At 40.1% G+C, this 72,089-nt stretch overlaps 1 protein-coding gene and 1 long non-coding RNA gene across 2 annotated transcripts; one reads left to right on the plus strand and one right to left on the minus strand.

Annotated features, from left to right (window-relative positions):
- Nucleotides 1-22,262: 22,262 nt before the first annotated feature.
- On the minus strand, nt 22,263-26,511 carry LOC132043436 (uncharacterized). Its single transcript, XM_059433927.1, has 2 exons — nt 24,914-26,511; nt 22,263-22,743 (listed from the first exon to the last, which is right to left on the minus strand). The coding sequence occupies exon 1, from the start codon at nt 26,359-26,361 to the stop codon at nt 25,033-25,035; it is 1,329 nt and encodes a 442-aa protein (XP_059289910.1). The 5' UTR covers nt 26,362-26,511; the 3' UTR covers nt 22,263-22,743; nt 24,914-25,032.
- LOC132043437 (uncharacterized) lies at nt 23,832-24,927 on the plus strand. The gene is made up of 2 exons (XR_009411804.1): nt 23,832-24,115; nt 24,150-24,927. It is a non-coding gene; the product is annotated as an uncharacterized LOC132043437 (long non-coding RNA).
- Nucleotides 26,512-72,089: the final 45,578 nt, after the last annotated feature.

Genomic DNA, 72,089 nt, shown 5'->3' on the forward strand with positions numbered 1-72,089 from the left:
TATTGGGCATGAGATTGTTTACGAGAATAATTACGTGGGACATAGTTGTACTCCAAAATTCAATGTTAAGTTGCCAATATCTTTAGAGTATAAAACATTAATTTCTCAGCTAAGTAAAAGAATGGTGGTTAATAGGAAAACGGTTAAACATTTTGTAACCGAGAGATTCTTATATTCATTTTCACACAAGGTATCACAAATTTTGCCGAGTTCAATATTTCTGACACCGAAACTTTGTGTGATTCTTTAAGATCGCCAAATGATCTTAGATGTCAAGTCGTGCTAAACATGTTTGAAATATATATTTGCACGACAACTATCGCTCATCCTGAAGTCCATCTTAATCAGTTTAATACCGTTCTTTGAAGTTTATTTTATGAAGACATTCTTGTTTACCCCAGATTTCGGTAACAATTAAATTTGTAAGTGAGGTATAGGATATGTGGATGAATTTTCACCTATTTTGGTTGGTATGAAATGTATATGGATTCACTTGTTGTAGTATTATATATGTATATATATATATATATATTATGAGTAGGTGTATTGAGATCGATGATTTAAGCTAAATATATATACTAGGCAACATATTATGTTGAACGGATAAGTAAAACTAAAGAACACCACAAATCCGGACCAATATCAGAGAGAGAGAGAGAGAGAGAGAGAGAGCTTTTATATATTTGGCTATTACAATGATCTAGATCTGAAAAAGCTAACCCCAAAAAAAGGGAAAGAATGTCCTCTATTTATAGGTTTGCCTTATGGGCCTTTAATGCAACACAAAAGCCCTTATGAATAAAGAAACCCTAAAAGAGATAAGGTAGGACCGTACGGTCTGGCTCCCGTACGGTCGTCAGTATAAAATGGTAGAAGGGTTTCCTGACGCGTGTCAACACCGCAACCGGTCAACCGGACCAACGGACACGATGATCTTGGACCGGCTAACCGGACCAACGGACACGATGATTCTTGGACCAGCGTACCCGGACAAACAGCCACAAGTTCCCTGTCTCGGATCAATTGCTTCGGGCACGATACCTTGGTGTGAATAAAAGACCGAACATGCTCGTGGTTTTTTGGACTCACCCTTGGCTCTGGACTCACCGGTCATACATTGACTCGCTTTTTTACCGTATACAGATAGTCCCCATACTTTCCGGAGCGTAGTTTTACCGGAGTAACGGGAAGTGGATAAGTCACAAAACCGGTGGTTCCATAAGCTCGTTCTTATCTTCAAATTTGGCGGGAACAGTTATGTCACGTCCTTCTGACTTCGGCCACTTGTCTCATCCCAAGTGGTCAACCTCAGGAACCGCCTCAACCTACGTCGCTTCATATCACGTCACATTAAATGTGGGATACGTGTCATTTTTTGATTGGCCGTTGTTTGTAACCGCTACATATAACGCCTATATAAGGCTCACTGCAGCGTCATTCTCACTTTCACTTCACATTCTCTACTTATTGCTTCTTGATCGTGAAGGCCACTTTGTTAACTTCTCCATTTGTTACTTTGATCGTAAAGCCTCTTTGTTACTTCATCAAAGTTTTTGTATCTTTCAACTGCTTCTCCCATTCTTCTAATATTTCCTCTTCCACTGTTACGTTCTTGAATCTTCCATCTGCTACTTCAAATTCCCAAATTTTCTTACTCTCACCTTAAAAATTTCTGCCAACACCGAATCTACTTCCCAGGATATTCCCTCGCCTTTCTTCTCCGGGAGCCGATCCTGTTTCACAACCCGAAGGAAAAACATTTGCGGAACCGACTGCTCTGGACATAATACCGTCCAGACCCAACTACAGCCACGAATTTAACGTCGAGAATCCATCTCCAATCGTGGATAGAGGTTACGACGTAAGGTGATACCCTTCATCTATTATGGAGGATCTCCTCCCTCGGGTCCAGGCCGATTGTGGATGGGACAAGTGTTCGCCCTCGGGCTCGAGGAGTCCGTTACCGATTACAGAGAAGGTTTCCTATACATATCCGTTCACGCTCAAATTCGATCCTCCAATTGATCCGGTTATTCTCGAGATGTGCTGGCTGTATAATATGACCTTGGCCTAAATTGGGCCGATTATCTGGAGGATCGTGGCCTACCTCCGCTTACTGGCCAATAACGCCAAAAGGGAATTCACGTTGGCGCACTTCATCTGATTGTATTCTCCGAGAATCTTCCGAGGGGGCGTGATAAAGATTGCCAAACGAGGTTAGAACCCGATCCTTTCTAAACTCGACGAGGATAGAGATCGAGGATAGTTGGAACGTTATGCCCGGGTAAGGATCGCGGACATTATTCTGGCTGACCACATGCCCTTTCCGGAAAGGTGGAACAATAGACGTAAGTTCCTCAGTTCTCCCTTCTATAATTATCCTTCCTCTATGCTTCGTCAAAATTTACTTCTTTACATACATATGTGATTTTTTTTTAGCCGAGGCATGGATACCTTCAGCTGTCCGGAACCTTACCGAGTGGGTTGGAGCAATTATTAGCCAACACCCTCATGAAAAACGGACATGGGGGACCTGTCGCGTGGCCGATGGGTTGCCCAAAATCACGGTAATCTTCTCCTTGATTCGGTATTTATTGCATCCTCCCTTCTTCTTTTTCTTTTTATAACCCCTTCGGTATTCAGGCTTGCCCAAGGGCTCGGTGGAGCTAAGACCCGAATCAACGGCCGAGCCTACCACACCGGCTTCTGAATTTGATATGGCAGGGTCATCCCAGCTCATTATTGCAGCCGGAAAGAGACAGAGAAAGCCCTCGCCAGCGGCGTAAACCAAAGAGGGCCAAGAGCGTTATTTGACCCCGAGGATGAACCAGAGTTCGACATTCTCATTCAAAGGGTTGGTGAGGGCCCCTCCGTCGCCTCTGTTGCGGAGGAGGAAACTACCGTTCTGCCCTAACCTACAACTGGGGAAGGATCTTCCATTCCGACCCCGCATACAGGTGGGGAAGAAGATGTTCTTTTTTCAATTCCTCTTCGGCTGATGCTTCGCCCGAAGAGGCTCCCTTGAAGAAGCCTAGAAGATCCGGACCATCTTCGAATATTGAGGCCAAACAAGGGCAGAGTCGGCCCCTGATAACGAGGTTACAATGGCTACCAACCCACTGCCCGGTGGTGACCAAGCAACCACATCCGAGGCACCTGCTTCTACCAAGGCTGCTGAAGCGGTTCCCGCCCGATACCCCGCTTCGAGGTCCGATAACCTGGACGACATGTTCTCGGATATCCCTCCTGCAACCGGGGAAGCAGTTGGGTTCAGACATCTTCTTATTCCTCGAGCCACGAGGGCATCTAGCCGGGCCACCGAAATGGGTGCAAGGGATTCCTTTGTAGGTATTTTCTCGGCCCCCAGTGTGGAACCGAGAAGGACGAGGTCAGCCGTGATCACCGTCCCCGAGGATTGTAGCTTTTTGTCTCATCCTGTGGGAGTAGCAAGTTATCTGAGGCCTCTTATTTCGGACTCGGATAAGAGAAAGATGGCCGGGGTCCCTTGGCAGTGCCTTATTAACGAACGCATGTATGCAGGCAACCGGGTAAGCTTTACACTCTATCTTTCCATAATTCAATGTGATTTTCGACTCTCGCTTATCCATCTTAACTCGATTTGTTTCTTCTACAGAGTATTATGCTCATTAATGAGGGCTTTGCCCGTGCCCAACACGAGGTTCACGACTTAAAGGGCCAGCTGGATGCCCAGGGTCGAGAAACGGAGAAGTTTCAATACCTCCTACAGGAAAAAGAAGACCAACTGAGCCGGGCCGCTGCTCTCCCCAACCTTCAGCCCGAGCTCGAGGCGGCAAAGGCCGAAAATCTTCACTTGAAAGCCGAGTTGGCCGATATGGTAGAAAAGAACCGACTCCTTGAAACGGATAATGCCGGCCTTAACCAAGACAATGCCCGTTTTATTTCGAGGCCACTATTTCCCAACTTCGAAGTGAACTTAATTCGGTCAAGGCTGATGCCGTGAGGATGGCAGAAAGGCATCGGTAGCTTAAATCCGAGAGTGCTAATGACAAGGAAAAGTTGAGAGTGGTCGAACAGAAGGCTGAGAAACGAGCCCGGATCAGTGACGAGCTCAAGAGCAAGCTCGGCGAGACCGCAGAGGCCAATGACGGCTTCAGGCCGAGCTTGAGTCGGCTAATCAAATTCAAACAGTTCTTCTCAAAGAGATATCCGAACTAGAGGCAAAATTGACAAAAGCCGAGGTCGACCTAGAAGAGTCACTCAAAAGCACGGAGATTGTCGAGGCTCGTTCTACGATTCTGGTTGAGTATGAGCGGTGGAAATCCCAGAGGATTACCCTTGAAAAGTTTGAAAAGGAGTTAGGGGACCTCCAGGCCTAGATACTCGAAGCCAAAGAGATAGAGGAGAGGGCCAAGAAAGCTCTCGATGCTGAGTCTGAAGATTCCGAGCAGACGATTTTCGAGAATTCTAGTTCCGACCATACCGGGTAGATCAGGGCCTGTACGAGCCTTTATTTTTTTATTTTGTTTTCGCTTTTGACTTGTGTGGGAAGTCCAAATGTAAAGACTTGGTTTTATTTATGAAATGAGCATTTCCCAGTAGTCCCTATTGTTTTCTTCATTCTTTTATCCGAGCATATGTTATGACATTTGCCTTAATTGTTTTATCCAGCAATGGATGATCCGAGGTTCGAAGTCACCTTTTTGTTCGTATTGAGCCTATCTTATTAAGTATTGGCTTTTTCTTCGTTCGGTACATTTTTTACCGAGAATTTTATCGAATGGTTTGCCGCGGGGCTTATTTATGCTTCGTGAATTCGTACGTCTCCGAATCACGTTGGGCATTTTGGGTTCAGGTTTTTAAGTTGTTTGAACCTTTTACGATCGTTTGCTTATAATAGATTAGGTTCAGATACCTGAAACCCTACCTTTTGTCAAGTTTTGAGACGGCAGTCCCCATTCGAGGGTGTTAAAAGATTTTGGCTCGATTCTAAGTAACTTTGTTGCCTTAGCCGAATTTCGATAATAGTCCCCGGTATAGGGCATTTAATAAAAAGACATGTCCGAGACATATTTTTTCATAACGCTTCTTTGTATTGCAAGTGTTTGCACGTACATAATACAAGGATTTCATCTGTTTCCTTTTGTTTTTTGCCGTAGCAAAATACTAAGTGGACATGATTCATTTTTGATCGTTTGGTCCTTACATCGAAGCCTAATACAGAAGGTCCGGGTTTAAACAAAAATAAGAAGTCACAAAATTTTGAGGACCTTTCCGGTATAGCACTTAACAGCGTTTCTTTATCTGCTTTGGTGAGTTAAACTCATTCTTCCTTTCTGGGATAGGCCTCGATGTGGGTATGATAGTCCCCAAGTGTTTAACCGAGCTGCATGATCGGGTAAGCACTTATTAAGTCCCCACTCGAGGGGCAGACCCTCCGTTTCCGGGCACTTTGCCTTGTTTTCATAAAGTAACACGTTGTACTTGTTGCCTCATTAAAAACCTTGTCGGAAAACCCACTTCGGGACAAAATCGTACTAAGGAAAAGAGTGCAACACGTGTTTTCAGACCTAATCTTCATTCGGAACTACTTATGCAAAAAGGTATAGGTTAATAAAAGATAATCACTAGGGTAGACATCCATACCTTAGCAATAGTATCTCTTCAAATGAGCCGCATTCCAGTTATTACGTAACCGTTGTCCGTCCATGGATTCCAGCTGATACGACCCTTTGCCCGTTACTCCGGTTATCTTGTATGGCCCTTTTCTGGGCCGAACCCAACTTCCCGTCATTGGGATTCTTGGTGTCTAAAGTGACTTTCCGAAGTACCAAGTCCCCAACTCATAAATGCCGAAGATTGGCCCTCCGGTTGTAGTACCTTTCCTTTCTTTATTTTTGAGCTGCTAAACGGACCAGCACATTTTCTTATAGTTTGTCCGCTAGGTCAAGTTTTACAGCCATAGCCTCCTCGTTTGACCCGCTGGTGACGTATTTGAACCAGAGGCTCGGTTCGCCAACTTCTACGGAAATCAAAGCTTTGGCCCCGTAGACCAACGAGAAAGGTGTTTCTCCCGTGCTAGATTTTGATGTAGTCCTCCTGTAAGCCCATAATACCTCCGGCAGCACCTCCTTCCATTTATATTTCGATGTTTCAAGTCTTTTCCTTAGATTTTGAATGATTATTTTGTTCGTGGATTCAACTTGTCCGTTTGCACTCGGGTGATACGGAGTCGATACAATCTCCTTGATCTTCAAACCTTCGAGGAAATTATTGACCTTACTGCCAACAAACTGAGAGTCGTTATCACATGTTATTTCGGCCGGGATGCCGAAATGACAGATAATATGGTCCCATATGAAGTCAATAACCTCTTTTTCTCTAATCTTTTTGAAGGCCTGCGCTTCAACCCATTTTGAGAAATAGTCAGTCATAAACAGAATGAAACGAGCCTTACCTGGTGCCCATGGCAAAGGACCGATGATGTCCATTCCCCACTTCATGAACGGCCAAGGTGATACCACCGGGTGCAGCAACTCCCCGGGTTGGTGAATCATCGGGGCATGCCTTTGACACCCGTCGCATTTCCGAACAAAATTCTTCGTATCATCATCCATCCGGTTCCAGTAATAACCGGCTCTCATAATTTTTCAAACCAAAGCCTCCACACCGGAGTGATTACCACAGGTACCCTCGTGGACTTCTCTCATCACGTAATCTGTTTCTCCGGGACCCAAACACTTGGCTAGAGGTCCGAAGAAAGATCGTCGATACAATTGACCATCTATTAAGCAGAACCATGCTACTTTAGTCCGGAGTGATCGTGATTCCTTTGGGTAGCTCGGGAGCTTCCCATTTTGCAAGTAGTCGATGTATCTGTTGTGTCAATCCCAAGTTAGACCCATTGTGTTTATCTCGGCCTGCCCATTTTCTACCGCCGAATTCATCAACTGCACTACTGTACGGGGGTTGATTTCCTCTGCTTCGACTGAAGAGCCCAAATTGGCCAATGCATCGGCTTCATTATTCTGCCCCCTGGGTACATGCTGCATGGTCCATTCTTTAAATCGGTGTAGTACCACCTGAGTTTTCTCCAAGTATCTTTGCATACGCTCATCCTTGACCTCGAAGACCCCATTTACCTGGTTAACGACCAAAAGAGAGTCGCATTTTTCTTTGATTATTTCGACTCCCAGACTTCGAGCCAATTCCAAACCTGCAATCATAGCCTCATACTCGGCTTCATTGTTAGTCAATTTAATAGTTCTAATCGACTGTCTAATGGCATCTCCGGTGGGGGTTTTAAGGACAATGCCCAACCTGGAACCTTTTAGGTTCGAAGCCCCATCTGTATGTAGAGACCAGATACCTGAAGCCTTTCCAGAGGTTAGCAAAAATTCTTTCTCGACCTCAGGAATCATGGGGGGAGGGGGGGGGGGGTAAAGTCTTCCACAAAATCAACTAAGATTTGTGACTTAATAGTTGTTCTAGGCTTATATTCGATATCATATCCGCTAATCTCTATGGCCCATTTGGTTAGTCTACCTAATAACTCCGGTATATGCATGACGTTTTTTAGCTGGTAAGTAGTTACTACACATATCGGATGACATTGAAAGTAAGATTTCAGCTTTCTTGACGCACTTACCAAAGCTAAGGCCAACTTTTCGAGGTGTGGATAACGAGTCTCTGCATCCCCTAAAATCCTACTCACATAATATATTGGAAACTGCGTACCTGCTTTTTCTCGGACCAAATCACCACTTACCGCTACCTCGGATACGACAAGGTATAGAAACAACTGTTTGTCTGCCTTCGGCGTGTGCAGCAGGGGTGAGCTCGATAAGTATCTTTTTAATTCCTGCAAAGCCTTTTGACATTCCGGTGTCCAGATGAAGTCACTCTTCTTTCTCAGTAATGAGAAGAAACGATGACTTTTATCCGAAGGCTTCGAAATGAAACAGCTCAGAGCTGCTATCCTTCCGGTGAGCCTCTGCACGACCTTAACGTTGTTCACCACCTCAATATTCTCGATGGCTTTGATCTTGTCCGGGTTAATTTCAATTCCCCGGTTCGACACCATGAAACCCAAAAATTTGCCTGATCAGACACTGAAGGCACATTTATCAGGGTTAAGCTTCATGTTATATTTGCGAAGCACATCAAAGGTATCCTGCAAATATTTTAAATGGTCATCTATTTCCAGGGACTTGACTACCATGTCATCAATATAAACTTCCATTGTTTTCCCTATCTGTTCTTTGAACATTCCATTAACTAGGCGTTGGTAAGTTACTCCGGCATTTTTTAACCCGAATGGCATGACATTATAACAGTAAGTCCCGTATCGGGTAATAAAGGACGTTTTTTTCTTTATCCTCGGGTGCATCCGGATTTGGTTGTACCCAGAGTAAGCATCGAGAAAACTCAACATCTCATGCCCGGCCGTGGAATCGATCATTCGATCGATGTGAGGCATCGAAAATGAATCCTTTAGGCATGCTTTGTTCAGATCCTTATAGTCAACACACATTCTAAATTTATTACCTTTCTTTAGCACCACCACTACATTGGCTAGCCAATCCAGGTATTTTACCTCCCGGATAGAGCCTATTTTTAAAAGCTTTGTTACCTCATCTTTTATGAAGGCATGTTTTGGCTCGGCCATTGGCCTCCTTTTCTACTTCACCGGGGGAAATCTCCTATCGAGGCTGAGCTTATGAGTTGTGACTTCCAGTGACACACCTGTCATGTATATATGGGACCATGCAAAACAATCGGCATTAGCTTGAAGAAATTTAATTAACTTGTTCCTGAGCTCCGAGGTTAACCCCGTGCCCAGGTATACCTTTCTATCCGGTAGATATTTGAACAAGATGACTTGTTCCAGCTCCTCCACGGTAGATTTGGTTGCATCCGAGTCTTCCAGTAATACAAATGATCTGGGTACGCTGAAATCGTCCTCTTCACCAACCAGGTCTGATCCCTTCTGCTCTGCTTTCGGACCCGTATCTTTTAATTGCTATTTGGTGTCCTAGCCTCTGATTAATTCGTCATCTCTTTGATCCGGATTTTTTGGAAAAAATGGCACTTCCTCGACCGCGAACATCTCCCTTGGGCGGGCTGTTCACCTCGGATAGTTTTTATACCCTCCAGGGTCGGGAACTTCAGCAATTGGTGAAGTGTTGATGGTATTTCTCTCATGCTATGAATTCATGGTCTGCCGAGCAAAGCATTATACTTCATATCTCCCTCGATGACATAGAATATCATCTGCTGTTTGGTGCCGTCAATGTTGACCGGCAAAGAAATCTCTCCCTTTGTGGTTTCACTTGCCATATTGAACCCACTGAGTACTCGGGCTACCGGTACAATCTGGTCGAGTAGCCTTAGCTGTTCTACCACTCTCCACCGGATGATGTTGGCCGAACTACCTGGGTCAATCAAAATATGTTTAACTTGTGATTTGAAAATAAGGATAGAAATTACCAATGCATCATTGTGCGGTTGAATGATGCCTTCGCATCCTCGTTGGCCGGCGGAGATGGAACCTCGGCACATAATCCCGGTTGCGCTTCTCTCGTACAATGGAAACCTTTGTTCGCTTCATCACCGCCGCTCGTGGAGCATCTGTTCCCCCAATTATCATATTGTTTACATATTGAGGTTCCACCGGCTCAGCACGTTTGTGACTCTCTCTTTTTCTTTGTAAGGGTTTTTGGCTCGTTCACTCAGAATTCTCGGGTGGCCATTCTTCAATAAACGAGCCACCTCCTCCCTTAACCGACGACGGTCTTCGCCCGTGCCCATGTGTCTCATGATATTCACACACCACGCCGATCCCGTCGACCCGGTCCGACCTCAATGGCCTTGGCCACCAGCCTCCGTGATACTACCGATAGCCGTCCGAGGTGTCGACGTTGAAGTTGTACTCCGATATCCCCGCACGTCTTTGTTGCTAGCCGAACTCCCTGCATCACTTCTAAATGATAGGCCTCGACTGTTTGACGGGCGTTCGGCCCGTTTATCGCCCCTACCCGAGAAGTGACTGGGGCCGACCCTCGATTTTTTTGACCTGAAGCTCGGTTTTTTCGAATGAGAGTATGGGCGGTACCTTTCCCTCGATGGTCGCGTCTCCGGCTCATAATTTTTCCTCGACCTTTCAGAGCTTTTGCTCATATTTATGGGTCACGGCGGAAGTTCGAGTTGGTCATCCTCTACCCGAATCTTTGATTCGTATATGTTATGTACATCCGCCCTGCCATGCCTCATATTCCAACAAGTTTTCTTAGCTTTGACGAAGGGCCGAGCTCCGAGGATTAAGCCCTTTGGTGAAAGTTTCAGGCAGCCCATTCTTCCAGAACCGGAGGAAGCTCCATCCGTTCCCTTTGGAAGCAGTTCACAAATTCTCGTAACAACTCATCGTCCTTTTGGGCTATTCGGAAGATATCCGCCTTCCGGGCTTGCACATTTTTAGCTCCGTCATGGGCTTTGATGAACGCATTTCGAAGGAAGTGATGGAATGCTCGGGCAGATGGTCATACCAGGTCAACGCCCCTTTCGATAACGTTTCCTCAAATTTTTTCAACAACATGGACTCAATTTCATCCTCTTCGACATCATTGCCTTTTATGGCACAGGAGTACGAAGTCACGTGCTCCTGCGGGTCCGTTGTACCATCGTATTTCGATATATCCGGCATCTTGAAGCTCTTCGGGATTAACTTCGGAGCCGCACTAGGAGGGAAAGGCCTTTGAATGTACCTCTTTGAGTCTGGCTCTTTCAGAATTGGCGGAGCTCCCGGGATCTGATCCACCCGAGAGTTATACGTTTTCACCCACTTCTCCATTGAATCTACCCGCTTCGCCAAGGTCTCGAGCATCTTCAGGACTTCGGTGGATGATCCAGCTCCGAAACCATTACTCTCGACTATCCGTGTTTCATCCCTCCTTGGTTCGGTGACCCCTTGTGACCATTCCGGAGCTGCCTTATCATTTTTGCTCTACAATTGAGCTATTGCAATCCCCTGTTCGGCTATGGCGGTCCCCTGTTCCTGCAACATTTCAAAAATTAAACGTAAGTTAATCTCATCCGGAGTATCCGGTGTTTTCCGGCCTTGAGCCCGAGATAAAGTAATCGAGTTATGAGTATTCAAGGGATTAGTGGCCGGTAAGGCGACATTCTCCTGATTCACGGTGTTCTGTCGGTTGAGGCCTTCTCTCGAATCAACAGAGTTTGGATCCACTGGATCTGCAGGTAGGTTTCGCAACCCACTGTTCTCGTTTTCAGCCACAAGTTCGTTGTTGTTGACATGACCAGATTGTTCGCTGCTTGCCATTTTGTCCTTTTTTGTAGAAATTAGCAGATTCCTTAATCAACAGGTGAAAGAAGGTAGAAGCAAAGATTAAAAAACCACTATTATCCTAGCCCCACGGTGGGCGCCAAACTGTTTAACCCTGATTTCGGTAACAATTAAATTTGTAAGTGAGGTATAGGATATGTGGATGAATTTTAACCTATTTTGGGTTGTATGAAATGTATATGGATTCGCTTGTTGTAGCATATTATATATATATATATTATGAGTAAGTGTATTGAGATCGATGATTTAAGCTAAATATATATATACTAGGCAACGTATTATGTTGAACGGATAAGTAAAACTAAAGAACACCACAAATCCAGAGCAATATCAGAGAGAGAGAGAGAGCTTTTATATATTTAGCTATTACAATGTTCTAGATCTGAAGAAGCTAACCCCAAAAAGGGGGAGAATGTCCTCTATTTATAGGTTTGCCTTATGGGCCTTTAATGCAACACAAAAGCCCTTATGAATAAAGAAACCCTAAAAAAGATAAGGTAGGACCATACGGTCTGACACCCGTACGGTCGTCAGTGTAAAATGGTAAAAGGGTTTCCTGCCGCGTGTCAACACCGCAACCGGTCAACCGGACCAACGGACACGATGATCTTGGACCGGCTAACTGGACCAACGGACATGATGATTCTCGAACCGGCGTACCTAGACAAACGGCCACGCTTTCCCTGTCTCGGATCAATTGCTTCGGGCACGATACCTTGGTGTGAAGAAAAGACCGAACATGCTCGTGCTCATTTGGACTCACCCTTGGCTCCGGACTCACCGGTCATACATTGACCTGGTTTTTACCGTATACAATTCTTATGGGACAATTGCCAATGGAAAGTTTGAGGCTAGATTTGGACCGATTTCAACAAGATTATGAGGCAAAATTTGGTGCCACTACAAATCGACAAACAGACCTCTAGTGCTTGGTTTTAAACTTTCCCGGTATTTGACTCTAAAAAAATCGACCTCCGAGGGTCAGTTTTGTTAAAATAAATTTGAGTCAAATACCGACCTCCCAAGGTCGATTTTTTTCCGACTTTTTTTTAGGTCGATTTTTGACTATTTCTTAATAGTGTCAATTAAATTTGCCCACAATTAATTCTTAATTATACAACACTAGTGCATTGGACCGTGCTTCGCGCAGTCATGAAAATAACTCTTTTACAAATATCATGATCATAGATTTTTTTTAAAAATATATGAAATACAAAAAATTGCCGATAAATAAAGTAAAAGGTATAGACATTAATTCCTACATTTAGTTTAAAATATTTGTTTCTGCCAAAGAAATAAAATTTTACAATATAAATGCAACGTAGAACTAACATGCTAATAAGCATATAAATTGTAATTCTACTAAAAAGAAGGAAAGAAATATAGAGGAAAAGGAAAAGAAAATGATAATAAGAACATAACATGTGTTTGTGAGCCTTAAGCCTCTCACTGAAAGCATCAACTCAATACAAAAATTAAAAGAATTAAAGCTCCAAAAGCACAAAGTAAATAAATTTAAGAAAAATAATTACATGCCAATAAACAAAAAAATGAAAATAAAGACTCATTTAAAAATAGTCCTACTCTCACTAATAACTAAAGAATAATTTTTTATTATGTCAAATTTCTTGAAAATTTCATGATTTAAAAATCGGAAAAGAACCAAATATACCCTTGTAAGTTTAAATATATACCTCGTTATACTTTCGGTTCAAATATACCCTGTCAGTATTCGATTAGTTCAAATATACCTCTCTTCCGTTAAAGTCGTCCAAGGTGCACATCCAATCATACGTGATACTGACATTTGATGACGTGGCATGCCACCTCAGCGCCCCCAACCCATTTACCTCTCCCCTCTAGGAGGAGAAGCATTTGCTGCTTGAGCCAAATTACATGGTCGAGTTCTTAATCTCTTTCATGATTCTTCATGTTGCTTTCGACATTACAGCAACTAGGATGTTAATTAGGGATTTAATTTAAAAGTATATAGAAGGTTGACAGTTCGAATTGTGGATGTTTTAGGTACTTTCTTGTTTGAACGGCAAGAAAATCCAATATCCGAAGCTAAAGCGGAATCTGCAATCCTTCAAGTAAGATTTCCTTCATAATAGAGAAGATATTACTGTCATCGTACTCTAGTCTAACTAGAAGGTGACTGACTCTATTTTGAATGGTCATGCAGCACTCGATCATTAAATAGGTTAATGAAAATGAAAAAGCTGGATGAAAAGCTGCATTTAACCCTAGATTCTCGAATTTAAGGGTGAGATTTCCGTAAAGCTGTATATTTTGTTTGGACAGAATTAGTTGCCATGGTGTGAAGGGGAAAAAAAATTTAGTAGTGGAAGAACAAACGAAGGGACGGATAAAATTGGTTGCGGGTGCTGAGGTGGCATGCCACGTGACATCCACGTCATCAAATGTTAGTGTCATGTAGGATTGGATGTCCACCTTAGACAACCTTAACGGAGGAGGGATATATTTGACCCAATAGTATAGCTCATTTGGAGCGAAGGTATAACAAGGGTTATATTTAAACTATTTCTCATAATACATGGGTATATTTGGCCCTTTTCTGTTTTTAAATACACGAAAGGCCAATATTGAATAGAACGTCAAGAAGAATGCATGCACCTGAAAAGGAAAAAAAGGACACAAAACATATTTCAAGTTTGTTAGCTGCAAACATTTCTGTAAGAGCAAGAACCTAAAACAAATTTATAAAGAAATCAAAATTACAAAAACTAACCGCCCCTCTTAACACAACAACAACAACATACCCGGTGAAATCCCACAATGTGAGATTTGGGGAGAGTAAAATGTACGCAGACCTTACCCCTACCTTGGATGGTAGGGAGGACAGCCCCCCTTAACATTAAAAAAAAAAAAAAAAAAAAAAATTACCAGCCGAATAACAATAACAAAAAGAAAAAAGATAAAGGCATACTGTAAAAATAACCTTCCACTTAATAATGACTAAAGCCTACTTTGATGCCCTCGAAATTTTTTGAAATTTTTCATCATGTTCAAAAACATATATAAAAGCATTAAAGGGGAGTCAAACTCGAAGAAAAGTATCAGTAAAATTGAGTAAAAAATACATAAATGTGAAAAGGGGAAGAGTGAATATATTTAGCTTTTGTTAATAAATTTGATACATATTAATCACATTAATTTTAGGGAAGAGGAAATAAATTAAAATTGTTAAGACTTTTGAGTTTTTAAAAATAAAATAAAGTGAAACATGAGGAAAAATAAAGTGAAACTTCACCTTGTTTATGCCTATATTTACATATATATATATATATATATATATATATATATAGAGAGAGAGAGAGAGAGAGAGAGAGAGAGAGAGAGAGAGAGAGAGAGAGAGAGAGAGAGAGAGGATTATGTTTCCACAAAAATAAGTTTTTGATTACAAATGAAAAAATAAGTACATTGACCAATGACCACACTGCTCTAAACCAGAATTTTTTTTCGGGACATAAAGATTGATTCTTAACTGCTTGTTTTGTATTTGTTTCTTATTTGTATCTTTCACTTCTATGAGACACTAAATGCAAAATATGGAATGAGACTTCGAGACAGTTCCCACAAACTGCTTTGCCAGTAAATATTACGAGCTTTAATGTAAGTAATAGTGAAAGACCACGTTGCTCATTCAGTTTAAACACTCAAATATTTGTATAACTGTTATCCTGTATAACAATATTTCACTATAACAACCAAGTTTTCTTTGGAACCAATTTTTCATATTATGTTTATACTTTATGTTCTCTATAACAACATTTCTCTATAGCAATAAAAACATATCCAAACAAACAACACAGTGATAGAGAGTTTTGACTACATTGGAATCATGAGGTAAAAATCATATAAACGCCAACCTTTCTAGTTTTTTAGTTCTGAATTATTGCATACATGGTAGAAGTATATACAAAAGCTCTGCTAGTATTTGTGTTTGTATATTACTATTTTATTAGTGGTGTCAGAGCTAGTTTGCACGCGACTATTCACAAAGTATCCTGTTACATTCCATCAACCCACGTACCTGTTGACTTTGCCTACCAAGACAATCACACGACATTTTGTCTTTACTGAGACTTAAAACCCAATCTTCAATTATTTTCACCCACTTCATTGACTGTTAGACCACACCTATGGATGAATCTGTATAGATATAACCGCTAGCCACCCTGTAAATATCGCTACCCAACTAATGACCTCATTCAGGGATTCACACCTAACCTATTTGAGTAGACTGAGTTGCAATGAACCACAAGAAAGCATCTGTCTACCATTTCCTATTTAAACAGAACATACGATGCTGAAAGTCCAGAGAGTAATCAAACAATGGGAAAAGAAAAAGTGAAGGATCAAGATATAGGCACCAAGTGCGAAAACACAAGCATCCAAAAAGTTCATTATCAGAACCTGTCCAACATTAGTACAAAATGTTTCTGACAAACTTTTCACAAACTTTTCACAGGAAAAATTATATCATTTCTAGTGTCCAAACACCTTCTTGATTGATTCTCAGTGAAAACAATGCTTTGAAAATCTAAGCAATCTGTCACGCTATAAAATACCCTAGGCTCTCTTTATAGAAGATGCTATGCAAACTTAGTAGAGCATTGACCACTACTACCAAAATCAAGTACAAGGCAAGGGATGAAATTTGAATCATAGCTACACCACAGGAGAACCATAACAAAAAAAAAAACATATCAAGTACTATACACAGAACAGTAAATAGAAGTAGCAGCTTCCGCATCTTAGAGAGACCACAGGACTATGGCTAATTTTCACACTTCCTATACCTAGAAGAAATGATCTCCTATGACCTGGTACGATTTGAATCGAAGAAAATTACCCTACTTATATTTTATTTACTGATCTCTTGCATTGTTTTTACCGAACTCCTGTGAAGAAGGATTACATAACTAGAATAACATTTGCAAATGACTATAAAATTGATCTCCCCCTGCCCCCTCCTACAATGACATGAAGCAAATTCATTCATAGGAATATCTACATTAACCAGAGAGAAGAAAATGAAAAATACCATTTCTCAATGAACTGCATAGCTTACAGAAACACGAGATGCAAAGAATGGATGCAATAGGGAGTCCAGACTAGACTTCTTTTTTGAGTATAGTCCCCAGTAGTTAGTATTAGTTGATAAGTACAAGATAAATATATCCATCAATTGATTGTATCAATTCCAATATACAATCTATTTCATGTCAAGATTGAGAAGAGCAGAGTAATATAATTGGAACGAAAAAGGGAAAATAGCCCTCTACTTTGGAAAAAGGGCTGAAAATATCCCTCTACTTTGGAAAAGGGGCTAAAACTATCCTCCAAACTTATTTTGGGTCAAAAATACCCCTTCCGTTATTAAACTTTTCAAACATACCCCTCTTTTCACAGAAATATCCAAACCCCCCAAATACCCATTTTTTTGACCCGACGCAATAAAATATTAACCCCTAATCAACCAAACAATACCCAAACGTTAAACACCCCTTCATTGACATTAGAGAGAGAGAGAGAAAAGTGACCGACTATACTATAAAGGCAATACCTTGAGAAGCATGACCCTTCCCTCATGTCAAGTAGGTCGTTTGTGTATTCATCAAATATGGAAACGGCTGCTAGGATGTATGCAAGCCTCATTCGAAACGAGTCTTCCTAGCAAAACTCGTGTCACTTCAGTAAGATTCAGACGACGTGCGTCTCAAGCTTCAAAGGCGGCTCATATGACTATATAGTAAAATGGAGGAAGGAGAGGAAATAGACCTGATGGACCACAACCCGCTGTAAAGCACAAGACCAAAACTCGAAAAGAAGAACGTTATCACAGATCCAACAACAGCTAAAGGCCATAAAAAGATTGCAAGGCCAGCAAAAGGAACACAAACCGTCTCCAATGTCGATGAAGGGGTGTTTAACGTTTGGGTATTGTTTGGTTGATTAGGGGTTAATATTTTATTGGGTCTGGTTAAAATTGGGTCAGGTCAAAAAAATGGGTATTTGGGGGGTTTGGATATTTCTGTTAAAAGAGGGGTATGTTTGAAAAGTTTAATAACGGAGGGGTATTTTTGACCCAAAATAAGTTCGGAGGATATTTTTAGCCCTTTTTCCAAAGTAGAGGGATATTTTTGATCCTTTTCCCTAATTGGAAACCAAAAGGCGCTTACCAGCAAAGCCGCGTACTTAGACAATTTGACCAAAAACCAATTCCATTGGACTTCAATAGCTAAAGCATGAACATAATATCTTAAATAAGCAAGGGAATTGAGGGGGGCTGAACGAACATAAAAACCAGAAACAGTTCTTGTGAAGCTTCTGTTCCATCTCAAGAACACCTGAAAGTAGAATTGTCCAAGGAGAATGAAAAGGGGAACCTCAGGTAGCCGGCACAGAGTCATTAAGGCAATGGATTTGTATTGAAATCTCCCTTTTTGTATGATAAAATATTTTGTCGCATTATGCAACTAACTCCAGGATTTTCATATCATTGGAAGATCAAGATGAATAGATGGTTCAAATAATCTTCCTTTTCATCTGTTAGTAGACATATAATCAACCAGTTCATGTTGCTTTTTCTTTGCACTTTTTAATAAATGTAACTGAAAAGTCGCGCTATATCTCTTGATGTGACTATATTGGGTTCAAGGAAAAAAGGGTTGAATCAATGCAGAACCACATTTTGTCCTCTCTCACAGCAATTTATGTACAGTTAAGAGTTTAGCTGTTAAATCATACATTAAAGGTTCATTGGTAAGCGGAATAAGGTGGGATATCCCAGGATTAAGTATGGGATTAACTTTTATAATCTGTTAGGTAGAAGGTATAAATTTATCTTCTACCTAACAGAGTATTAAATGAAGCCCAAACTTAATCCTGGGATATCCCACCTTATCCCATCAAACTTGGGATTATTTTATCCCACCTTCCAGATGGATAAATTAGTCCCAGGACTATAATCCCGAGATAATTTAGTCCGCATACCAAACGCCCCTAAGTGTCATAACCAAGCCTACCGCATAGCAACTTAATTTCATAAATCTGAATTGTCAACTACATATGCCAAAATGCACCAGTCCAAGATGATCAATCATAATTAGCATGAAAGCATGAATCGATGCAGAACAACATTTTGTCATCATTTGTTTGCACTTAATAAATGTCTGAATATTAATCATTCGGATCTCAATCATTAGTTTGTTTGTCTTTTTCGCCTTTAAATTTTACAACCACTTAATGGGTTTGAACGGAAAAAGATCTATAACAAAGTCTAAATATCATTAAGATGTAGTCCATTCAACAATTTTTTCAAAGATGGCATTTCACCAGTAACCACCGTGGCTGTCCACCATTATTAACTACCACCATCCACCACCTACAACCATCATCCTCAGCCTCAACCACCACCGCTGCCAATCACCAAAATCACCTTCACTCATCATGGTTCTACACCTACGTGCCGGTGCATCTGGAGGTCGATGGCCAGGTCATCTCAAGCGACTTTCTCTCATTTTATCTTGAATGTGTGCGCTTCTTGCACCTTCTGACAAATGTGGTCATTTTTTATCTTATCTAATCTTGCATTCATCTTAGTATTCGTATCTCTGGGACACTCATCTTGTGATATGTTGCACTTAGCGACTCAACGTTCACTACCATATAACCATTACTGGTCTTATAATTATTCTGTAGAACTTAACTTTTCATTTTGGTAAGCATTGTTCTATCACACAACACCCAGTAGATGTGAAAATCCACCTAGTGTCACTCTGTTGGGATTCATACCTTATTTGTCACTCCAATCCTTCGAACACTAGACTGCCCCTTTCCAGCTACTGCACTGTCTAAGGGAATCATATCAGCATGATTTCAAAGCACAATCAAATCACTTTAATTAGTAGCAGAGGATGAGAGTAGAAGACTCTTTTATTTTTGAACAGAAGAAAGAGATCATACTGGAAATGGCTCAGGAGACTATAGATAATGAAAGAGGAAATTTTTGGCATGATATAAAGAAGTTTTAGGAAAACTGCATTAAACCAAAAGCCTTGATGCATATGCAACTACCTTGGAACCGTTTATGCAGACTGCTGATATGATCAATCATTGTTTTTTTATATAAAGCAGCACTTCAGTAGATAATCAAGTACCTTTAGCATATCCTTGTACCTTTAGCATATCCTTGTTTTGTCATCTCCTACATTAGATGTTAAAAATGCTCAAAAGATTAGTTTCTTTCAAAAAGATGGAAACGAGGTGTCTGATTTATTAGCTGTTTCTAATTATTATATTGACAAGCTAACAACAGATTCTGAGGGCAAGTAATTATCCTAGAGTTCGTGTAATCTTGAAATATTCCTAGAAATCCCCCCTGGAGTTAATGTTGCTTTTATGGCACAAGGTAGGTTCAACATGACCCATCTGGTATTTCCATCTCTTCCACCTACATGCTACTTGCAATCATCTTTTTCAAATATCTCCAGTCTCACTTGTAGTTTCTGTTAGATTCCAAATTACCTGCACCTTATATTGTCAAAAGTCATACTAAATTTAGCAGTTAAGCTACAGAATCTGCCTTTTCTACAACTTTACTCTTAAATTTGACATGAATTTCCTTCCAAACTAGCAAAAATCTGTCCAATTCCATTTGCAACTTAGAAAAGAAAAGGCAGCTAAACTTTCCATCTTCTCTTGGCTTCAAAGCATGACTGCAGGTTTGATCTTATAACTGTGCCAATGGCAGCCTAAATGAGCATTTACAAATTGCAAGAGATACTTTCTCCAATACGACTTCCACATCAACATGTCTAATTTGCTTTCAGATTTAGCAAACATTCCTTCTCTAAACCATTTTACATAACTTACACTCCACAAACCTCATTTTAGAAAATAATGTCATCATATAATTATATAAAAATAAAGTATCTTGCAACTTGTCAAGATATTTAATGTTTATTCTTTAGTTCCAAGAAAGAAAACATTAGCCCTCCAGTGCAAATTGATGCATATTGTTAAGTGAATGCGCACTTAATACTACTTCGGAAAGAGTATTAGATTAAGAAGCGAATCTCAATTATGTAATCTCTCATTTCTACGAATAAAAACTGGTGTTATACTCCATTAGGTTGTTCTTCGGCATATGCTAGGAGAAGCATCTCCATTTACTGCTCCTTTCAAATACAATGGAACGTGACAACTTATTAACAATTCTTTCTTTTCTATTACTTCTATCAACTAGTACCAATTGAAGTTATCATTGGAAGCAAATTTTTCACTCAAAATTGAGGATATATATTGACATTGTCAGCAACAGTTACTTTTACTAGAAATGAGAAAAGCAAAGAATTCAATTAGTTAAAACGATATCCACATTCACTCGTTTATCTGGCATACTTATTCACCATACAGCAGAGCAAAAATTGAATGCAGCAGAAACTTCTACATCTAATGTCTAGAAGAACCCCCGTGGACTGACACTTGACTGTCTCAAAGAAACAGCAGGTAAAAACAGCTTTGAAAGAGTGACTCCAAATAGCCAATATTAGGCATGTACACGCAACACACATATCAGAAAGATAAAAAATAAAAAAATAAAAAAATAAAAAATAAGTAATAACTTAGATGGAAATATGAGAAATAATCCAGAGCTCCAAAAGAAATTTGAAAGGAAGCCCAAAAATGGAATTAGTCATGTATTATATTCAAATATGTGACAATGTTCCCCTAAGCTGAGAAGCACATTATGACCTTGTAGAAATTTTGTGAAAGAGAATACAGCCACCGTAAACTTTCAAAGCAATGCTTTCATAACCAAAAGTGAAATTACACCTGTGTTACCTCACATACTCTAAGATGGCTGAACTGCCAGAGACACACTCGGCCAATATGTCAAATTGCTTTAGCCATCTTTCATTCTACCTCATTTTCACAGAGCATAGGCCTTATCTCAATCAATTACTAGAAATATTTCGACAACCCAATGCCAAACTGATGCTTCTCTTATTGCTTTCATCATCACTTTATACCATCTCGCCTGTATCTTCGTCCTCACTGTCCAATAAGTAGGCCATACCCATGGATGAATGTATGTGAAGACATGTCGCTAGCCACCTTGTAAATATCGCAACAAAGCTACCCGACTTACCTCATTCAGGGTTTCAAACCTAACCAATTTGAGTAGACTGAGTTGCAATAGACCACAAGAAAGCATCTATCTACCATTTTATATTTAAACAAGCATGCAATGCCGAGGGTCCAAATAGTAATCAAACAATGGAAAGAAACGTGAAGGATCAAGATATTAGCACCAAGTGCGACAACACAAGCATCCAAAACAATATTATTTCTAGCGTGCAAAACAATATTATTTCTGGACTATATCATTTCTAGTGTCTGACAAACCTTCCACATTCAGCCCAGGAAAAACAATATCATTTCTAGTGTCCAAACACCTTCGTGATTGATCTCAGTAATAAAGAATGCTTTGAAAATCTAAGCAATCTTTCACACTATAAAATACCTAGGTTTTCTTTGTAGAAGATGTTATGCAAACTGAGTAGAGCGTTAGACTAATACAGCCAAAATCAAGTACAAAGCCAGGGATGATATTTGAATCATAATACACCATAAAAAAAAATTAAAAAAAAAATTAAAAAAAAAAAGCACTACTATACACAGACATACCAGCAAATAGAAGTAGCAGCTTCCTTATCTTAGTGAGAACACATGGCTGTGGTTAATTTCTTCCTATACTTTGGAGAAAGGATCTCCATAGGACCTGTTAAATTTTGTATAGAAAAAAATGACCCTCAATCATCTCCTGTATTTTATTTACTAATCTCTTGCATTATCACATGAAGCAGATTTATTCACAGGAAAATCTATGGTAACAATTAATTCACAGGAAAATCTACATTAACATGGAGAAAGAAAATGTGAAATACCATTTCTCCATGGACTGCATAGCTAACAGAAACACAAGATGGAAAGAATGGATGCAATAGGAGTCCAGACAAGACTTCCTTTTCCAAGCATAGTCCCGATTAGTGAGTACATAAGTGCAAGCTAAAATAAATCCATCGGTTGATTGTATCAATTCCAATTTATAATCTATTTCATGTCAGATCGAAAAGAGCAGAGTAATAAAATTGGAAACCAAAATGCGCTTGCTAGCAAAGCTGCGTACTTTACTTTGACAATTTGACCAAAAACCAATTCCATTGGACTTCCATAGCTAAATCATGAACAAAATATCTTAAATAAGCAAGGGAATTGACAGATATTGTGGGGCGGGGGAGGGGATAAAAACCAGAAACAGTTCTTTTGAAGCTTCTGATCTCCGGAATCCATCTCAAGAAAAACACCTGAAAGCAGAATTGTCCAAGGAGAATGAGAAGGGAAACATTCTCAGGTAGCCTGCACAAAGTTACTAATGCAATGGATTAGTATTGAAATCTCCCTTTTTGTATGATAAATACTTCGTCGCTTTATGAAACGAACTCCCGGATTTTCACATACTTGGAAGATAAAGATGAACAGATGGTTCAAATTAATCTTCCTTCTTATCTGATGTTGACACATAAATCAACCAGCTCATGCGATTTCATGTTGCTTTTTCTTTGTACTTTAATAAATGTAACTGAAAGGTCGTGCTATATCTCTTCATGTGGCTATACTGGGTTCACGAAAAAATGATTGAATCGATGCAGAACCACATTTTGTCCTCTTTCAGCAAAACATATATATACAGTTACAGACTTACAGTTTAGCTGTTGAACCATAATTTAGTGTCATAACCAGGTCGACAACATACAAACTTAATCTCATGAATCTGAACAGCCAACTAAATAAGCACAATGCAGCAGTCCAAGATGATCAACCATACTTAGCATGCCACACAATCATTTATTTATTTAGTTTCTATTTATCTGTGCTAATGTTGGTGTTCGAAGCAACTTGCACGAACCTCAACTAATCTACTCCATGCCTACCATCTCTCACCAATACAGACACTCATAACTCTGCCCAACAAAACATAGGAACAACAACAACTCCGTAGTCTAAAAAAAGTTGGGATGGGCTGTATTAATCATCACTGACCATGTTTCTCCATTTAAACTCATATCATATCATAATCATACCAAATAAAAGTAAAAGTAAAAGAAAAAAAGTTGTATGTAAATAATAGTAAGAAAATAATATTATAAGTTCTCTATAATTTACTGGCATATAAATCTATGATAAGGCTAAACTGCTCCTAGAAAAGCATCGGACCTAAATAGAGGTACCAACATGACTAAAACATATGATATCACCTATATAGATCTTTGTCTTCCACTGTTCCCTATCTTTAGATAAGTCAGCATAAAAGGCAGTCCAGTGCACTAAGCTCCCCCTATGCACGGGGTCAGGGAAGGGCCAAACCACAAGGGTCTATTGTATGCAGCCTCAGCCGTTCGAAAAAACTTCCTTTTATGTGATTTTAGATCTACTTCATCCCCATTTAGCACCTTCACTCATCACGGTACTACACCTACATACCCGTGCATCTTAAGGTCGATGTAGGACATGATCAGACCATCTCAAGTGACTTTCTCACATTTTTCCTCAATATCTACTTCTTGCACCTTCTTGCGAATATGATCATTTTTCATCCTATCTAATATTGTTCTCATCTTAGTATTCGCATCTCTAGGACACTAATCCTTTGAATATGTTGCACTTAAGCGGCCCGATGTTCACTACCATATAAAATTGCCGGTCTTATAAGTATTCTGCAGAACTTACTTTTCACTTTGGTAAGCATTCTTTTATCACACAACATCCCAGTTGTGAAAAAATCACCTAGTGTCACTGTTGTTGGGATTCATACTACTGTCACTACAATTCTTAGAACACTGGACTACCCCCTTGCAGCATAGGGGCTAATATACCTCCTTGCTAAGAATGTGAGAGCAAGTGGATATGACAAAAACCCCATAATTTGTGCCCCATTGGTAAGTTAGATAGCCAAAGGAACCTAAGTGATTGGATTTCATGGAAAAAACAGGCCAGTCATCTACAAGTGTTCCATGCCATCTGATTCTCGACTTTAGTAAATAGATATCCTGTTCAGATCCAAGGGGCAACTTGCATTCCATCTTTTCTTTATTGTATCTCATTATCTACTTTTGGGTTATCTAGATCCACCAACTGCACTGTCTAAGAAAATCATATCAGCATGATTTAGAAGCAAAATCAAACCACTTTATGCAGTAGAGCAGATGATGAGAATAGAATCTTTCAACAGACATATCAGAAAGATAAAATAGTAATAGCTCAGATGGAAATATCAGAAATAACCCAGACCTCTTAAAGAAATTCGAAGGGAAGCCCAAAAATGGAATTAGTCGTGTATCATATTCAAATTTTTAAAAATGATCCCCTAGCTGAGAAGCACATTATGGCTTTGTAGAAGTTTAGTGAAAGAGAATAGAGCTGTAAACTTTCAAAGCAATATTTTCATAACCAAAAGTCAGATTACATTAGTGTTACCTCACATACTCTAAGATAGCTGAACTGCTAGAGACACACTCGGCCAATATGTCAAATTGCTTTAGCCACCTTTCATTTTACCTCATTTTCACAGAGCATAGCCGTATCTCAATCAATTACTATAAATTCAAACTGTTATTTCTCTTATTGCTTTCATCATCATATATTACCATCTCGCCTGTATCTTCGTCCTCACTATCCAGTAAGTAGTCCCCCTCCTCTTCGTCGCTGTCCTCTGTATTATATTCGTCATCACCTTGTCGATCCAATCTCGCTCGAAGCCATTCCAGTTCGTCAACTTCTTCATCCTCCTCACCTTCAGAGAATGCTGAAATCCTCGTGCCAGAAGACTCCAAATTCTCAACAATGTCATCCATCAAACTAGTACCCTCCCCACTCGTCCCACCATTGAACTCACTTACAGAAAACCGAGCATTACTCCTACCCCAAGACTCCTTTCTCCTCTCAATCTTTAACACTAAATCCTTCTCCGTTATCTCCCCGTTCTCTACCCCCGTCCATGGAACCCATAAATCAGCATGCCTCCCTAATGCCCTATCCCAATCCCCAACTACTACTGTACCCAAATTAGCTTCTTTTGCTCTCCTCAACATATCACAAAAATCAGAATCATCAGAAATCAAGAATAACCAATCAATACCTCTACTCATTGAATGCTGCATTTGCTTTTTCAATGCCCAATCTGCTGCCTGTGGCTTATCCGCAACGGTCTTTACATAAACCCCAGCTCTCCTCAACTCATATGCTAAACCATAACCAACTTTTGGTGTTATCAAACTCTTAGCAGCTTCAATATACTTATAATTACCATCAACAAATCTCTCTTTAAACTTCTGTCTTTTCTTGCCTTTTAATGACCTCATACGACTTAGCTTTTTTTCCCTTTCCCTTTCATGTAACTGCTTAAAATGCTTCTTCAAATCCAAATGGGTCTTACATTTTCTTCCACAAACAGAACATATGTAAGTTTCAGATGGGTTTACAACCCCTTTACGTTCAAGAACATCAAGATGGCGTCTTTCACGCCTTTGTTCAAGAACCCATTGAGGAAGATGGATGAAAGCATGTCGATTTGCATATGCAGACATATCAACAACTTCACCAAAACATTGTGCTAACTTTTTAAGTGACATGGCTGCCTCATAAGGTGGACCACGTGGTGGTTTGTTGTCTAAGTCCCATAAGATTACAACTTTTTTGGGCTTTGCTTTGTATAATCCTTCTTTGCTTCTTTCCATGTCGATTTCTTGACCAGCTGCACAACCACTTATCTGCCATTTAATTGGTCTACAGGGGGTGATTCGGGAATTGGGTAATGTGAGGGGGAGGAGAAGATTAGGGTGTTTGGTGGAAAGTGAAATTGGACAAAAAGAAGAAGTTTTGAGATGAAGGGGTTCAATGGAGTTGAAGACAGTGCTCATCAACATTCTTTCTAGTCTAGAGATCACTAGGGAGAGAGAGTGCAGAAGGAGGGTTTATTGGTAGATGCTTGAGGATACTTCAATCGCATCATAATCAATAAAGGAATATCCAAAAATAGTTTGTGCTTGGGTGTTTTGAATGAGATAGAATATACTACGGGTGAGCATTCGGTTCGGCTATTTTGGTTTTGGTCTATTGAAGGTGGACACCGAACACCAAACTCAACTAGTTCGGTTCGGTTCTTAAAGGTTATGATTTTTTGAAATTTAATTTGATTCGGTTTCGATTTTTTCAATTTGATTTTTTTGATATGCACGTGAACTCTACTTGAGTCACGCATTATCTTCCACCAAGGTAGACCAACTATCAGTATAACATGGTACTTTCTCCTTGCACCAAAAACACAAGCGACTCTCAAAATCAGGAAGTTGCAGAAACAATGTGTCTTTGGTGTTATTGACCCTCTGGAGGCTAATCAGTCATTATCAAATTTCTGGTGCTACTTTCACAGGCAAAGCTACATTCATTGTATGCATTTTTGTAAATCCTTTGCTTACTGAAGTTGCATATGTTCATAAAATAATGTATGACATGATGCTCAGAGCTATGTAAATGAAAGTTGTTCTGTTGTCATATCATAATATTAGAAGCGATAATCCAGCCAGGAAATTGGGCTCGAGCATGCTCAAAATTACATAAACCAGTAGCCATTTTTATGTTTGGTGGCACCAAACCAGTAGCCAAAACTAGCAAGTAGCACCAACAACATAAAACTGTCTCGACTATTTAATTTTTTTTGGCTAATATATAAAATTTTGGTTTAAACCGAAAAACCGAACACTAAACCCCTAACACCGAACCGAACACCGAAATTTCTGAAAACCGAAACCGAAACTGAACCGAAAACCCGAAAAACTGAATTAATTCAATTCGGTCTGATTTTTCGATTTTCGGTATTTATGCCCAGCCCTAGAATATAGCACATGTATGTAGCAAGTCTCAGAGAATTTAACGAAATTACGGAAGATTAAATAGAACTTCTATCTTTTTATGGGTCGTTTCGTTAACGGACTAATACCATGTTTGGCCCAGCTTTTTGGGAGGCCAAATTTTTAAAAAAAAAAAAAAAAAAAAAAAAAAGAGGTGTTTGGCCAAACTCTTTTGGTGAAAATTAGTTAAAAGGGTCTTTACAAAATGAATAGAGGTATATGACCCTATGATGACCTCTGTACATATGGGCGATTAGGGCATAACACAAAGGTGATCTAGTAGGAGAAACATAAGCTATTTTTCAGAGGCTGGAAAAAAAAATTGCTCAAAAGTACTTTTTTATAAAATACTTTTGAGAAAAATATACTTAGAAACACTTTTTAAAAGCTTGGCCAAAAATTAATTGTTGCTCAAAAGTATTTTTTAAATAAATTGGCCAAACACAAACTCCTTCTTGACAAAAGTACTTTTTTGAAAAGCATTTTTCGAAATAAGCTGATTTTAGAATTTGGCCAAACAGATTATAAGTTATTTCGGGATTATAGTTCTCAAATTATAATCTTTGGACTAATTTATCGCATCTAAGAGGTGAGATAAAATAACACCAAGTTGATCAGATAAGATGAGATATAGATTTATACATACGACCAAACAAAATATAAATTTAATCTCAAACTTACATGAGATATCCCACCTTATCTCATGAACCAAAAAAATGCTTTACAGGTAAAGAGTCAGATTTGCGCTTAAGTTTAGATTTTTTCCTTCGTTAATAGTTAAAGTCGTATATTTTTTTAGCAAATTTAAGCCCCGGAGGACTATTTTATAAATTCAAGAAAGTAAAGGAGTCCAACAATAAATAAAATAAGCAAAAAAGCGAAAAAAGGAAGAGAAATTAAAATACCTAATTTGCTCCAAAGCTCCTGAACTATGTCAGTCGGCTCGTCTCCATGGCGATTCATGAAAACGATTCCCATGAAAATCAGCTCAAATCCTGGAGCTCAAAATTAGCCTGATGTCCTCGGGAACCGTGTCGCCCATCCCCGTTGGTCAAAAGCACCCTAACGGGGCTAGGGAAAGGGTCAATGGGGGTAAAAGAGGCAAAACACACATAACGACCAAACAGGTCATTACATCAGATACCAATCAAACAGCCATTCATCCTCGAACGGAGAAGGAAGGGAATGAAGTAAAGGTACATGAGTCGGTGAAAATCTGGGGATATCTCTCACGCATATCTGCCTCGGTCTCCCAAGTAGCTTCCTTAACTAGTCTGTGCTTCCATTGTACCTTCACTGAAGCAATCTCCTTAGACCTCAACTTCCTCACCTGCTTATCCAAAATCGCTATTGGCTCTTCCTCAAAGGACAAATTTTGGTCGAACAATACTGAATCCCACTGCATGATATAAGAACCGTCTGAATGGTACTTCTTCAGCATGGAAACATGAAATACCGGATGAACACCTGACAAGCCTGGTGGCAAAGCTAACTCATAAGCCACATCGCTAACACAACGGAGAATCTTGAAGGGACCAATAAACCTCGGGCTCAACTTGCCCTTCTTCCCAAATCGCATCACACCTTTTATGGGTGAAACCTTCAACAGAACATGCTCGCCAACCATAAACTCTAAATCACAAACCTTCCGGTCCGCATACTCCTTTTGCCTACTCTGAGCTGCCAGAAGCTTTTCCTGAATCAGCTTCACCTTGTCCAGGGACTCTCTCAACAAATTCGTACCCCAAGGCCTCACCTCGAAAGCATCAAACCACCTAATTAAAGATCGACATCTCCTACCATACAAAGCCTCGAACGGTGCCATGTTGATACTCGAGTGATAACTGTTGTTGTACGTAAACTCTGCCAACGGTAAGAACTGGTCCCAATGACCACTATAGCCGATAACACAAACTCTCAACATGTCCTCAGGCACCTGAATAGTCCTCTCAGACTGACCATTGGTCTGTGGATGAAACGCGGTGCTAAGATCCAACTGAGTACCCAACTCCTTCTGTAAAGTCCTCCAGAAATAGGAAATAAACTAAGTGCCTCTATCTGAGATGATGGAAATGGACACCCCATGCAATCAGACGATCTCTAATGTAAATCCGCACCAACTTCTCTGCATTGTAAGTCATCTGAATCAAAATGAAGTGCGTAGACTTAGTCAACCCATCCACAATAACCCAAATCGAATCAAAGTTTCCCAAGGTCTTTGGAAGACCAACCACTAAATCCATAGTGATTCTCTCCCACTTCCACTCGGGAATGGGCATCCTCTGAAGCACATCACATGGTCTCTGGTGCTCATACTTAACTTGCTGGCAATTCAAACACTGAGAAATAAAATCTGCGATGTCCCTCTTCATCCTACCCCACCAATAGTTCTGTCTGAAATCACGATACATCTTGGTAGCACCCAGATGAATAGAATATCTGGAACTATAAGCCTCCTCCAATATCAAACGAATCAATCCACCCACACGAGGAGCACAAATGCCTCCCTTAATCCTTAAAACACCCTCACTATCAAGCATGGCCTCCTTGGCCTCACTACTCAACACTTTATCTCGAATCTTACACAACTTCATATCATCGAACTTTTGTGCCTTAATCTGCTTCAATCTAAAAGAGACGACCTCGCCTCAACATAAGACAGAACTTTGCCAGGTTCCGAAATACCCAATCTCATAAAACTATTAACCAAAGTCTAAACCTCTATGGCTAAAGGACGCTCCTCAACAACCAAACGAGCTAAACTACCCATACTCACCGCCTTTCGGCTCAATGCATCAGCTACCACATTTGCCTTGCCCCGATGGTAAAGAATGGTGATATCATAATCCTTGAGCAACTCCATCCATCTATGCTACCTCGAATTGAGATCTCTCTGATTGAACACATGACGAAGATTGCGGTGATCAGTAAACATCTCACAAAACCCCATACAAATAATGCCTCCAAATTTTCAATGCGAAGACTACAGCCGCCAACTCCAAATCATGAGTGGGGTAGTTCTTCTCATGAACCTTCAATTGCCTCGAAGCATACGCGATTACCTTGCCCTCTTTCATCAACACATACCCCAAATCGATACGAGAAGAATTACAATATACGGTGAAGTCCTTACCCTTCTCGGGTAATGCCAGAATCAGGGCTGAAGTCAACAAAGCCGCAGCTTTTGAAAGCTCTCGTCACACTCGTCGGACCACTGGAAAGGAACATTCTTCTTATTCAACTAAGTCAAATACGAAGCAATTGAAGAAAATCCGTTGACAAAACGACATTAATAACTCGCAAGGCCCACGAAACTACGATTCTCAGCAACTGAAGTAGGCCTCGCCCAATCTCTAACAGCCTCGATCTTCTTGGGATCAACCATAATCCCGTCTTTAGACACAACATGGCCTAGGAATGCCACAAAACTAAGCCAAAAATCACACTTAGAAAACTTGGCATACAACTTCTTTTCCTTCGATAGACCAAGTACGATCCTTAAGTGCTTCTCATGCTCTTCCTTACTTCGAGAATAAACCAAAATGTCATCGATGAACACAATCACAAACAAACCTAAATACGGCTTAAAAATCCCATTCATCAAATCCATAAATGTTGCGGGGGCATTGGTAAGCTCGAAAGACATAACCAAAAACTCATAATGACCATAACGGGTCCTGAAGGCTGTCTTCGCAATATCCTATGCTCGTATATTTAACTGATAATACCCTGACCTCAAGTCGATCTTAGAGAAGATCGACGCACCCTGAAGCTGATCGAATAAGTCATCTATGCGGGTATCAGATACTTGTTCCAAATAGTAACCTTATTCAATTGCCGATAGTCGATATACATCCACATAGAACCATCTTTCTTCTTCACGAATAGCAAGGGAGTACCGCAAGGGGAAATACTAGGACGAATGAACCCCTTGCTCAACAGATCCTATAATCGAAGTTCCTTTAACTCTCTCAACTCAGGTAGATCCATAAGGTAAGGTGGTATAGAAATAGGCCAAATGCCTAGGTCCAAATCAATACAAAAATCGATATCACGGTCAGGTGGCATACCAGGCAAGTCTGCGGGAAAGACCTACGCGAACTCGCTAACTATAGGAACAGACTCCAAGGAAAGAGTATCCATGCTCGTATCTCGAATATGAGCCAAATAGGCCAAGCACCCTCTATCCATTAACTTCTTTGCTCGGAGGTACGAGATGATCTTCTTAGGGGCAGCGCCGGGAGTACCCTTTCACGCCAAATGCGGGATACCGAGAATAGCTAACGTGACTGTCTTGGCATGACAGTTCAAGATCCCATGGTACGAAAATAACCAGTTCATGCCCAAGATACTATCAAAGTCTACCATACTAAGGATCACCAAGTCTACCAGACATCATAACCTTGCAAAAGTAATTACACACGGGCGATAGAGCTCGATCTACGCTACGAATCTCCAATCGGGAGTGAGACATATGTATGGGCACGTGAGAATATCACAAGTCATATCCAATCTAGTAGAAAAGTAGGTAGACACATATGAGAAGGTAGAACCCAGATCAAATAAAACCGAAGCTGTCCTGTGACAAACAGAAATGGTACTTGTGATGACCGTATCGCCTCTGGGTACTAGGGAAGGCATAACAATAGACTCATCTGCCACCGGACTGCGTATCACCTCAGCCACTCTAGCGTGACTAAGCCCCTAGAACCTTGAGAATCGCCTCTGCCGGGCTGATATCCACCTCTAGCAGACTGAGAACCACCGCGGCCTATTGAAGCACCGGCCCTACTCGAATGTCCAACCCTACTGACTGAAGGCGGCGGAGTCGGGAACCGGAGACCCCCTAATGGGCCCTACCCGGCCCACTCGTCTGGGGCACCGGGACATTCTCTTCCGCAAAGTGGCCCAAGTCACCACACTCATGGCATCTAAACTCCTAGAGCTGTGACATAGAAGTCGAAGAACCGAGATAACCACCACGGTCTGTGGGAGAACAAAAAATATAGAAGTCTTCCCGCATCGTAACCACTGTCTCAAGAACCACTAGTTGAAGCCTCAGACAACGACTAGATAGGGTGGCCGGTGATAATGCGCTGGTAAGACACCACCGACCCGCCCCCGCCTACAGAAGCATAACCATTGAAATTGCCAACCTGATGGCCCTCTTGTCACTACCCCCACCGAGTGCTTGGAGACTAGCAGACTCCACACTTATAGCATGATCCACCACTGACTGGAACGAATACCCTATGGCAACAAGCTTAAGACAAGCCAAATGCTAAGGTAGCACCAGTCCCCTGACAAACCTTCGTACCCTCTCGGCCTCGATAAGAATCAACTGAACAGCATAGCAAGCCAAGGAAAGGAATCAGGCCTCGTACTCAGCAATAGACAAACCCCTCTGCTACAAGTTGTTGAAATCGTCTCTCCTCATATCCCTTAGAGTACGGGGGACGTACTTTTCCAAGAACGCCTGATGAAACTGGGCCCAAGACAATGGAGGCAACTCTGTTGGCCGACACTCGACGAAAGACGTCCACCACATCTTCGCGTCCCCATGCAACTGATAGGATATGTAATCAACCCCATGCTAATCAACAAGACCCATCTTGTATAACCTCTTATGACTATCAACGATAAACTTATAGGCATCCTTGGTTGGAGTACCAAAGAACTTCAGCGGCTCCATCTTCATGAATCTGGCAAACGACTCTTAATTCGCAACATTCATAGCTGGTCCGGTAACAGACCTAGAAGTACATGCAGGTGCTAGGATCTCATCGATACGGGGAGCCATAGCAGTAGCAGGCTGCATCCCCTGAGTCTGGCCCTTCTCGGGAGTCTACTCTCCCGCCCTAGTCTTAGATCTTCCTGGAGTGGTTGGAAGGCCACCCATTGCGTGTACCCTATCAAGATAGTGCAGAATACGGGCCATAGTGTCCTGAAGCACCGGAGTAGAGATCACCTCGGGCTGAGTCTGGGATGGTCCCAGCTCTCCTTCATCTGCAAGCTTATGCTCAGGCTATTGCTCTGGCTCTGGAGATAAGGATCTAGCTCGTCTTTGACCAATCGTGGGGGCCCTGCCCCTGGCTGTTGCTACACCACAGACTCTACCATAGCCATGACCTCTCGCTCGGTCTCATCATCATGCTCTGGCCCAGCGGCTGGCTCGGGCACCTCAGCCTTCACAACAGTAGCACGGGCCATCACCATCTGTGAGAGAATAGAAGTGAAGTCAGATACCAATTAGAACATCTTGGATTCAAATTTGAATAAAGCAGCACAAAAGAATAAAGGAATTGGAAATTTTCTAAATGTTCTATAGCCTCTCGAAGATAAGTACGGAGCTCATCGTACCGATATGCAAGACTCTACTAGACAATACTCTTGTACTTATAATACCAGTAACCTAGGGCTCTAATACCAACTTGTCACGACCCAACTCGTGGGTTAAGCGGGCACCCACACTAACCCTTCTAGTGGGCGAACCTTCCTTTACTCAACATTCAATTTAAGCATACCAAAAAGAAACAGAAATATCTAAGCGGTCTCAATATATAAATAACTACTAAGTGCGGAATAATAATATAAATGCCCCAAAATCTGGTCTAAGTACAGTACAAGAGCCACTATAAATACGTAAGTCTAGAAATGACAAAACAAAAGAGTCTGAAACATTGTCTCGGAACAAGGGACAGATATCATAAAGAAGAGTTTTTCGGGCTGCGGATCTGGAACATGGCTCACCCTGGAAACTCATCCTAGAAGCCTCAGGAAATCACTGACGAGGTGCTGAGTGGATCCTAAAGCAAACTCTACACTCAAAAAAGAGTATATCAAGGTAGTATCAGTACAAACACTATATACTGGTAGGTATCATATGCCGACTATAATTATTTCACATATATGAAGAAAGAATCAACAAGTAGACATGTAAGAAAACAAGCACGTTCACGAAACCAATCAACAAAGAAATCATCTCATTATCAATACCAAGTACAAATCAACAATGAAGAATGGATGTAAGAGTGAATGCATACGCAATGCAATGCACTGGCCAAATACCTCGAACCTGTACACATATGCTACGAACGGAAACCTTGTAACTGTTCGCATTTTTCGCGTGCGGGGTTAGCGCTCGGAAAAAGCTACTTCAAAATCGTTGGTGCTCTTTCGGACTTTGTTTTAAAAGAGTTGCCACCTAACTTTTAGGAAACTAGAAAAATCAGTTTTGAAGGGTTTATTTATATACCGTGAAAAAACCTTCTTAATCCAAAGTTCTAGGTAAGGGTTCTGATGATCCCCTAGGGAAGGTGTTAGGCACCCTAGTATTAAGGATCCGTACTATACTGTAAACCTTCGAATTCCAATGTGTGTGTATTTGCATGAACTATTTACTTAGTGTTTATTTGCCGCAAAAAACTGTCATGTGGCATATCATTATTTGAAAAAAAGAATTGAATATATCTCCTTTATATCCGGGTATAATTAGTTCCTTTTATATATAAGGATAATAGTTTTCTTTAGCAAAAATGGAAAGTTTATTTATTTGTTTATTGATTTAAATTCTATTCATGCTTTACTCACATATGGACCAGGTTAATCCGCTTAATAAGTTTTTAGAATACCCTTACCTAAGTTTTTATAAATTAGGCGTAAATTGGACTGTTTTGACTCTTTTAAGAAAGAACTCTTTAGATTTTGCGCAGTTGGTTTTAAAAGGGAAAAGGAATTATGTTTGTGGCCTAAAGATTCTTGTATATGTTCCTTTTACAAAATATACTTTGCTATTTTTTATGACAAAAAAAAATCCCCAGATTTAGTTTTAAAAGATAAACTTTGACTTTAAAATCCATTACGTTTTTTGGGCCTTAGGACACTTTACCGAAGTTCTTTAAAACGTTAGCCCAGAAAAACCTTTGATCATGTGTTTGTTTGCTTTAAAAATTAAATGGGTCTTGACCCAAAGAAACATTTTTAAAGAAACAACCCCCGTGGGCCTTGGCCCAAATATACCTCGTCTGGCCACTTATCCTATGGTCTCTAGTCTCCCTTTATTAGCCTCAGATTTCATGTAGAAAACCAAACAAAATTTCCTAGCCCAAACGGTGACTTTATACAAATCCTAATTTTGAAGACCAAACTGAAAGGTGTTTTGGCCCCAAAAATATTTTTTTAAAGCATTCAGTTTTGAGAAAAAGACTCGGTTGGGTATTGGCCCCAAAAACATTGCGTTTTTATTAACTCATGATCAGAAAAGAAACATGTTTTGACAGTTTTGAAAGGTAAAAGAAAATTTTCATCTAATCTACTTAATTTTATACCACACGTTATACCGTATTTAAAAACAGACCTCTTTGGCTCCTCGCTTATTAAGAAAAAGGTAGTTTGTCTTCCATTTTTTATCTCAAAATCAGTACGCATTATTTTCGAATTTTTTCAAAAAAAGGTTCGGGTGCTAAAGTCAATCTAAATGGCATATGTACCATTCGCCTAAGAAGCCTAATTCAATACAATGGTTCCAATAATGTTTGTGGGTTTTACAAGTAACGAATACAATACAAATAAGCAAAAATCGAAAAATGTAATGAAGTAAAGTGAAATGGGGTGTACCAAACCCCAACCATTTTCACCCATGGTTGGGCCTTCATGTCATTTTTACCCATGACTGGCCTTCAATATATTATCTTCCCTTTCTTCTTTTAGACTAAAAGACACTTGAAAGAATTTTCCCTATTGGGCTAAAGGGCTTTTAGCCCAGTAGGGTGGCTGGACTTTGGCATAAGTGGCCATGCAGTGGAGAGGGTGAGGGGGGGGGGGTCAAAAAACCCCGGTTAGTTTATATTTTACTATTCTTATCATATACATGATATATACACATAATATACACAACACACTACCGTTTACAAGTCCCATTCTATACATAAATATACACATATATAAGCAACATATCATATTTATTTACAAGCTTATGTGAGGGGCATATGTGTGTTCCATGTCCTCAAACTCAAATCCCAAACTAGGTGGTGGAAGGCCAAGTCATCACTCCCCCTTTTATTCCTGATGTCGCACAAGTTCCAAGAGGTCTCTTGAACCTCCGGCATGGCTGGTCACCAGGGAAGGGTTCAAACTAGATCCCCTTTTACCTAAAACTGCTTCTCAACCAACAACCATGGAAGACACAGATCCACATACACACACACAAGGCTCAGAATAAATAGGATAGGCCCAATATACCTGTGTATGGAACACTATCAGCCAATAAGAATAGATGAAACAAGTATGGAAGAGACAAAGTGACTTGAGCATGAAAAATGAAAGCAATCTACATGGGCACAGTGTGGCCTGGACTGAACTTAAACAAATAATCACAACAGTGATAGTCATATGGAAACAATGCAATTCTGGACAATATTAGATTAAGTAGATGTGGTAAAGTAGAGAGACACACAAGGATAAAGAAAAAACCATCCTCTAAGTATAGTACAATCCCAACAGGTTTGGTATGCATGAAATATGTGTAGAACTATCTAAGTATAACCCTCAAATGAGCCTAGACATCTTATGGACAATCAAGTGAAGACTTTTGCCATTTTTAGGACATTATGTTCCAAAGTCTAAATGATTCCTCTAGAGACGACAAAGACTAAACAGAAGGAACCAAACTGTAATCTTAATAGGAATGGTATAACAAAACCAAGTAGGTGAAAATCAGAGTCCCTTTTAAAATGGAGCAGCCCTTTATTGGCCTGATGCTATATTACTTCTCACAGAACCCAATTCAAGACACAAGCAATAATATAAAAAAAAAAAAAAAACCAAACTAGGACCATTTGTAGAAACAACTGCCAAGAGACTTTTAAGTCATCATGATTCCATATAGGATATATAAGTCTCAGGTACAACAGTTACATCTTTATACATAACTTAAGCAAGTAGGAAGGTCAAAGTCCCAGAAATGCATAGGAATTTCACCTTGCTAAGTTCAAAGTTTGGAATTTTCCTAACCTTTACTCTTGATTCTATCTCTTTTGCAGAAAGGTCTAAATTAATTTTAAAGGGATGCACCTAATTTAGTCATGGCCTACTCTTAATCTTCATTCTTCCAAAAGACTAGACAAGTACCACATATCCTTGACTAACTTCTAATGCTACACAAAAGGAGGACACATTCATTTAACATAACCAGATTAGGTTCAGCTTTATCTTTTACTGGGACTTTAGATTAATGGACTCACAACATATTTCAAAAAAGAAGATGGAAAGGAAGCATGACTTATTGTCCAAAGTATCACAAAGAAAAAAAAAAGGTCAAATATACCCCTCTGCCTACATGGCTATCTTGAATGAATGCAAACCATTGACCTCCCTATTTTTAAAGGCATTATTAGGACCTAACATACAGGGGAGAACAGACCACCTTTCACACACAGGTTAGACCCACATCAACACACAGAGACTCCACATAAAGGTTTAAGTCGTGATCCTAACCTAACTAATTGTTAAAGGATCTGTTACACATCACCATGTCATCTCCATAAAATTCTTTTACCTTATTTTCCAAACAATCAATATTCTCTTTTGAAAACAACTTTTCCTTTTCCCAGTTTTATTACAATTTCCAAATCATTATACATCATCCAACTGATCCAACCATTTCCTTAAGACACATCAGGACAAATACAACAAAGGCAGGCTATCAGTCATAATGAACAACTAACAGATGCACAAAAGTTTCATCTTTTAGGATTCATGGAACTTAATAGAATGACAAGAAAACAGCAAAAGTGTAGAGGTAGGAGGTTATACCCCCATAGACTTGAGAGGGATGCCATGACAATCTTTTATTTGGGAGGAAAGATACTATGGGTCAAGCAATGCTTGACCCTTTCTCAATCCTCTCCTAAGATGTCTTTAAAAGACCTTCCCTACCTAGCCAGGTGGTTTTCAACCTCACCCCTACACTAATGATATTTTATTACCATTTATCATATACCAAAAGAGACTGGACAGTTTACAGATCAAAGACAAATGTTTTTCTTAAGTTCTCAACTACTGTTTTCTTCTTTTCTATTCTTTCATACTTTTCTTTTACTTAGATTAGCATCATAAGGTTTTTCTTTCTATCTGTTTCCATCTTTAAGCCTAGGCAGCTTGAAAACAAGGGTTATTATTACTACATCAACCACTTACACACACAGTGTAACATCCCGTAAATTCGGGTTAGGTGTGAAAGTGTAAAACTAGTAATAAGATGACATTTTAGCTATATTAATCCATTTGAGATGAATTTGGGTGATAAACAGTTAAACAGTCATTTTGAAGTCAACCCAAATAGTGAAGTTCATAAGAGTTCTCAAACTCGTCTAAATTTCAGTAGGTCTGACTTCTAAGCCAGTTTCGTGAAAATAAGTTGGGAATTTGGGAAACCTTCCTCAATAAAAGTTGTAGATATTTGAAATGCCTTTCCAACGGTAGGCTGCTCAGCTCCAAGAGAGATTTGTGCTACGAGTTATGCCCATTTTACTGAGCATCATCTGTGCAGTGCGAAAATTAGGCGTGCGTGGCGCCTTGGGCGGCGCCCCAGGCCAAATTTTCAGGAAACTCAAAATTTTGATGCCGTCGAAATGGATACACTGTGTGCGCCACCTTGGGAGACGCCCCAGGCGACGCACCAGGCCATTTTATGCCTGAAGCGATTTTTCCCGAATTTTATAAAAGCCTAACTTCGTTATATTCATTCCCACTTCGTTTTGGCTGACTTTTTAAGAGGAAACAACCCTAGGGTTTCCCCAAAACATATAAGGTAAGTTCTTGATCAATTTCCATCATTACTTCATCAATCTAACATGAAATTAACACTAGTTCATCTTCCAAAAACCCTAGATTTTTGAAACCCAAGAAAGAGAAGAAGAAAGGGACGTTAGGAGATGTTAATATTCCTTCAATAAAGTATGATCCTTGACTTTTCTGATGTTATTGAAAGGGTTTAGACTAGTTTAGGTTATCCTATGGGATTACAATCCATGATTGATTCATGAAGTGTTCAAGAACACGTTCTAGTCATGAAAACCCTAGCTTTCGTTGGTAAGAAGGGTTTATGGGTGGAAATAGGTTAGAGTTCTAATCTCTCCTATCTAAAACTATTGTAGAATAATTTTTGAATTGTGGGAAGTATGCTTGAGTGAAAATTAAGGTATGTCTCTTTTGAACATACTCTTTCGATCGGTTTTTATAAACTCTTTGGTTGTGATTTGTATGTCTCTTTTAAAGTTCTTTATTGAATAAAAAGGTGAACTTTGCAGGCTTTTGAACTCTATTTCATGAGCGTGAGGCGACAAACCCACATTAAACCTAGATTGTATTATACACTATATATGTTTATGAGATTATAAATGTTTTCCTCTATAAGAGATGATAAATAACAAAGGATAATGATTGGTAATGATATTGGAATTCTCTTGATGGATGATTTAACTGGTTACTTGAAAAGTTGTTGACTCATAAAAGTATGTTATCACGAATTGTGGAAATTGAAACTTGTTTAAAGAACTGAAACGTTTTCAAGACATTCTTTGAAATGATTTATCTTTACGATATGGCATAATAAACCTTAATGGTAAATGGTGATGTGACTACCTTGAGACAAATTGTTATTCGGCTTTTATGCTATGAACTTTGTTGATGTGTTTATGCCTAGCCATTCGGGAGGATAAGTGGTCACCGAGGATTTCATATTCCGGTGTATTTATGCCTAGCTACTCGGGAGGAAGGCTAGTCACTATGGATCCTAGTGTGGTAATTGCCTAGCCATTCGGGAGGAAGAGTGGCCACTGCCTGGTTAGCTACCCGGAGTGCAGTTTATGGCTAGCTATTCGGGAGGAAGGATAGCCACCGAGAATTACATATTCCGGTGTGGTGCGCTGTGTTTAGGGAACCTCTACGGTCATCCCTTTGATATGATTGATTCTTGGGCCTGTATTGGCATGTGTGATATTCTTATTCTTTCATGAAACTGTTGTTGATAATCATGATCAATTTGAAAGGCATATTTGAAGGCTTCCTAATCGGTTTTGATAATGCTTATTGAGATACACCAGTTGAATAACTATTTTACACTGATTTCGTACGGTTTTCAGAATTGACTTCTTTACGTATTATTGTACTCTATTTTCATATTACTTGTTGTCCTCGAGGCACTCACTGAGTACGAAGTACTCAGGAATATCATTGTTATTTTTTATGGTATGTTAGGTAACGGAGAAGAGCAGGTTCTTGATACTTCAGGCACTTAGGAAGAACTTCATTGTTGCTGCTGATTTGGTGGGTCACCCTATTTATTTGTTTATTTATTATTAGTTTTTCGGGCTGCGTCCCGACGAGTCAAACTATTATTCCCTTATCTTAGAAGCTCCATTGTATACATTCTTGTGGGTAGTTGTCGAGTTGTTTAACTCTTGGGCATGTGATACGTTTGATTTAGTTTTATAATAAAGACTTCCGCTAATTTAATTCACATCTCATGATTTATTTGAAATTATCTTATAAACTGTTGGAGGTGATTATTGAACCTGGCGGGTTCAAGTGTTATTATTGCATCTTTTAGGTTCTTCCGATGTTGTTCATGACGTCGGATGCCGGTCACGTCTAGGGTGGGTTTTGGGGTGTGACACACAGGAAAGCAAAGAAAGAATTCATGTTTCAAGGCAAAAGCCTTAGTTCCCAAACTGTTCAGGACTTGGACAAATCAGAACCAAACTCTTTCCTTTCACTCTTCTTTTAACACTTAAACTCATAAAATTGGAACACTTATAATCACTTACCAAATTAAGACCCATACATGGATGAAAAGCAACAAAGATGCAAGAGTATAACCTATCAGTCCATTTCCAAAATAAATTTACTTCACCTTTTAAATAAAATAACTAATAGGGCAAGACCAACAAGAAGAAATCACAAATAAGAGAATAGACCTCTCTCTTGGATACCATTTCATTATGTTTTTATACCTTTTTCAGTTTCAACAGGATCATGACTAAGCTACAGGTTGACAGTCAGTCCTATTAGCTAGTTGTCAACTAGATTAACTCTAATTAGTCTTTAAATGAGGACTTAATCCTATAGTTCCTACAATTAATTACTTCTTTCCATTTTCACTTTTCCCCTTTTTATCAAACTCAGCACATTTAGGAGTAGATTATTCCCAGGTGAAGAACTTGTGACATAAACCAACATGGCAAGTTATGAACACCATTTGTATAGGCAACAAATTCAGTCAAGAAAACCAGCCTTGAGCAAACCAAAAAGGGAAACAGAATTCACACTCAAATACATTAATCATAATGGTTCTAGGATTTGCTATCAGTCATGGACAATTAGCACACATTTGCCACAAATCACAGGTGATTACACATAGTCTAGCCTACATTAGATGATAACACAACCACAGATGCTGCCATGACCTACCTACCAATCTACAAACTTAAAACATGAACCTGACACTCCTTTGTTTTAGTATTAATTGACAAACAAACCAACCATTGACTTATCTTGTCTTACTCTATTCTAAGTGAGCAAGATCATTTAAGAAAAAAGGAAAGAAGAAATAAGGTAACCTACTATTATATGTTTAGAGGTTTAGCAAACAGGTTTAAATTCTACCTAAGTGCTCATTTACTTATTTACTTAAAAAAAAAAAGAAACACATCAGGAGTTAAGTTCAAACCAACTTGTCAAGTTCAAACAGCCCAGTTAAGACTTTGCCAAAAGACTTCATTTCACAATAGGGGCAGTTCATGACTAATTAACAACGTATGGACTTAACTGTAATCACAAGCACACACTACAAGCAAATCACCCACATTCATCTATATCAACACATAGACTATCTCATCTCTTTTTTTAAAAATAAGTTGAACTTCCTATGTTGACTCTACTTAGGATCATAATCAATAAACAAAAAAAGCATTCAAGAAAGAAAGAGAAAGGAAAGGGATTTTCAAAAATACTTCACACACACCTCTTTATGGTGAACATAGACCCTTAAGCCCACATGAACAAAGAAAACCAATAAGTGATTCAAGCAGCCTACTTCCTAAATGAATTTCACCATAAAACTTTACACTAATTCTTATTGTGTTTGTATTAAATAAAGAACATGTTAAGCATAGAACCCAATAAGGCATACTTAGCAAATAAGCACCATCAGACATATAAACATAGCTAACTTACAAACACACTTAAACTAGGCAGGATACTAAATAACAAAATGAAATGAAATGAATTAAGGTTTACCTTTTATGTGCGCAACCAAGAAAAGAACAGATTTGGGAGCCTCTGTGCTTCCAAACCTCAGCAACCCAGCCACACACACACACAAAAATAAATGAAGTAAGGATCAAATATTTTAATTAACAAACCCCAACTATTCAGCCTAGGTTTTAAAATTCTTTTTTACAAAGAAGTTTTTTCGAAAAATCTGAGTTTTCAACTTCTTTTTACTCTCAAGTTTCTCTTTATTTTTTGCTATTTTTCTCACCTTCCAAACGTGTTCTTGTATGAGGGTTGGGGTTCTATAAATAGAACCCCAAAGTTCAACTGAAACCAAACAACAGCGATGTGGGACAAAACATCTTTTTTTACAATCAAACCCTATAGACAACAAATCGACGACCCAGATCTTAAGGCAAGCCAACACACGGTTAGATTTGATCCTTTTTGGGTTGATCTGACCCAACGAGCATAGACCAATAGTAATAATGCAAGTAAAAATAAACTTTAAAGCAAAGATAATGATGATTTGACTAAAAATCTGAAAAAACAGAGTAAAGTAAGGATTTGTTACCACATTTAGGCAAAAGAAATCGTGGAACCAAGTGAATCTTTGATATTTCACCACAAAGAGCGTACAAATGCTTTGCATGTCAGCACACGATTGTAAAAATGCCATTTTTGGCATGAGAGAGGTGGGGAAAACCTAGGCGGCTACTAGGGTTTCATAAGAAAGGAAAGAGAGAGAGAGAGAGAAGGGGGTGGGGGGGGGGGAAGAAAAAATGAAAAAATAAAAATGGGGCGTGGGGGTATACCTGTTATTAATTAAAAGGGATTGGGCCGGGTCTCAGCCTGGCTTGGGCTGGACTCGGTCCAAATCCGAATTTAATTTAAATGGGGCCTTAAATTCATGTATACGCCAAGTTTATACATATATTTCATTTATATGTGTATACTTTGTGTATACATTGGGTAAAATCAAATAATTAGAAAGAAAATTAAAATTGGAGGAAATTTTAATTACGGGAAATTAGGCCGTAATTATTTTATTAAAATAATTTTAAAAAGTAGGTCAAATTTGCTAATGGGCCTAAAATGGTCTTAATTAATTAGCCTAGCATAATTATTTCAATTATGGCCTTTTTAACTATTTTTGGAAATTAAAATAAACCTATTATTTCAAATAAAATGTTAACAGGATGATTTTTCAAAACAATTCTAATTTCTTTAAATTATGGACTGACTAAATTAATTATGGACAAGGCCAAAAGTATATCTATATAAAAGGCTCAATTTTGCAATAATTATTACTTACTTAATTAATTAGCCTAATTAAAACACTTAAGGGCAATTATGCCTATTTTATAAAAATCAAAAGTTAAAAAGGTTAAATAGTTAATTACTTAAATTATTTAACTTTTTCAAATTTTCAAAGATAAAATAAAAAGGATCGAAGCATTTGCAAAATAATTTCAAATAATTAAATAAGAACCCTTCCCCTATCTCTCTCGTTCTTTCTAATTAAATTTAACAAAATATCATGAAAATGCTCATTAATCTCTAAATAAAATTTATGATGCATGAAAATCCCTTTTTGTTAATTTAAGGGAAAGAAATATTGATCTGGACAATTTATAAAAATCATTTAAGGCTGTTAAAATGCTTAGCTCATTTATTTATTATCCGGGGACTGAGTGATTGAGATAAATTACGGGAGGTCAAAAATTAGGTGTCAAAAAACCTCCAAGTCTCAATAGTCATGACCCATAGGCAACCTGCGAAGCCCTGTACTCGCTCGTCCGAGCATGAAACCTTGGGCAGCGAGTGTATCACTTTCCGCTTCGGTAACAACCTCAGATCACGGATTCTCATCTCTTTCATATACAATCCAGCAAAGACCTCAGATGTTCCTGTGTCTCACTTATCATCATCAGTTCCAAGTCACAGTTCATATCAATGCATCATATGAAATGAGAGTGTATGCCATGCAAGATATCATAATCAACAATAAATCGAAATCAAAGTCTCATTCGTCTCTTATCATAAGCACATAGTTCAAGCCTAATCTCATGATTCTTCCTCCGTTCGATGATAAGTGACATAAACAAGGAGAGATGAATGCGTACACAAGTCACAACATGGCAAATAAGGCGACAAGCCCAAATCACAACAACAAGGCGATAAGCCCACAAATAACAACAACCAACCTAATAGAATTCTATCCCAACTTCATACCCGAAGGCCTAGCATGCTTTCCCCATCAATATCTAACTCCTACATATGCTTCACTAATTGAAGTCTTATCGAACGGTAAACCATAACCTACCTTGATACCGAGCGGGTGCCACGAACTATACAACTTGAGCCTGGCCCTTCCTGAGAGCTTTTGAACAATCGAAGTCTACTCAACAATGCATTCTATATTAGAAATGAAGACTACCGATACCCATAAAGCTACATTACTAATCAAATCGAAAACAACCCTTTAAAAGAGAAAAATCAGGCCCACAAGGGCAAAATAGGAATTTTAGGTAAAAATCGGTTAATCCAAACTCAGAAACTCTAATACTAGCCTTTAATTGCTAATTAGACTCAATCAATCATCAATTACAACCTTAAATCGAAAACCCCCAAATTTCATAGAAACCCTAACTTCCATTACCATAAACCATGAAATTAAAATGATTCAACTTAGTAACTACTTAATTCAAGAATTCATGACTAGATTAAACAAGATTTACCAACCAAAACCCCATTTTCATATCATAAGCTCCCAAGATGTTGTCTTAGAGTCTACAACTTACTTTCCAACTAACCCCTTAAATCCCGCCATGAATTCTAACTTAGGAAGTAAATAAACATAAAACAAGGTCAAGGGAACTTACTCAAAGATGATACAACTCCAAATGCTCTTCAAATGGCCTCTAGAACTCTTATATTTTCAATTTAGTGAATGAAAGAAGAATGGTTCGAATTGGAAAATATAAGGGGAATCTATTCAGCAATCCTCGCTTTCGCGGACCAGGATCTGCTTACGCGCTCCTGCCTTGGCGGATACTCATCGGCTGAGGCAAAGCTTTTTTTAAAAAAAAATTAATTTTGCTCAGATGGGCCTTTTATTTAATTCAAATCAATTGAGTCCAACAAAAAGACTGGCTAAAACCCGTTCCAGCACAAAATAAATAAAAGAAGAAAAAAATAAAAAATGCCAATTCCTAAATTAGGAAAGTAGCAGCTATTTGAATTTTGTTGCCCTAAAATCTCGGTATCTTCTCTCTTCTTCACTGCTTCACTCTCTTCAATTATGGTGCAAAAATGATGATATAGGTAGATTTCGATGTGACTAGGCATTAATGGCTAGTCATCTCACGTTCGCAGGTCAAGTTCCGCATGGGCAGACCCGCAGAGGTGGTGACAATCCTGTAGAGGCGAGACACCAGAAAACTAGATTTCCTTATTTTCACCAAGTTCCACCTCAAATCCCGACATCCACCCGAGACCTTCGGAGTATAAAATGAACATGCAGATATATGTAAAAATACGCTACTAACTCAACCGCGGCCTCATAATTCTCAACAAAGGTCATCTTGACTCGGTCAACCCCCAAATGGCCAAAATCAAGTTTCCAACCAAAGGTACAAAACGCTCCCGAAAGACTTGAAAATCGAACCAAACATCCCACCAAGTCTCAATTGACCCTCCGGACCTCATGGAATCGACGGAATTTCCAAAAAGGTCTGTTTATCCAAAAGTCAACTATTGGTCAAATATTTTTCACTCTAAGGTTCTAGCTTCCTCAAATCCTATCAAAACTTGCCCGAGACCTCGAGAATTATGTTTCCCATCCCCACAAGTCAAAAGCACTCTAACGGGGCTAGGGGAAGGGTCAACGGGGGTAAAAGAGGCAAAACGCACATAACGACCAAATGGGTCGTTTCTTATGCTCTTTATCATATCTTGTAGCTGAACCTCGAGTATTTCCTTCTGTGTTCTCTAACTGTTGTCGCTCAGGTGAGTTCTTAGTCATCTCTTCTTTTTTCTTTGTATGTTGGAGGTTAATGATGATAAAATGTCTGCATCTGCTCCGTGTTGTTGTATTGCTTGTTGATTTGGCCTTTGCTAGTGATATGTCGTGTCTTTGTACTGTAAGTGTTGCATCTGTACTCATATTCCACCTATGTTTTGTCATTCTTGTTGATTAATTTGTGTTGTGATGTGCATGAATGAAAGCCCCCATTTGAAAATTGTAGGTGCATGTGATTTTTCTCTTCCTTTTTAGCTCGAATCCTCAAATAAGGGATTTGAGATTTGTCACTGTTAAGAATTCTCCTTTTTTCTACCTGTAGTTCCTCAAAAGTTTAGCATCTAACATCTCCTATATCTAGTGCTTGATTTGCCAAAGCATCCGCCATTTTGTTTCCTTTCCTCAATATGTGGGTAGACCGTATCTGCTTACCTCTACTGGTTTCTTGTATCTCCTCCGCCTATGTAGAAATGTTCCAAGGTAGTTTCCACCCCTCTACTAGTATCTTGTGAATCAACTTGGGGTCCATCTGCATTATGATGTAGTCTAACTGCTATTACTGCACCATCTGATGGCTTCCAGGATTGTCAGGGCCTTAGCCTCATTGTTTGTTGTACCCTATTTCCTCTGTCTATGCATGCATTAGACTTCCTTCTGAATTTCTCATAGAAGACCCATATGCACTTTTTCCGGAATTTCCCTTTGGTGCTCCATCTGTGTTCCAAATTAACCATCCTTCTAGAGGAAATTGCCTTAATATCTTAGTGATTGTCATCCTTGACTTGTATCCTTCCAATAATTGTACCATATCGTTTCACCTGTTTGGGAGTTAAAGTAGGTGCTAATATTTTTGTTATCAAAATAGGCTAAAATTGTCTTGATTAACTATTATAGAAGCTTTCCAACACTAAAAGTTTTCTTACAAAGAAAAGGTCAAATTTATGTCTAAATTATATTAAATGTCCATATTTGGCTCTAAACTTGAAAAATAGGGTTATTGTTCCGATAACAGTAATGTTGTATTCTTCAATACTCAGAACCTTCAAAGACTAAATCTTTTATCCCTAAGTTCAACTTAACCACTCTTGAACCTCAAACCAATTCAAATGGAACTCAAACAATGATCAATTTCACCACAAGTTAAATTCACACATTTGTAGGAATTTCATGGAAATAACTCTACCAAGCCATCACAGATAACCAATAGTGATGTCGGAGCTCTACAATGGACCTTTCAATGCTAAAAGAATACAGTTATACATAATGCAATAACTAAACCATTTGCAATGGCATTATGACGATCAATGTGGGGTTATAGTATTTTACAACCTTTTTGGCAGAGGTAAAGTGGCAGTTGAGAAAGTTGTAAAGATGAAGGTATCATAGATTTGAATGTTGTAGTTTTTGTGTGGAACTTTTATGTGTTCTTTTTGTGCATGCTATGGAGATGAAAAGTGATGCTGAAGTAACAACAGTCTTCAACTAATTTTAGAGCGAATAGAATCAATTGTTATAGTGGTGATCGATTTACAGGAATGAGAGATGGTGACTAAAAATAGCAATGGCCAAATCTAATCCATTTCATTAATTTCAACAGCAAATTTGAAAAATTTGATCCTCCTTTGTAAAAAGAGTGATGAAAAGTTTCAGACTTTTCTGCCATTAGTCAATAAGGAGTTTACTTTTGGATCCCCCCCGCCCCCATCAAGGGAATCTCAAGGAGTAAATTCTGTGCTCCTAGACTAATGCACCTAATTAAGGGTTTTGCTTTTGATCTATCTTAGGCAGAGTAGAATTGAATTTTTATATATCAGTTTCCCAAGCAGACAACTCGGGGTGGAATGACTATGATTGTTTGTCGAACAACGAACCAACTACTCACAAGAGCATTATGAAGAGAACGGGTTTTATAGTGAAAAGATAGGTGCGAAATGCATAACCACCTTTATATATGTGTGCAAGTTTAAGTCATTTGACGGAAACTTACCATGAATGCAAATGTGTCAAAAATTGCAAAAATAAACAATTAACATATTAGAAAATTAAGCAACAAAGTTAGCCTCAAAGTTGAACAAAACCCTTAGTTACAACCTACATGAACAAAACCATTTTTAAACTTGTTAAAAATGTAACACTAACTTGCTTAATGAATAAAGTCATCACCTAATATTGTTTCGGGAATTAGGAACCCGTTTTGAAAAGATTTATCCGTAAAGAATGTTTATTTATCAAAATTTGGGTAAGGGTCCAAATGATTTCCTAAGAAAGGTATTAGACACCTTAAGAAATCTGCAAATGCGGTTACCGATGGAATTAAAATTTGAGGCTAAAAGTGTAACTTGTTTGTAAATGGGGGGTTTGAGAAAAAAGATTTAAAATGGCAAGACACATAAACAGGCCCTTTAACTTGGATCGAGCTAGCAAGTATGACCTCAAAATTTGCTAGTGTACAAGTAGGCACTTAAAATTGCCAAAAGTCGAACACACATACACAAATTCCGGCAGGTTATAGCCTAAAGTGCAATCACTCCTACGTGGATAAATGCCCAATCAGAGGCTGCCAACTAATTTAAACGCAGATTTGACATAAAAATGAAGAAGGGTAAATAAAAAGGGGTGAAATCTTTTAACCCGTTCATTGTGTAAAAAGTTCTAAGGACAGAAAACCCTAAGCCCCAAGTTAAAACCTAAAAATCAGTGTTTAATCTCTTCGATTTGGCTCGAAATTGTTCAAGGTCATTGTTGAAGCTTTAAGGATTTGATGATTTATCCATTCTTCTCCTAAAATTTATCTAAGGTATGTATATTTTGTTGAAGCATTACTTTTTCCCTTTTGAAATGGTTTTTTTGGGTAAATTTTTGTAAAGGCTAGGGCTTTTTATCTTTGAAGGGAATATTGGCTGTAATGTTTCTCCTTTTCAGAGATTTGGTCACATAGGTGACCATATTATTACTATTTTTCACCACGGGAGTAGTTTTGTTTAAATGTCGATATGTGTCGAAATTGGAGCAATCTGTGTTTGAGTTAGATAAGGACCATTTCTCTTTGACGAAAATGAAATCTTATGCAAAGGACATTTAGTATGATGAAGTTGAAGCTTTTTATGTCAAAGACCCTACTACCCATAAATTTGTGTTGTTGGAAAGTGACAACCAACTATATAATTGTGTTAACGAATTGAGGACTGATCATTTTTTAGGTTGTATCTGAAACATTTGAATATTGAAAAAGAGGTGCCCACTACTGGAACTGTTTTGGGACCACTGGTTGGTGGGAAAAATAATGAAGAATTAGGGGTTGCTCTGGGGTTTCACAACTTGAGGAGAGTATAAATGAGACCTTAAATGAGGCAGCTGAAGTTGAACAACCAATTGAGCATGAAAATAGTGATTTTCTTGACTTTGGATAGGATGACTTAGATAGTGTTCCAGATGAGAATGACAGTAAAGTTGATGAAGAATTGAGAGGTTTTAGAAAATATCCTAGGCAACAAAAGAGAAATGAACCTGCCAAGACAAAAAAGAAATGCAAAAAACCTTTCAAGCCAAAAAAGAAATGCAAAAAACCTTTCAAGTCTCAAGAGGTTGAGCTTGGAAAAGCTGATATAGATAGGGGATTTCAAGATATTTTCAAGAACAAGGGTAAAAAATTTCTGGTAGATTGGATGGTGATGAAGAGTACATTGATTCATTAGATGAACCAAGTGAATTAGTGATGAAGAGCTAGATTTTCTAGCACAACCAGGTATTGATTTACCTTCAAGAAGAAAAAGTAAATAGCTCAGGTATGATGATTTTGCTGCCATTTCTTTCTTTAAAGAGGGTATGATATTTGGCAGTGCAATAGAGTTTATAAAAATTGTGGCTAACTATGCTATTCAAGAGAAGGTTCAATTAAAGCTAAAACCTAATGAACCTGATAGAGTAAGGGTAAGATGTTTGGGAAAGTATTATTTGTTAATATTGTAATGACCCATTTGTCATTTAGCCCTTTTGACTCTTCTATCCCTATTGAACTTTCCCCTAGCTCCATTTTAGAGCATGTTTAACTTGTAGGGATGGGTAGCACGGTTCCTAAGGCAATTGGGATTGGTTTTGAAGGAATTAGAGGCTTAAAGTGAAAAACCGTTGATCAATAGTTGACTTTTGGGTAAATGAACCTTTTTGGGAATGCCGTGAATTTCACAAGATTTGGAGAGTCATTTACAACTTGGTGGAGTTATTTGTTCAGTTCCCGAGGCACTCATGAGCATTTTGGGTCCTTGGTTGGAAACTTGATTTTGGGGGTTTTGGGAGTTGACCGAGTCAAGATGACTTCCGTTGGGGGTTTTGGGAGTTGACCGAGTCAAGATGACTTCCGTTGGGGGTTTTGGGAGTTGACCGAGTCAAGATAACTTCCGTTGGGAATTCCGAGGGCACGGGTGGATTCATAGCATTTTTTTTATGTTGATATGCATATCTGGTATCCGGGGAGTCTCGGATGAGTGTCGGGTCTTGGGTTGGATTTGGTGAAAAACAAGATTTTTGCTGGTTTTTGATGTCCTGCTTCTGCGGGCATCCTTTCACTTCTGTCGATTTGCCCATGCGGGACTTGACCCATAGACACGAGGTGGTGATATGGTAAGTAACTCCGCGGAGGCGAGTCCGCATCTACGGACAAGGTGTCCGCGGATGCAGAAATCGCTGAATCAGAAAACCCTTTTTATTTCCCAACTTCGAATCACTCCTTCCATACATCAAATTCATATCCTAGAGAGCCTTTGCTCTCTCTTGTTATTTATTTGTGAATTAGGCTTGGATTTCATACTAGTTTTCATTTGGTAAGTTGGGGAAGATGGATAGAGGCCCTAAGTTATTCCTTTATGGTTTCTTGACTATTTCCATGAATTTGTGAAAGGTTTCTTAAATTCTAAGCTTCTAATCATTGGGGATTTAGATACTAAGTTGAATCTCTTCTTAAATTCTAGGGTTTGAATTATGGAATTTGGAGGTTTCCTATTATTGATGAAAATAATACTAATTGGGTACTATTTGGTGTTGATGATTAATAATTGGACTTCTTGAACCTCAAATTGACCTTTTCTATTTCATAGTTTTCCATTTTACCCTTGTGGGCCTGAGATCACTTTTTAAGGTTATTTTGGGGTTTTCCGAAAGCATAGCAATTTTTATATCATTAGGTTCGTAGTCTAATATAGATCATTTAATTGCTAGACTTTGAGCGTTCGAAGGCAATCCGAAAGGGGAAGGCCCAGATTTGAGAAGTTCGAGGCTTGTGTAGGTTACGACTTATATTTTTAGACTTTGATTAGAGAACCGCATGTGTTATGTAGTTGTTGACGGGGAAAGCTTGATACGCCTTCGGGCATGGTTGTGGTGTTAAATCCACTAGGTTGGTATGAATTCTGATTATGTGGGCTTGTCGCCGTTCTTTATGCAATTATTGACATGTGGTGTACTTGACTACGTGGTTGTGGTGATGCGGGATGTGTTGGTTCTATTTGTTGTGATTGGATTGATTATCTAATGCATTTCCATACCCAAAAGTAAACCAAATCCTTGGACATAATTCGTGCAAGGATTGAATTGGCTTTATGATGTTTATGAATTACATATCATATTCATTGGCATTGATTACATGTGATCCCTCATTCTTGCATTCATACATAATGGAAGAGTTATGGAAATAAATTCGAAATGGAAAGAAAGAGAAAGATGAAAGTAACTTATGATTATTGTTATAGTTTGAGGTTTGTACCGGATATGTTGGTAGAGCCACAGCCTGCTGTCCGTCCGCGGCGGCTAGTACATGGACACCGTGGGTCCCCCATGGATCAAGACTATTGAAGCGATAAATGCTTATAGCATGTGTGTACAGATTCGAGATATTGGCCATTGCATTGCACTTTGCTTATTGCATCATATATTATCTTATCGGATTTCTTATTGGTGTTGTACTTGTGTTGTGATCTACGGATGAGGTATTTTCTTAGAACTTGGCAGACTTGGGGAATAGAAGCTTTACCTAGACCATGACTTGATGATTTTGGGATATTCTGTGCCTGTTTCTTGTTGTTGACTGCCTTATATGTTTTACTTGTTGATTTCTATATTTCATATGCGTTAACTAATCTTAGTCGGCCTATGATGCTTACCAGTACGTGTGTTGTACTGATACTACTCTTGTTGTACTTTTTCTGAGTGCAGAGTTTGAGACAGGATCTTCTTCGAGGCCTCGAGTTTAGCCTCGAGGCTTCTTGCTTGAGATCGGAGGGTGAGCCACCTGCCAGCCTGCAGCTCTAGATCTCTTCCCTTATTTCCTATTGATGTGCCATGAAATTATGGCATATACGATGCTTTTTGACTATAAGTTTTACTTGTTTTCAAGTAAGCTTGTGTTATTTTTTTGTGTTTTTGTCATGTTTCAGGTATTCAAGGTCTCGAGAGGCTGAGTTGTGAAAATTAAGCAAAAAGACACAGAATAGTGGAAAGAATTGACGTTACCATTCCACGAGAAGAAACACGGACCATGGATCATTCCACAGCCCGTGAAACTTAGCGTGAAACAAGTCCAGTGATTCATGTGGAAGAATGTGATTTCACGATGGCATTCCAAGGACTGTGAAATATTCCATGGTCCATTAGAATGTAGCATCGAATTGATCCTGATTTCAGAAGAAGAGCAATTCCACGGTAGCTGAAGAAGTCTCACGGTCCGTGAAAAGTTTTGTCGGGCCAGACCTGTTATTTGATTTTTGAGCAAATTGGCCCACTATAGACAGTTCCTAATAGGGTTTTATTTATTATCAGTTGTCCTTTTTAAACTATTATTCCCTAGCATTGAATACTCATAGTTTTTGAAGCTTTTTGGAGAACAAACAATTGCAATTACTTTCTTTCAATTCCAATTAATCAAAAGTAAGCATTATCATTTCTATTATATCTTCTTGTTCTTCTTCCACTATGAGTAGCTAATTTCTCTACTAAGGTTGTGAACCCTAGGATGGATGTTTTGTGATTGTGGATTGGGATTGATAGACACATAATGGATTTTTAGGGTTTATTTATTCTTCGTTCTTTGTTCATTATTGATGGTTACAAACATTGATTAAAGCTGTAAACTTTGCTTAACTTGGGAAAGTGAGTAGGGTTTGGTAGGAATAAATAACAAGAACTCAAGGAGTTAACCCTTGTTTAATAAATTCACTTAGGAATAAGAGGAACTTACTTGGCATGAATTAACCGTTCTTCATATACACTCTTTTAGATTTGGGAAAATCATAAAGAGAAATAATCTTTAACTGTTGGGAAACATGAGGGATTCAATTAGAGGTTAAGTGCATTCTTATAACGATCCATTAGAAGTATATCATGATTAATCACCATATCATACACTTTATCTAAAAGAGGACACAACCTTGTCATGATCAATCACCATATCATACACTTTATCTAAAAGAGGACACAACCTTGGTTTCTTTTACCATATATTACAATCCAAAGCAATTAGTTAGCAATTAGTCATAAACAACCAATCTTCTACAAACTCAATGGAATAAGAAATTAGACCTTAAGAAAGTATTCTACGACTTTAGTAACCTTTTCACATCATATTCCTTGTGGGATTCGACCCCAACCTAGTTGGGTTACTATATTTGACATTGTCTGCTTTACATAATTTAATAGGTGTAATTTGAGCGTATCATCTATTACTTTATTCCTTAGATAGTATTCTCTTACATTCAGACTGTTTTTTTACTTTTAGACTTGTATTGGATTAGTCGTACTTGTCTTTGTGACTTCAAATCCTTGGGAGATGTATTTGACTTAGTATTCCGCACTTTTAATATTCATGATGTGTTAAGACTTATTAAATGTTGCTTGTGTTATTTATATCTGATTCGTAATTTGATTAAGTATTGATTAAGGGGATGGTTCGCCTACTAAGTTGGTTCTTTTGTGGGTGCCATCATGACCATGATTTGGGTCGTGACAAGTTGGTATCAGAGCCTTAGGTTCACCGATCTCACAAGTACAAGAACATGTCTAGTAGAGTCTTACGGATCGGTACGGGGACGTCTGTACTTATCTTCAAGAGGCTATGGGACACTAGGAAAACTCCATTCTCTAATTCCTTTCGTGCTACTTTGTTCTAATTGGTATCTAGTTAGTTCAGATTGGTATCTGATTGCTCCTTCTATTCTGTCTCATAGATGGTGAGGACTCGTGCTAGAGCTGTGATCGATGAGGTATCCGTGCCGATCGCTGGGGCAGCGCCATGTGGTAGGGGCTGAGCTAGAGGTCGTGGCCTTCGCAGAGGTAGAAAGGTAGCACCAGGTAGGGGCAGGGCACCCTTGGATGGTCAGGCCCGAGCTAGATCCGTGTCGCCTGAGCCACAGGCGGATCATCAGGATGAGGTCTTTGAGGAGGAGGGGCTGGGACCAGCACCAGCTTAGCCCAATATTATTGCTACTCCAGTTCTGTCTGATGTTTTAGTTCGAGTGTTGAAACTGCTTGAGAGATTAACTTAGGCAGGTGTTCTACTAGCTACACCGGTTGATTAGGGAGTTAGATTGGATGATCAGATTCCTGAGAGGTTCCGTGCTCCAGGGGCACAACTAGCTGTGGCTGTGGCTCCCCGTATAGATGAGGTTCCTGGGCCAGATTTTCCTCCTAGACCCATGGCAGGTCCAATGATGACCTACAAGAAACAGGACTTGTTTGGGAGGTTCACCAAGATGAAGCCTCCTGTTTCTACAGCACTCCACATGAGGACGCTTATGAGTTTGTTATTCATTATCTTAAGAGGCTCCACAAGCTGGGGGTGGTGGAGACATATGGAGTTGATTATGTGGCTTTCCAGTTGATGGATGTGCCAAGCTGTGGTTGAGGTCTTATGTAGAGTGCAGGCCAGCTGGGTCGCCTTCATTGTCATGGACCAGGTTTTATCAGATCTTCTTGGAGAAGTACATCCCATATACTTTGAGGGACAGGAGACGTGATGAGTTTAGTCACCTGGAGTAGAGGGTCATCCTTTGCTGAGTATGAGGCTTGCTTTCATTCATTGTCAAGATATGAGCTTCAGTTGCTTCCCACAGAGACAGAGAGAGTAAGGAGATTTGTCAAAGGGTTGAATACTCCGTTGAAGTTGGCGGCTTACAGTTAGTGACCACAGAGGCTTCATTTCATGATGTGGTGGATCATGTCACTTCGGTTGAGTCAGTGAGGCAAGAGAGTTATGGTAGTGTTGAGGATAAGAGGGCCCGCAAAGGGGGCAGTTTCAGTGGTACCGTTTCCAAAGGGCAGGGCCAGTATAGGCAGAGTTCCCGTTCTACTCCGGTCGTCTGATTCAGTCAGCTATTCAGACATCGGTTGGGGATTCTTCATAGCCCAGCCATTACTATTCAAGACAACCAGTTCAGGGTTCTTATTCTAGATCTCGTATCATGAAGGGTAGTCTGGTTCATCAGCTTCGGTTCATCGAGCTACACCCAACAGGATTTGTTATGAGTGTGGGGAGCCGAGGCATGTCAAGATCTATTGGTCCCTGCTCTGACAGAGTAGTCCGAGTACTCCGTATCAGACCCCTAGGCCTTCAGTGCCATCTTTCAGAAGAGGTGGGTCTTCTGGTCGAGGCAGTGCACATCTTGGTAAAGGTAGTCACTCTTCTGGATGAGGTGGTCCCCAGCCTAGCAGAGGCGGATCTCAGTCCGGCAAAGGTAGACATCAGCCCGGTAGTGGTGGGGCTCAGTCAGGTCAGGGTGGTCGTGGTGGTTCACAGGCTGATGGCGGACGGGATCATTGTTATGCATTCCCTAGCAGGCCAGAGGACGAGGCTTCCAATGCTATCATCATAGGTACTATTTCAGTCTGTCACCGGGGAGGTTTTCACATTATTTGACCCGAGTTCCACTTTCTCTATGTGCCTACATATTTCTTTATGGGTTTAGATATGGTTTGTGATCTACTTGATGTGCCTATTCATGTATCTACTCCAGTCACAGATTTTGTAGTGGTAGATCGAGTCTATCGGTCTTGTACAGTTACGTTTATGGGTTATGGTACGTGGGTATACTTGGTGATACTTGATATCATAGACTTTTATATTATCTTAGGCATGAGTTGGTTGTCTCCTTATCATGTAAGTTTGGACTGTCACACTAAGACAATCACGCTTACCATGCCGGGTATTTCGAGACTCGAGTGGAAGGGTACTCTTAGTCCCTCTCTGAAGAAGATTATCTCATTCCTTTAAGCCAGGAAGCTAGTCGATAGAGGATGTCTGGCCTACTTAGCCCCTGCTCGTGATACCGGTGCTGGCACTCCATCAGTTGAGTCTATACCTGTTGTGAGCGAGTTCGCAGAGGCGTTTCCTACGAGCTTTCCGGGTATGCCATCCGACCCTGATATCAACTTCTGCATTGATCTAGAGCTGGGCACTCATCCTATTTCTATTCCGCCATATCGGATGGCACCGGCCGAGTTGAGAGAGTTGAAAGAACACATGCAAGATCTTCTAAGCAAGGGTTTCATTAGACCGAGCGTCTCCTCTTGGGGCGCTCCCATGCTTTTTGTAAAGAAGAAGGATTGGTTGATGCGGATGTGCATTAATTATCGTCAGTTGAACAAAGTTACCATCTGGAACAAGTATCCAATTGTTATATCCCGTATTTTGAGCAACGGGACAACTTGGGTGAATTACGATAAGTGAGAACAAGACTACCCCGAGAAGTGAAGTAGAGACTTTTGTGTGTCTTAAAGACTTAAGTTGTGTATGATTTTAATGTCATGAAAATGTTAAGGAAATACTTGGAGGCAATTTTCCATTTTTAGTAAGTGTGCTATTTTGGGAAAGTTTGAAAATTCAAAAAAAAAAAAAAAGAAATAAACACCATGTGGCCGGCCACCTTAGGTGTGGGCCATGGCCACATGGATGGTGAATAATTGGCATAATAAAATATGACTTAGTCATCTTATGGATCATTATCACACTTAGAATTTTCAAGAAAATTCAAGAAACTTGAGAGAGCAAGAAAAGAAGAGGGGTTCAGCCACCTCTTGGAAAATCAAGATCAAATTTTAGCCATCAAAAAAATAAATTCTACAAGCAAACTTGCTAATTCAAGGGTGCTAAGTAACGTGGAGTCGTTGTTTCGGACAATAGTTTGCTCGTTTTCTCTATCTACCAACTTTGGTCAAGTTAAGAAGTTGAAGAAGAAAGGTGAGTTTTAATCTTGTTTTATGTGTTATACATGGTTTAGATATGTTGTAGTATGCTAAAAAGGAAGAAATTCATGATAGAAATGGTGTTGGGATTGGGCCGTGCATATGAGGTCTTGACCGTGTGTGTGTGAGTTGGAGTAGAAGTAATGTATTAATGTTAATTAGCATGTTTTGAATGTTGTAGTGTGGAGAAAAGAATGAAAATCATCCTTAGGTGTTGGTTGGGTGTTGGCCGAATGGCCCCCTTTGTGTGGATTGAGAATGAACAAATCGTCGTTAATATTTTCGTTATCGTCGTTATGGATTTGATAAGGAAAAATGCAAGTTTGATGACTCAAAATAATGTTATGTTGGTTATAGGATGATTTAGAAGTTTATGTAAATTTTATGTAATTTTTGTATTTATGAGGATTGTATTGTTAATGTGTGGATTATTAGTGTAATTCATGAATTTGGAAGGAAAGAATGTAGATCATGTGTTCTCGGGTTTGGAGACCAATTCGGGTGAGTTGGGACAATGTTTGGGTTGTTTGAAATATTGTATGAATTGCTTAAAGTGTTCTTGTATATGGTTTGAGTGGGTTTGGATTGGTAGTCGAACGTATAAACATTGATATTAGTTTGAACGTAAGTGGTCGAAATGAGTATATCATGAATGTCGTTGGAATATTATGTATGTTGTTAAAGTCGTGTAGAAAGAACTAGTAATGTTGAAATGCATTGTGAATTGATTATTGAGATTGTAGTTTGGTTGTTGGTTTGGTTGTTGTTGAAATTAGCCGAGTTGAAATCTCGGGGTTGGTGTATTTACAGGGGAAATCTTTTCGAAATTTCGAAGAATTTGATGTACGCTTGAAATTGAATGCCTAAAGGCTTATGGCTAATGTTAATATATTTGGCATTATGTAGATTTTGGAGCTTCCGAGAGTTGAGACTTGACTTAGCTTGCGAGCGGACAAGGTATGTAAGGCGTTACTTTCTATTCTTTGGCATGTCTTAGTACTACTAGGCTATGACCCGAGCCTCGGGGTAATTCCACTCTTAGAATCCGAGCTTAGACACGTACTTTATTCGATCCTAAAGACGTACTCCTTAATGTGACCAAACTAAGATTCTTATATTTTCAAATGATTGAATTTCAAAAGACTTATAAAGAATTTTGACTATAAAAAAGGGTCCCGAACTTCAAACGCCCGTAACTTTTGCATACGAGCTCGGAACGCCCCAAAACATAATAGGTAAGTTCATAAGACATAACTCTCCCCTAATTCTCGTAGTCGGGCTCGGATGGGGATCGGAACCCGTCCGTGGGGCCCGCGGCTTTTCTATGCTATCCTTAATGACTTTCGGGAAAAATTTAATATTATTTTCGCTTTGACTTCCGCATATGGATTTCTTACTTACTTGATGATTTATGATTATGATTTTATGCATATTATTGTCACTCACGACTCCGCTCGTGCATATGGTTAGTACTTCCTTCACCGGATCCCGGGCCGGTTATGTTCGTGCGCACTTTGGTATATTCCGGAGTATGATGTGTTCCGGTACGCCGAGTCCCCTTTGGCCGGGTACCGTGTATATTTGGCGTTACGGGGGTACGGCTTTATGATGTGATATGATATGTCGGGTGTCGGAGATTTGAAACCTTCTGGAGTATGATGTGGTATGGCGCCATCGACAGGCGGGCGACCATCGTTCTAAGAACCTATGCTTGATTTATATTTTGATAAACATTTTGATATTTTGCATACCGTATCTATTTTCTGTAATTTGTTATTATGATTCTGTATTTCTGCTTTACATACTCAGTACATATTCCGTACTGACCCCTTTCCCCCTTTCTTCGGGCCGCGTTTCATGCCGCAGTACGGACGCTCGGCTCGGTGATCCACTGCCTAGGACACCCGTTCCTTTCGAGAGTGCTCGTTCGTCCGGAGCCTATATTTGGTATATATACTATTCGATGCATATGTACATATTTATTCAGGGGTACGACGGGGCCCTGTCCCGTCATATGATTTTGTTACTCTGTTTAGAGGTCTGTGGATATGTCTGTGGGTATGGCTATATCTGTACAGCTATGTGTGTGTGTTATATGATTTGGGCGGTTTACCCGCCGCGGACCTAGTCGGCTTGCCTGTGTATATATCGGGAGATTTCGTACATTTTGACGGCCTGGCATTAACCGGCTTATCTTTGCTATGATGACTATTATGCGATATCTGAGGCTATATGTGATTAATTATGATTATGCGAGTTAATATGCTAGTTTTGGGTGTCGGGTACGTATAAGTGTCCAATTCGGGCACTAGTCACGGCCTACGGGGTTGGGTCGTGACAAAAGTGGTATCAGAGCGGTTCGTCCTCGGAATGTCCACAGACCGTGTCTAGTAGAGTCCTGTTTATCGGTGTGTTGTGCACCACATCTATAAACAGGAGGCTACGAGACATTTAGGATCTTGTCTTTCTTTCGATCTTAGATCGTGCGATAGAGCGGTATTATTAGGATGACTTCTTTACGACGAAATTGCTATGTTTTCGGCGATGCCTCCGAGAAAGGCGGCAGTGCCCGAAGGGCAAGTCCACCGCCGGGGAGAGACCGGTCGGGCCGAGAGAGTTACCGGGGCCCCGCCTCGCCCGAGCCGAGGGTGTGCCCGGTCGGCCGGCCCCGCCACCCCATCCCCTTCGAGTAGGGGCACGGAGCCGGCGAGCGAGCGCAGCGGGACGAGAGGCGGCTCCACCGTCCTCCCCGAGGTTCGAGTGCCCGAGCCTCTAGCTCCTCAGCCAGGGGCGGAGGACAGGGCTATGAGGGACGCGTCCAGCTATTGACCGGATCGGGCGAGGCGGGTCCCAGGGCACGGAGCGAGGGGATGATTATCGGCGGTGGACGTGACGGTCGGAGGGCCGTTATTTGCGACCCGTAATCCGCCGAGTTCTTCGGGTCAAAGCCCGAGGAGGACCCTCGGAGTTCGTCGAGAGAGATGCGGCGTATCTTTGCGGCTTGTTAGGGCCTCTGAGACTGAGTCGGTGGAGTTGGCGTCGTATCGGGCCGCGGACACACCAGCCCGGCGGTATGAGTCATGGGGGCTGTCCGGGGGGTGAGGGTGCTCCCCGACCGTATGGGATGAGTTCGTGGAGGCTTTTCTTGCCCATTTTCTACCCCCGAGACTAGACGCTCCGGGGTTCACGGGTTTATACATACGGCGGGGGGTGGTAGGAGCGTCGAGAGTACGGCTTGGAGTTTGATTCTTTGGCCGGATACGCCCTCATATTGTAGCGACGAACATGGTGATAGAGTGCACCGATTTGTTATGGGGCTAGATGATTATTTGATTGACACTCCATTTATGGAGATTTTGTATGTCGATGGCTTCTCGGCGCGGCATGGACATTGCAGTACGAGCATACGCCCGGGCATGGAGGAGCGACACGGGCGCCGGCCGACGGAGTTATGACGGGCGCCGGCCCCGAGGGCTAGGTCGGCCGGGTATTCTAGGGATTCTCGAGGTAGACCTCGCCTCGGCGTAACACCCACGGCACGGCGGATATTCCTCCCGGCCCGGCCGGAGCACACCCCGCGGTTTTCGGGGAAGGAGACCGATCTTGATCAAGGATATTCGGGAGCGAGGTCGAGCTCCTGACACGATTCTCTCTTCGAGCTCGTCCGGACGGGCGAATAGGTGACCAACACCCGGCCGGTCGAGGCCACCCATACCTCGATGTACTTATTGTGGGAGAAAAGCAAAACATAATCGCCCGGGGAGTGTTATCGTGCCACGGTGCTCGTTTTACTTGCGACCGTCAGGGCCATGTGATGAGAGATTGCCCGCTCAGGGCCAGTGCAGGGGGTGCGGCGCAGCCTACAGGTTTAGGTGCTGGTTCGTCTTCATCATCAGTAGCCCTGCGCCCTGCGGGGCGAGGTATGCCGGCACCGGCAGGCCGCGGTAGAGGCCGTGGCGGAGCAGCCAGTTCTAGCGGTCCTTCGAACCGCATATATGCTTTAGCCAGCCGTCAGGACCAGGAGGCGTCGCCTAACGTGGTTATAGATACATTATTGGTTTTCTCTCGAGTTGTATATGCATTGATAGATCCTGGTTCTACTTTATCGTATATTTCTCCTCTTATTGCTGGTAAAATTGGGATTAAGCATCGAACCAATAGAACCATTTGAGGTAGCCACTCCGGTGGGGATTACATTATAGCCGGATAGGTGTACAAAGATTGTTCAATAATTGTACGTGGCCGTTGCACCTGGCGATTTGGTAGAGCTAGACATGGTCGAATTTGATATTATTATGGGTATACCATATGGTTGACTTCTGTTATGCTAATGTTGATTGTCAAAAGAAAATAGTCCGTTTCCAATTCCCGGAGTGAACCGGTTATCGAATGGGCGTAATACTGACAACGCCGAGGGGTAAGTTTATTTCCTACCTCAAGGAAAGAAAAATGATCCGAAAAGGCTATATTTACCATCGGTTCGTGTACATGATCTAAAGGCGAAGCACCGACTATTCGGTCCGTTCCGGTGGTTAATGAATTCCCGGATGTATTCCCGGACGAGCTTCCGGTCTTCATCCCGAACGGGAGATAGAATTCACGATAGATCTGTTGCCGGACACTCGGCCCTATATCTATTCCCCCGCTGGAATGACAACGACGAGAATTAAAAGAATTAAAAGAACAGCTGAGGGATCTACTAGAGAAGGGCTTCATCCGACCCGGCACATCACCCTGGGGAGCACCGATATTATTTGTGAGAAAGAAAGACGGGTCGCTGCGGATGTGTATCGATTATCGGCAGCTGAATAAGGTAACTATAAAGAATAAATACCCCTTCCCCGAGATTGACGATTTGTTTGATCGGTTGCGGGGAGCTAAATGTTTCTCAAGATAGATGCGGTCGGGCTATCATCGAGTACGAGTACGGGAGAGCGGATATTCCCAAGACAAACATTCGGGACCGGTATGGGCATTATGAATTCGAGTTATGTCTTTTGGCCGACGAATGCTCGGCGGTATTCATGGATCTTATAAATCGGGTATTCAGACCGTTCTTGGATATGTTCGTGATCGTATTTATTGATGATATTCGGTCTATTCTCGGTCAGAAGAAGAGCACGCGGATCATCTGAGGACGGTACTTGGGGTACTTCGACATCAAAAATTATATGCAAAATTTTCTAAATGTGAATTCTGGCTGACATCAGTGGCATTCTTGGGACATATTATTGGAGCTGATGGCATCCGAGTGGATACCCAGAAGATCGAAGCCGTGAAGAATTGGCCCCGGCCTACGACGCCGACAGAGGTGCGTAGTTTCTTGGGATTGGCTGGCTATTATAGGAGATTTGTGGAGAAATTTGCTTCAATATCAGCGCCTTTAACAAGGCTAACTCGAAGGAGCCAAATTCCGGTGGACGGACGCCCGTGAATGGAGCTTCCGATTCTTGAAGGAGAAATTGACTACAGCTCCAGTTCTGACACTTCCTGAAGGACCAGACGGGTATGTTATTTATTGTGACGCTTCAGGTGTCGGACTGGGTTGTGTATTAATGAAGCACGGCAGAGTGATCGCCTATGCTTCTCGGCAGCTCAAAAAGCATGAAAAGAATTATCCCACTCATGATCTGGAGCTCGCAGCGGTGATTCATGCCCTGAAGATATGGAGACATTATTTATATGGCGTTCATGTTGATATCTATACCGATCACAAGAGCCTCCAATATATTTTTAAGCAGAAAGAGCTTAATTTGCGACAGAGAAGATGGTTAGAGTTCTTTGAAAGATTATGATGTTGATATTCTATACCATCCTGGGAAAGCAAATGTTGTAGCAGATGCCCTCAGCCGTAAATCTATGGGCAGCCTAGCGGACGTGCCATCAGAAAAGAAAGAAATAGTTCGTGAAATTCATCAGCTGGCAAGTCTTGGAGTCCGTTTGGCCGAATCTGGGGATGCTGGGATTTCTGTTCGTGAAGTTCCGAATCTTCTATTCTAGAAGAAATAAAGCGTCGCCAATATGAAGATCCTGTTCGGTGCATTACGGAGACAGCCCGTGAGAAGGAGAAGACTCCGTTCGAGATTACACCGGATGGAGTATTATTACATAGGGGCAGACTGTGTGTACCTGAGGTTGCTGAGCTACGGCGACAGGTTATGGGCGAGGCACATTATGCCCGTTATTCTGTTCATCCAGGAGCTACAAAAATGTATCACGACCTCAGATGCCTATCTTTGGTGGGATGGTATGAAGAAGTATATAGCAGAATTCGTCGCTCAGTGCCCGAATTGTCAGCAGGTTAAGATCGAGCACCAGAAACCCGGTGGCTTATTGCAAGAGATGGAGATTCCGGCTTGGAAGTGGGAGATAATTAATATGGATTTCATTACAGGTTTGCCTCGCACTCCACGGAAGTATGATTCCATCTGGGTTATCGTTGATCGGCTGACAAAATCAGCCCATTTTCTTCCAGTCGGGCTACTTATTCAAACTCGAGGATTATGCCAGATTATATATTAAGGAGATAGTAAGGCTTCATGGAGTTCCCACATCTATTATTTCTGACAGAGGCACTCAGTTTACAGCAAATTTCTAGAGGTCATTTCAAGACGGATGACGGACAGGCCGAGCGTACCATCCAGACACTCGAAGATATGTTGCGGGCCTGTATTATTGATTTCAGAGGTAGCTGGGATGATCATTTGCCGCTGGTTGAATTTGCCTATAATAATAGCTATCATTCCAGTATCCAGATGGCCCCGTACGAGGCGTTATATGGCAGGAAGTGCAGGTCACCGATCGGCTGGTTCGACGTTGGAGAAACTAAATTAATTGGCCCAGAAATGATCCAGCAAGCGGTAGACAAAGTGAAGCTTATCCGAGAAAGATTATTAGCGGCCCAGAGTCGACAGAAATCGTATGCAGATAATCGGCGTCGACACTTGGAATTTCAGGTTGGTGATTGGGTATTCCTGAAGGTATCGCCTATGAAAGGTGTTATGAGATTCGGCAAGAAAGGGAAGCTCAGTCCAAGATATATTGGGCCTTATCAGGTTATTCGGAGAATAGGCAAAGTTGCCTACGAATTGGATCTGCCAGCTGATTTGGGCGCGGTGCATCCGGTATTTCATGTTTCTATGCTTCGTAAATGCATTGGTGACCCTTCCAGAATATTTCCTGTGGATGATGTCCAGGTCACGGAGGAACTATCCTATGAGGAGCAGCCGGTAGCTATATTGGATAGTCGGGGAAAGAAGGTTGCGGAACAAAGATGTGGCCTCCGTTAAGGTCTTTGTGGCGGAATAATAACCGAGAGAAAATGACCTGGGAAGCTGAGGAGCAGATGAAGAAGAAGTATCTTCACTTGTTTCCGATGTCCACAGGTACTTTAAATTCTTTACTTGGTTATGTTGAGCAATAAATGAATTGTGTGTAATATCTACAAAAGAACTCCCCCGAATTGTTTGTAAGATCCGTAAGGTTAGTTTAACATTCGAGGACGAATGTTCTAAAGGGGGGGAGGATGTTATATCCCGTATTTTGAGCAACGGGACAACTTGGGTGAATTACGATAAGTGAGAACAAGACTACCCCGAGAAGTGAAGTAGAGACTTTTGTGTGTCTTAAAGACTTAAGTTGTGTATGATTTTAATGTCATGAAAATGTTAAGGAAATACTTGGAGGAAATTTTCCATTTTTAGTAAGTGTGCTATTTTGGGAAAGTTTGAAAATTCAAAAAAAGAAAAGAAATAAACACCATGTGGCCGGCCACCTTAGGTATGGGCCATGGCCACATGGATGGTGAATAATTGGCATAATAAAAGATGACTTAGTCATCTTATGGATCATTATCACACTTAGAATTTTCAAGAAAATTCAAGAAACTTGAGAGAGCAGAGAAAAGAAAACAAGGGGTTCGGCCACCTCTTGGAAAATCAAGATCAAATTTTAGCCATCAAAAAAATAAATTCTTCAAGCAAACTTGCTAATTCAAGGGTGCTAAGTAACGTGGAGTCGTTGTTTCGGACAATAGTTTCCTCGTTTTCTCTATCTACCAACTTTGGTCAAGTTAAGAAGTTGAAGAAGAAAGGTGAGTTTTAATCTTGTTTTATGTGTTATACATGGTTTAGATATGTTGTAGTATGCTAAAAAGGAAGAAATTCATGATAGAAATGGTGTTGGGATTGGGCCGTGCATATGAGGTCTTGACCGTGTGTGTGTGAGTTGGAGTAGAAGTAATGTATTAATGTTAATTAGCATGTTTTGAATATTGTAGTGTGGAGAAAAGAATGAAAATCATCCTTAGGTGTTGGTTGGGTGTTGGCCGAATGTCCCCCTTTGTGTGGATTGAGAATGAACAAATCGTCGTTAATATTTTCGTTATCATCGTTATGGATTTGATAAGGAAAAATGCAAGTTTGATGACTCAAAATAATGTTATGTTGGTTATAGGATGATTTAGAAGTTTATGTAAATTTTATGTAATTTTTGTATTTATGAGGATTGTATTGTTAATGTGTGGATTATTAGTGTAATTCATGAATTTGGAAGGAAAGAATGTAGATCATGTGTTCTCGGGTTTGGAGACCAATTCGGGTGAGTTGGGACAATGTTTGGGTTGTTTGAAATATTGTATGAATTGCTTAAAGTGTTCTTGTATATGGTTTGAGTGGGTTTGGATTGGTAGTCGAACGTATAAACATTGATATTAGTTTGAACGTAAGTGGTCGAAATGAGTATATCATGAATGTCGTTGGAATATTATGTATGTTGTTAAAGTCGTGTAGAAAGAACTAGTAATGTTGAAATGCATTGTGAATTGATTATTGAGATTGTAGTTTGGTTGTTGGTTTGGTTGTTGTTGAAATTAGCCGAGTTGAAATCTCGGGGTTGGTATATTTACAGGGGAAATGCTACCGAAATTTCTGTAGAATTTGATGTACGCTTGAAATTGAATGCCTAAAGGCTTATGGCTAATGTTAATATATTTGGCATTATGTAGATTTTGGAGCTTCCGAGAGTTGAGACTTGACTTAGCTTGCGAGCGGACAAGGTATGTAAGGCGTTACTTTCTATTCTTTGGCATGTCTTAGTACTACTAGGCTATGACCCGAGCCTCGGGGTAATTCCACTCTTAGAATCCGAGCTTAGACACGTACTTTATTCGATCCTAAAGACCTACTCCTTAATGTGACCAAACTAAGATTCTTATATTTTCAAATGATTGAATTTCAAAAGACTTATAAAGAATTTTGACTATAAAAAAGGGTCCCGAACTTCAAACGCCCGTAACTTTTGCATACGAGCTCGGAACGCCCCAAAACATAATAGGTAAGTTCATAAGACATAACTCTCCCCTAATTCTCGTAGTCGGGCTCGGATGGGGATCGGAACCCGTCCGTGGGGCCGCGGCTTTTCTATGCTATCCTTAATGACTTTCGGGAAAAATTTAATATTATTTTCGCTTTGACTTCCGCATATGGATTTCTTACTTACTTGATGATTTATGATTATGATTTTATGCATATTATTGTCACTCACGACTCCGCTCGTGCATATGGTTAGTACTTCCTTCACCGGATCCCGGGCCGGTTATGTTCGTGCGCACTTTGGTATATTCGGAGTATGATGTGTTCCGGTACGCCGAGTCCCTTTGGCCGGGTACCGTGTATATTTGGCGTTACGGGGGTACGGCTTTATGATGTGATATGATATGTCGGGTGTCGGCGATTTGAAACCTTACGAGTATGATGTGGTATGGCGCCATCGACAGGCGGGCGACCATCGTTCTAAGAACCTATGCATGATTTATATTTTGATAAACATTTTGATATTTTGCATACCGTATCTATTTTCTGTAATTTGTTATTATGATTCTGTATTTCTGCTTTACATACTCAGTACATATTCCGTACTGACCCCCTTTCTTCGGGGGCTGCGTTTCATGCCCGCAGGTACAGACGCTCAGCTCGGTGATCCACCTGCCTAGGACACCCGTTCTGCTTTCTGAGAGTGCTCCTTCGTCCGGAGCCCATATTTGGTATATATACTATTCCGATGCACATGTACATATTTATTCAGGGGTACGACGGGGCCCTGTCCCGTCATATGATTTTGTTACTCTGTTTAGAGGTCTGTGGATATGTCTGTGGGTATGGCTATATCTGTACAGCTATGTGTGTGTGTTATATGATTTGGGCGGTTTACCGCGCGGCTAGTCGGCTTGCCTACTGTGTATATACGAGATTTCCGTACATTTTGACGACTAACCGGCTTATCTTGCTATGATGACTATTATGCGATATACGAGGCTATACGTGATTAATTATGATTATGCGAGTTAATATGCTAGTTTTGGGTGTCGGGTACGTATAAGTGTCCAATTCGGGCACTAGTCACGGACTACGGGGTTGGGTCGTGACACGATTCCCGCATCGATGATTTGTTTGACCGGCTTCGGGAAGCGTCGGCATTTTCCAAGATATATTTGAGGTCGAGCTATCACCGGTTGAAGATTAGAGCGAAGATATTCCCAAGAAACTGACTTTCGAGGTATTTGCTATGGTCATTACGAGTTCCTAGTTATGCCTTTAGGGCATACAAATGCCCTAACAGCTTTTATGGACCTGATGAATGGCATGTTCAAGCCATACTTGGACACTTTCGTCATAGTCTTCCCTGATGACATTTTGGTGTATTCGCGGAGCAAGGAAGATCATGAGAGGCATTTGAAGATTGTACTTGGATTGTTGAAAGAAAATGAGCTTTATGCTAAATTTTCTAAGTGTGAGTTTTGGATAAATTATTTGGCATCCTTGGGGCATGTTTTGTCTAAGAATAGGATTAGGGTAGATCCCAAGAAGATTGAGGCAGTCCGAGATTGGGCTAGGCCCACTTCAGTGACCGAGATCCGGAGTTTTGTGGGTCTTGCCACTTATTCTCGTCGGTTTGTGAAGGGGTTCTCTTCGATTGCTTCCCATTTGACTCATTTAGCTCAAAATAATGTGCTTTTTCAGTGGTCCAATGAGTGTGAAGAGAGATCTCAAAAGCTCAAGACTTTGTTGACTACGACTCCTATTTTATCTCTCTTTTGGTCTAGGGGAAGGACTTCACTATGTATTGTGATGCTTCGCGTATAGGTTTGGGTTGTGTTTTGATGCAGGAAGGTAAGGTTATTGCTTATGCTTCGAGGCAGTTGAAGGTGCATGAAAAGAACTACCCCACTCATGACTTGGAGTTGGCGGCGGTGGTATTTGCTTTGAAGATTTGGAGGCACTATTTGTATGGGGTTCATTGTGAGGTTTTCACCGATCATCGTAGTCTTCAGCATGTGTTCAGTCAGAGGGATTTGAATTCCAGACAGTGTATTGTAGCGGGTCATATTTTTTTCGATTCGCATTTGCACTCGCCTCATTTAAAAAGGAAAGTGTCTCGGAAAAGTACGATTGTCAATCATATCGGGAAAAAGGAAAAAATAAACCTCTACGTGAATGCTCTAAATGGACATTGTTTTAGAGTCGCCACCTAACTTATAGGTAAGTTAGGAAAACCAGTTCGAAAAGGTTCGTTTAAAATGATTAAATTTTAAAAGAAACCAATCTATGCCAAAGTATGGGTAAGGGTTCTGGTGATCCTCCGGGGAAGGTGTTAGGCATCCCGGTATTAAGGATCCATAAAATATGATTGACCTCCGGGTTCTAATAGTATGCCTTGTAGATATAAGTTGTTTTTGATAAAAACTACTTTTGTTTATATTTACGCAAATCAAGGTGTGTAATTTATGCAAAATACTCACTTTCAAGAAATAAAAATAATAGAGTTTTGCCAAAATTGGGCATTTTGGGTTTCGGACAAGAACACCTAGGCTAAAACCCGAAGGTATTAACCTAAGTAGAACACTACGTAAGTCCACCCGAGTTTAGAAAAAAGGTTTTTGGTTTAAGTTAAAGAGTTTTTATTTAAGTGTAGAAAATAGTTTAAGACATACTATTATTATCCGTATTTTAACCATATTTTATGTTTTTAGATTTTTATCCTTCTAGTCCAAGTTAATCCAAAAATAGTCTAAGTCTAATTTTGTCCAAAATGTCCATATCCATGTTCCATAACCATTTTGTCTTTAAGTCCATAAAATTTGTCAAGTCGTTTTTGTCCAAAATCATGATTTGCATTTAAAGAATGTCCATTTTTTTAATCCATAATGCCGTTTTAGTCTCAAAAATCATTTGCACGTTAACCTTTATCAAAAATCAATTTTATAGCTTAAAAAAGGTTTTTGGCAACTCTAAATTCATGAAATTTTTTAAAAGGGTTCTAATAAATAAAATAGATGCTCAAATTTGAAATATAAAATTCGTAAGTAAAGAGATAAGGAATTGGGCCGACCGAGCCCAATAAGAATGTGTTATGCATTTGGGGTAATCCTCGGGTCCAAACGTATGCTCCATTTTTTGCTCCAAGCTGGTAGACTCGATCTAGATACGCTAGTGGGCCTCGTTGGGACCCACCAACGGGTTTGGATGGACAAGGGTACAAATGGATATACAAGACATTAGAATACACTCGTAAATTAAAATAAGTACACAAATTAAAGCCTACAATAATTATTACATAGCCAAAAAATGAATTACAACATTATTGGGCCAAGCCCATTTATTATAACTAGCAGCGGTAGATAATCAGATGGCCCAAGTAAAAATAGGCCCAAAATAGTAGTAATACTAAGTCAAGCATGGAAACGCAGATGACAGGCCCAAGCCATTCTTCTCTTAAAAAAATTTCCTAAGTGTCAAAAGGTGGTATACATGATATACCATTAGTATACTACCCCTTTTTTCTCAAATATTTCCTAAACGTCAAAGCTGTGATATACACTCCATATACACCAAGTATACATTCAATGGAGAGCAAAACCTTAGTGGCATACCCTCCAAATATACTTGATATACATCCACTTAATCATTTCAATTCCTATAAATCAAAACTAGAACAGGACCCCCAGAAATTTCATTTTTAACCAAAACTTTGGACTTCTAATTGGTTTTAAAAGCATAGGAGGTCTCTGAATGTCAACAAGGCTAATCAGTGATCCACAACACCCAAAGAAGCTACTATAATTCATTTAGATTCAATCTAAGGTCTCAACACTAATCCCAGGATGTAAACAGAGGTCTAGAGAGGGATCAAATTACCAAGTCAAGTAAGGCAAAGTATTGGAAAGTTGCAAGTAACACAGAAACCACAAAAGTAGGAACATAGAAACCATAGAGGATTCATGGTGATAGGGGAAAACAACAACAATGCAGGAAAAAATGGGGTAAGATCATGTCAAACCAAGCAAAAGAAGCAAGCAAGACAGGGCATAGATCTTATCTTTGGTTCCCAATTTTAGAAATCAAAAACCAATAAGGCAAAGTGAATGACCAAGCAAGTTCTGAGGTATAAGGGTCATGATACTCAATCCTAGGCTCAAAATGAAATGCTAGGTATAGCATGGTTCAACAGTTGGCAAGGAGGGTCAAGTACAAGTGAAGAAAAGTATGGACAGCATCCTATGACTACCACAGCAAAGACAGGATCCACAGGGGTATTTAGAATTCTCAGAAATCATGTTAAAGGGGCATGAAACTATCCCAGGTCTTTAACAGTATCAGACATGGTTCAAGCAAATAGGGGAGAAGAACACATATGAGGTAATCTCTGATTTCACAAACAAATGACAAGAGGGAGGTGTGTCACAAAAGCAAGAATCATACTCAGTCCTTTAAAATAGCTTTAGTCTTAGTTTAGACTCCCTACACTTAGTCTATTAGGTGATCATATTGGACAAAGAGAACCAAGTAGTCTATAAGCAATCCAAGTGTAAAATACAAGCCACAAGTGACAAACCAACATGAACATTGCAAACAAGTAGACAATATGAGACAGGACAGTGGTCTATAAGTCACAAGCAAGTCAAAAGTGAAAAGAGACTTTAAGTAGGAAGAATGACAGGTTCCAAGAATCCCAAAACTGAGGCAAAGAGGTTCATGGACCTGTCCTAGGTGCAAGAGATGGTTCATTAGGCAGGACTTGATTCAAACAAACAAGCAAGGTCAAGTGACTGAACATTACAAGTGAGTCAAGTACAAACAAGATCACCCAAACATAGTTTCAATTTTAAGATTCACTTTAGTCTACCAGGTGATCATGTTAAGCAAGAGGGACTAAGCAAGCTATA

This window comes from Lycium ferocissimum, unplaced genomic scaffold (assembly GCF_029784015.1).
Source record: "Lycium ferocissimum isolate CSIRO_LF1 unplaced genomic scaffold, AGI_CSIRO_Lferr_CH_V1 ctg2451, whole genome shotgun sequence".
NCBI classification, from domain to species: domain Eukaryota; kingdom Viridiplantae; phylum Streptophyta; class Magnoliopsida; order Solanales; family Solanaceae; genus Lycium; species Lycium ferocissimum.

Coding starts and splice junctions, on each gene's coding strand:
- LOC132043436 (XM_059433927.1), bottom strand. CDS start 26,361: ATGTTGATGAGCACTGTCTTCAACTCCATTGAACCCCTTCATCTCAAA.